The sequence below is a fragment of the Anabrus simplex genome, chromosome 2 (genome assembly GCF_040414725.1).
Source record: "Anabrus simplex isolate iqAnaSimp1 chromosome 2, ASM4041472v1, whole genome shotgun sequence".
NCBI lineage: Eukaryota > Metazoa > Arthropoda > Insecta > Orthoptera > Tettigoniidae > Anabrus > Anabrus simplex.
The window spans coordinates 575,552,098-575,624,186 of record NC_090266.1 but is presented as its reverse complement, the minus strand read 5'-3'; the positions used below and the strand labels follow the sequence as shown (position 1 = coordinate 575,624,186).

The window sequence follows — 72,089 nt, the reverse complement described above, 5'->3', positions numbered from 1 at the left end:
AGCATTTTTTTTAAAGTTCCCGCCCTTCAATTTCAGAGACAATAGGTCCCTTGCCCTATTGTAAAAATGGAACAGTCCAGCTTGAACACGCTTAAGTTGATTAGTAACAGGATCGCTTACATAATAGAAACTAACAACAGAATCTAGCTCGGTGGTATTATCAGTAATAGTGGATAGAGCGTCATCAATATCTTTTTCCCCAAATACCTGGATACAAATGGGAAATTCTAAGCATTATTTAAGTTTGGCATTATCTGCCGCAACCATGCCACCCCACTGAACCTGCCTAATTAGAAGTTCATAAATTCATTCCTCCTTGCGCAGGTGCCCAGGTGCAAGGACTTCACGAGAACCAGACATAGTGATAGAAAACCTGATAACATTTGGAAAATTCCAGCAACCTAAAAAAGAATTTAGAGTTCGGTGTTGATATCTATGGGGTGCCGTCAAAAGGAACTTTATCCAGACCCATTCAACAAAGCTCTGCTACCCTTTGTTACGGAAATATTGTGGTTTACAGAGGTGAAAGAAGGTATGGGCATGAATGGGAGTATAAAGAAGGGTCAGAAGATCCGTTTAAACCTTTAAAATTCGAGTTATATTTCTTCCTTATATCTTTTTGGTTTCTTTTCAAAAGTTAGACTACAAAATTCAGGTACAAAATTTTTGCTCATAAGCTAGGGCAATCATTTTAGAAAAAAAGAACAATCAAACAAGAGTTTAGCAGTACATGTGCTCGGAGGCTGCTTATTCGTGTTACTCCCAACACATTCCTTTTTTCATATTCACACAATATATCACACTACCTACTACAACAGAACTGCGCAATTGTGAATACATCACTCCACATAGTCTTGGCGTCAGAAAGGGCATCGGGCAGTAAACCGTGCCAGATCAACATGTACGAAGCAACCAGCGTGAGAAAAGTGGCAATAATGAAGAGGGGTTCCTAAGCTACCTACGGGCTACATTTCATTTGTCAATGCAATCGAAAGATTAGTTCAAGGATAATTACAAAAGTAATGTCCGCGCTGAATTCTCTTTATCTGACTCCCAACCAGTGAACTTGATCTGAAATTCATAAAGTAAGTCAAGGTGAAGTGAATGAAGCTTTAATAAAATCTTCCCAAATCCTACATACTTGAAAATGCTAAAGAAAACTTTGAATTTGAACTGTTAGTGGACTAGAATTGACGCTGCCAAGAGTGCACACAGAGGAATCACTAATAGCGTATGGCCTCTGGAGAGACATGGTGCAAGTCTTTCGAGGTGATGCCCTATAGGCAACCTGCGCATCAGAGTGTGAGGCCTTATCTATGAGGAATTTTAATGGTGAAGACGGCACGCACACACACACACACACACACACAGTTCCCGTGCCATCGGAATTAGGAAATTCAGTTTAAACTCCCGATCTGGCCGTGAATCGAACCTGGGACTCCTTAGACCAAAAGCTATTTAGCCAGGATCAGCATGATAGGAATGGAATTACTACAGTCCTGTCCCTAGCCTAACTTCCATGGGGAACGTAAAGATGACTTTCAGTTACCTGAACACGAGCTGTGTGTGGTATGAAATACCTAGGAATAAGACCTGTGGACGGTAAAATAAACATAATACTCGGAGAAACCCGTTTGCTTAGCTTCACTTTATCGATTGAAAGCGACTCTTTTGTGTTTCAGAGCAACGTATAAATTAAAAAATAAATGTGATTTAGTTTCTTATTTCAGTGAGAACATTTTGGTTGTGGCCTGTGTTGTTTGCGATGTTAGTGTTTTTTCATCATGCAATAACGAATAATCTTGGTCGTCAGATTGTGTTCTTGTCTGAAATAGTAGTAGTTGATTTTATTTTATAACTGGCAGTATTTTAGTTCTCATTTTTGAGTAGTTTTTTGGTGGTGGTGTTGGGGTAATAATAATTTCGTCCTATTGCTAGCCTGGTGCACCCCTTGTAAAGCAGACCCTCCAACAAGTGGGGGCGACATCTGCCATGGATGGGAAACTGCGTGTTAGTGTGGTGGAGGAAAGTGATGTGCGTGATATATGAGTTACAAGGATGTTGGTGACAACACAAAAACGTAGTCCCCGAGCCAAGGTAATTTACCCGTTAAGATTAAAGTCCCGCGGATCTGCAGGAAATTGAAGCGGGGCCTCGAGAATCAAAGGCCAAGACGCTGATCATTCAGTCATGGAACCGGACGGTGGTGGTGGTGATGGCAGTGGTGGTGGTGGTGATCTTCGGGAATACTGGAGATTTTAATCACACAACTGGTTATCGTTGCAGTTGCTTTTTCTTTGGAGTGAGAACGTTGTGGTCATCATTGCAGTATACTAATCTTTTGTATAATCTTCCATAAATTCCTACTGCTTGTCTTCAAGTTTCTGAAGGTCATCTCTGTGATAGTCGTAACTATAGGCAATAGTTCATCATTTGCTAATAGGCAACGTGCAACCTCAGGATTCTTTGGAGTTACAGGGAAGTCTCTAGTAAACACGTTTATATTTGTAACTGGCCTGGGGAGGAATCTACGTTTTGACCTTCCCACCAAGGACAGTTCTTATCATATAATACTTTCTTCAGTGTTTACAGTGGTTACCATAAACTGATGCTGGTCCCAAACAAATCACCATTCAAACTAAGAAGTGCCGGTATGCAAGAATAGCCCTAAAGAAACCTAACCACGAATGTATAACCAATAATACTAATTATATCCAACAGGTCGTATTACATTCTGGTGATGGTAATTCTGACCCCAGCTTGAAGGTTCATCTTGGTTCACTCCGGTGGTATTTGAAGGTGCTCAAATACGTCAGCCTCGTGTGGGTAGATTTACTGGCACGTAAAAGAACTCCTGCGGAACTAAGTTCCGGCAACTTGGCGTCTCCGAAAACCGTAAAAGTAGTTAGTGGGACGTAAATCCAATAACATTATTATTATTGGTGATAATGAAATGAAGTGGCGTATGGCTTTTAGTGTCGGGAGTGTCCGAGGACATGTTCGGCTCGCGAGGTGCAGGTCTTTTGATTTGACTCCCGTAGGCAACCTGCGCTTCGTGATGAGGATGAAGACGACACATACACGCAGCCCCGTGCCAGCGAAATTAACCAATGATGGTTAAAATTCCAGGCCCTGCCGGGAATCGAACCCGGGATCCATGTGACCAAAGGCCAGCACGCTAACCAATTAGCCATGGAGCCGGATATTATTGGTAATGGTAATAGCTGAAGGATCAATGATTACTGTTATAGGAGGAGTGGCTAACAGGCAATAGATATAATTTATAACAGCTATCGTTGAATGCTTTTTCAGATTGGCCTTGTTAACGGCAACCATTCCTCTCTCCTATAATTTCTCTCAGACTTCTATTTAACTCATTTAGGTCACCCCGTGGCGTGCATGGGCGCAGAATAATGGCCGACTTACGAAACTGTTCCGCATTACTCCTTAATCGCATGTACTTCAGTTCCGTCGACGGACAGTGGATGGGTCTCGCGGCTCTCACATTTTACTCTAAACGGTTTAGAAAGCTTCCTAAAAGGTGTAACTGTTCTACCCCTCATCAAAACACTTGAGGAGATGAAAGTTATTACCTTGGGATACATGAATATCAAATAAACTATTTGTGGCTTGCCCGCAAATGGCCACGCAAATAGAAACAATTAACATTCCATGGTTTCCCATTTCTCTATGTGATGTTTGGGCGCCAGGGTTACAGTTTTAAACAAAACTGTAAACCAAAATTTATATTTACTAGCATAGAGACTTACACTTAAATCACAGGGGTAGGATTTAAAAAAATTAAACATTAAGTATCGCTTAAGAAAGAAAATTAACGCAATATAAAATACAAATGAATTTATTATACAAAAAAATGAGATGAATCGGAAAAGTTTCCTTAAAGCGTGGAGGAATTTAGAATTTACTTTTACTGAATTTACTATTGCTTGCTTTCTCTAATTGAAGCTCACCAATTGCAGCTTCCGTTGAAGTCATCTGGTTTCCGTGGTTACTCGTTCTCTTCTTCTCGATGTAGAATTTGCTCCATGGACATCCTTCCTTCCTTCTCTGATATGGTACGGGCTATCTGGTCTAGCACTCCCTACTTGCCTAGTCTTTAAATTAGACATTGGCCCTATACTTGTAAAAACTGATCAGCGTTGATCGTATGAGGAGAAAATTCAGAGATATGAATTTTTCCATATTAGTAGAAATCTCAATCCAACTGAGCTATACAATTTATACGGTAGAGACTTGTACGAAATTCCGTAGACTTGAATTAAACATAGTTCTTCGTCCAGAATATTTACTGAAAATAACACAAGCCGTAAGCTTGTTTCGTCTCACGCAGATCCGATAACATTACCGTACCTAAGTACTGTATCGAAGCGACAACACATTGTACAAAAATTACTATGTCGCGGAGCGACCACACACTGTTTCAAAAATCAAATAACGTCTTTCAAAGTAGATGTTCACAGTAGAAGTAGTAGTGATGGAGTATCCGTAAGTATCTCGCTCCGCACTTGATAATATCACCGGGCTCCCCCACTCTTGGTAACAGCTTCATCTCAGATCTCTATATAACGAAACATCTGATTCGTAGATCGCATTATCATCTCCCCTTCTCTTCTTTCTTGTCGAGTCCAGTAGGCGTGGCGATGATGTACTCTGCTGGTATGCAAGCCTCACGCGCGGGTCGCTGTTTACTGCCTTCGCCAAACCCATGAGTCACGCAAAATCCCCAGCTTCAAGAATAACCCTCCGTATACACAAATATGAGATGAAATGAAAACAACTGTGTCTCAACATATTGACCGTATTTACAACATAATGAATTCCTATCCTACATAATATAATAATTTAAATAATAAAACGATATTATCATATATACAATATGATTCCAAAAGGCCTTGATTACAAATTATTGACGTTGAATAAATATGTTATTACGAATAATTACCGATGGCGGATAAACTTGATATCAAAGGATATCGCGTAAAATGATATTATATTAAATTAGTAGGGCTGGAGAAGCCTGGACGGTTACAAAGGATTATACACTTTCTTGTTAACAGAAAGCTATAATATTTCAAAGTGGATTGAAAGTGACTGTGAAGGTGATTAAATGTAAAAGAAAATTGATTTTTCAAATGAAAATGATCATGGCGGCGAATAATGTTCACCCGAAAGTAACTTAAACACAATGGTGGCGTAAATGAAGTATATAATTATCATATAGGAGCGGAGGATATATACAAGTAGAATTTGGGGTGGAAATGGTCAAATATTTCCAATAACGTACAAATACACAGAGTGGCCAAAAGTCAAAGGAAGGGGTGTCCCATTAGAAAATGTGCCGTACATGACCACTGACGGTTGCGGCTAGCTGTGGAGTAGCTGCACAGTCTGTCACAGACACCAGTGTGGTGAAGATGGCAACACGCCGCGACTTAACCGACTTTGAACGTGGGATGATCATGGGTCATACCATTGTGGAGATTACACGCGAATTCCAGTTTCCGAGATCAACAATGTCGAGGGTGGATCTTCAATATCGCAGAGAGAATGTTATCACCCACGTAAACCGCCGCACGGGAAGACGAGAGTTAACGAACGGACATCACGTCACTTCCGCAGAACCATACTGGGCGTTCGACGGGCTAGTATGAGCGAGATCACCGCACAGTTGAATGTTGGGAGTAAGGATCCCATTTTTACAAGGGCTGTAAGGAGGCAACTGCACCGCATAAGCTTCACCAGCCGACGAGCAACTCGTGTGCCTTTGCTGACACCTCGACACAGAGCTCAACGAAGTGCATGGGCCCGCGAACATCGGCAAAGGACCACGGAGCAGTGGCGGCGTGTGGTATGGCCCGATGAATCCCGGCTCCAGTTAAATCGAGCTGATGGACGCGTGAGAGTGTGGCGCATGCCTCATGAGGCTATGGATCCTGCGTGTCAACAAGGTTGTGTCCAGGCGGGGGGTGGCTTAGTTCTGGTCTGGGCGGCGTTCTCATGGTCGCAATTAGGTCCATTGTCCAGCTGCAGGGAACGCTGACAGGTGCACGTTATGTGGACATTCTTTCAGACCATCTGCATTCATGTCTGGCCCTTGAACACCCTGATGGAGGTTCCCAGTTTCAACAAGATAACACGCCATGTCAACGCTCAGGGTGGCACGTAGGTAGTTGGAGGGGCACTCCAGTGAATTTACGACCATTGATTGGCCCTCCAGATCACCCGATTTTAATCCAATCTAGAATGTATGGAATGCTGTCACCGCAGCAGTGCATGATGCGTGGGTCCAGATCCCTCTCGAATGATTCCAACACCTTGTAGAGTCGATGCCTCGTCGTATTGCTGCCGTTGTGAGGGCTCGTGGAGGAGCAACTCGTTATTAACATCGCATTGCGTCTGGCCACTCAGTGTATATCATTTACCATATTCAGTATTAAGGACTGAATTGCAGTTACTGAACACTGAGACATCGAATTTTGCAAAGAACAGCTTTGTATATATGTTGCATTTTGATTTGTGACTAATATGAGGATGTGCGTGTGAATGACTTAGTCCTTTTGTGGGTTGAATCACATTGCACAATGCAGGGATTCTTCCACGAACTTATTGTTTCCTTCCCTAAAATAGATACTTTCTTTCCAAAGCAATATTTTCACAATCCATTGCATACAATTAAAGGAAATATGGAAGTGAATATAAAGATAAATGAGGAAACCGTATGTTATGCCAATCTATCGCATTCCCCTCATTCCTGCATACGTGCATATACTTCCTGTTCATGCAATTATCTTACGAATTGTGTTACCTTGGTCGACTATGTTGGGGAACGAGTTATGCACTCGTCTGCTATGTCAAACACTGTAGGATTTAATACTAACACAAGTGGTAAGCATTATGTTTGAATTCGTGGAAACCCCGACCAGTTAAAGGAAAGACAAAATTTAGTTATTCTTCCATAATATCTAAGGATAGGGCTAGTATATATAGTCCTCCTGAAAGAGCAATGATGCACCAGCCAATTACTCCGAACCTTCGATTTCTTGGCACAAATGTACAAATGTACTGATTAATTTCTCCTCTCTCACAACCAGTTGTACACTCACTTACTGAATACTGCTGTATCTAATTTAGCTGCAGAGTTCACACAGGATTCATAATTTTAATAACGAGAAGCCATAAGCGAAGTACGTATAGGAATTGGTAAAGCGAAAGATTCTGAAAAGAATAATTAAAATACAGAGAAGTGTATCGTTCAAGAGAGAGACAAGAAACTATGAATGCCTACTTTGAATTTTGTATTTTGCTTTCACGGCCGTACCGTAATTGAAATTGTGTGCCAGCTAATTGTGTTCAATCGAGTTTAAACAAATTCTTCTCAAAAACGTTTCACAGGGAGGAGGTAGTATACATCAAAACAAGAAATAAAAGTCCTACAAACATGGATCCTAAAATTAATGTTCTCTTAGAAATATTTACCATCGTTGTAAGAGCAGGATGTGAGAACTGTGGCACGAAACATACGAGGAAACAGAATGAAAACATTTGCCACTATGTGCCACATCTGAATTTGTATTAAAATGACGCTGAAGGACACGGTAATACATAGATTTCGTAACAATAGCGCCTGGTAATAAATTCACCTGAGTGTGCATCCTAGAAATACACTACAGTAATTTTTTAAATATCCGTTCTTTGAGAGGACAGAGCCCAATAATAAAGACAGTCAATCCATCTCAGAATGCTTAGTGTTTACCATGCAGACGCTCCTAATTGTATGTTTAGATCATAATAAGAACAAGTATAATTCATACACAACTCAAATTTTAAAAATAACAACTCTGATTGCGGAAGCTATTCAATTATTTTCACTTACGGGCAAAACAAACTCCTGAAATGTGCATTTAATTTTATCGATCGGGGCTTGTAACAAAGCCTACCTCGGCAAAATAATTGCAGTTACAGACTTAAAACCAGGGCTTTTTTCTGCCGGTACGCTCAGGTACGCGTACCGGTAAACTTTAAATTGTAAAAATTGTGGAGAAGATTTGGATTTATTGTTTAAAAACGCGTGTCTCCACTTAAGTGCTGCCTCATCGCTTGATGTCGAATATTGGTGTCAGGAACTATCGATTGATTAACCTTCATCCATAGTTATGGACCGTATCACACGTATATGATATCGATCCGGTTCGATAGCTCTACTCATTCGACTGTAGACGCTTGCCGCTTAAAATTTGGGAACTTCGTTCGTGTGACTGTGTTCAACTTCATTTCACTTCCTGTCCACTCAACTTCGATGCATTCTGTGCCGCAGTTGCGTCCGCTGTGCATTTTATACGCGAATTGGTTTGTTTCCTGTGGTCTTTATCAAATGAAATGAACTCGGAAAATCACTCAGTTCTTCTCTTCCGCTCCGGCAGGTAAGACATTGAAACCATCTGAGACTGATTCGAGTGAATGTAGTGTCCTGAACACAACTTTAGGGTAAAATGTTGCGATCAAATCTGTAAAAACTGAACGCGTGGTTGTGGCTACCAAACAAGCGCTCACGAATGAAAATTTTCCCGTGCAACACCCCCTAACAATGATGATGAATGACGTTAGGAAGAGAACGTCATAGGGAAGAGTGCACACAAAATAAATTTATAAAGAGCAAATAATTCATAATAAATCAGATAAGAACACAACAAATAAACAAGGAAGTAAGGAAACAAGGAAGAGTGCAAGGACCTACCATAAAATAATAAATTAAAGGAGGGGATCAAGGAATTACGAGGCAATTCACCTCAAAACGACACAAAGATTTTCAAATAAATATATAATTAATAAATAATCTATACAACTACAATACCAATTTGAAAAATTAAATAAACTCTGAGATTTAATTAAACTTGCAAAAAACACAACATTAAGGAGTATAATGAATATTCATTAAATAAATGACTTAGGTGTAAATAAATTCATATCCATAGTAACTAATACCTCTCTATCTCCAAAAATATACTGATGCATCAGCTTACCTTAACAATTATCCTTGATAAACACATATTTGAAATATGTTCATATTAAATTGAATTTAAAATTTAACACAAAAAAAGGTTGGATGGTAAATCGAAGGCTTTTGACAGCGCCCCAGTGGAAGCTGAATTCCCAGAAAACCCACATAAATGAAGGACACCCGACATATCACCATTAACTTAGAATACAACAAATAGCAACCATAATGTCCTCACAGAAGGTACGCCCAGAATAAGATATACAGTCCAAAAAAACAACTAATTTAAAATCACCAGTCACGTTAAGGAAAGGCAATACATTAAACACCGGAACATAATTTAAAGGAACGAGCCAGTACATATAACATCACCGAGACCGAAAAGTAAACACATATTTTCAGAAGAAAACAATCCATAGTAGTATTCACGGAGCAATCCACAAGATGTTGTTATAGCGCCAGAGGCAATGACACTAATCCCCAATAATAATCAGTTACATAGCCGACAGGCACGAAGAGATAAACAACAATAAGCAGAATAGATAAGATAAAAACCAGACTCCATATCTTTCGCACTAGGGTTGTCCAAGCCCTCGAATAAATGAACACGTTACAATGGAATTGCTGACCTACCGGTAACATAAATGCGGGTGTACTAAAATAATTAGAACAAGGATCTCATTAAACGCCTGCAATAGGAATGAAAATAAACTAACCAAACCCAAATAAATATTCCCTAAGAGATAAAACAATTTACAATTTAACGAAAATAATAATAATAATAATAAAAATATTAATAATAACGAAATTAAAAAAATAGAAACTAGTGTAAGGGTAGTGTTAGTTCGAACACGGGCAAAGAAATGCCTAAACACACAGAAAGATGTACGAGTAATTTAGATGAGAATCACAACAAAGTTACACACCGTTACGTGTACCAAACACACAGCACGACAGCAAAAATGTTAAAATTTCCAAATAGGAACGGCACACTCCCAAAAAATCAGTAAACAAATAAACCCAAGGGAAAATCAACTTTCAATCAAGGCAGAGGAGAATTTTGTAATTTCCTAGGCAACAATGGCCTACTACGTTACACACGGAACACACTTGAAACGTGACGCCTTACCACAAAACTAAGATATATTAAGTCACAACGGACACACGCACGAGCATATAACAACCATACACAAGAAAAATAATATGAGCACAAGGAAATGATAAAGGCGTACTTACATTAATCCATATATGCCTAGATAAAGCAACCGTGTTCTGAACTATCACTACAACTCACCAGTAAGAAATAAAATTTACATATTCACATCATTACAACTGCACTAAACAGAAAAGGATATAAAGGAAAACTTGTTCCTTGTTGGGATAATTCTAGGCCGTCACCCTATACTAGTTTGAGAATGCATAATATTAGCAGCAGCAGCACACGCCATCGTTCTAAGTCAACGTCTGCTTTCAAAAACTTCCAAGAGCAGACAGGCACACTACATAATCAGCCGCAAGAAGCGGCACAGTCTAGTCTGGGAACTCGCCCTGGCGGGCACCGCCAAAACACACACTGTAGTAGCTATGTTCTCTCATAGATAGCGTAAAAGAGCGTGTAGCCGTCCACAATACTATGATACCCTTCGAGGTAATAACACACAGTATAACTATGTGACGAAAGGTCACATTCGCCACATACAGACAGAGTAGGTGACAAGTAGGCTGACTGTTCTGAACGCTCAGGCACAATTTATCAGAGTCCACCAGATACAAGGTTTAGTCATCCAATACTCCAAATAATGTTGAATTCCAGTCTCAGCTCAGTGTACAGGAACTAGGCCGCGAATACAACGTCCCATAGTAGAACGCAATCATTCATCAAAAATTACAAGTGCCGATAAGAGACACACTTTAAACATATGTCGGTAGACAGTTGATTGTCCAAATTGCATCACATAACTAGTGTATAACGTTTCATCCGAGTGTTGGACTCTACAACAAAAAGCCCGAAAATGAAAGACTTGGCAGTAATGTCAGTAAATAATAAGTTTTGGCACGAACAGAAACAAACAAGTTATGAACACTTCCAAACCATGGGCAAATGTTCAGATTACCGTATTTCTTTAGTGAAAAAATATCAAATGATTTTACTACGAGAAAAATATCCAAGAATATATAGTTAGTTCCGTTCATAAGGCTCCCACTAACATACTCTATTAACTGCTGATAAAGAAAAAAGTTTTAGTGAAGAACGTTACAAAAAGATAACCTCTAATTTCTTCAGTACAGCCTATACATTTGCCAAGAAGAATCAGGCATTCAATGATTTTGAATCCGAAATTGACCTCCAAAGAGTGAACGGTAGCGCCGTGGGCGGAATTCTTCATTCGGCCAATGCTTGTATCAACATAGTTAAGCATATTGGAGCTGAAATGAAGAAAACGCTAATGAAGAAAGTAATTGAATTTAATTGTAATATTTCTTTGTAAATTGACGAGAGCACTACTAATGGCCAATGATCATCTTATATGTAATGCTGGCGAGATGTAGTGTTTACAGTGTTCTATGTATTCTGGAATTGGCTAGACTAAATTTCTTACTTTCATTGACCTGTCTCAGTCTCATCCATTTTCTTGTCAATATGAAGGTAACCGAGGTATGAGGATGCTGGTAATACCATTTCTAATGCAGCCAGTCCCTCTATTGACCTTATCGAACACCTTTTCGAAGTCAATTGCCGCTACATACACCTTACCTCTTGACGAGCTCATGTACTTCTTCAAAACCGTCTTCACTATCATTACATTGTCCACTGTTCTTTTCTTTTTTTTCTAAACCCCCCCCCCTTGGTAACGTGACAATACTTCGTTTCTTTCGGTCCATTTACCTAACCTGTTCGCTGACACCTCTGTATAAATTTTACTTAGGGAATCTAACAGAGATATTCCCCTATAACTATTCATACTGTCTCTGCCACCTTTTCCCTTAGATATTAGACATACAATTCCTCTCTCCCACCCCCTAGGGTACTTCCCCTCATCAAAAATCTTATTGAATAGTTTAACTATTCCCTCTATCATTGTCCCATTTTTGCTCATTTCTTTCCAGAACTTATTATTGATACCATCGCCACCCCCCGCCGACCTGCCCCTAACTCTTATCACTCCCTAAGTTTCTTCTCTTGTAATTTCCTTGTCTAGTTCGTAAATTGCCACTCTTCTATTCCTCCAAATTGCTTCATCCCCCGTCTCACTCAACCATACCTCCCCTATCCCCCCGAGTAATTCCCTAAAGTAGCTAACCCACTGTACATCCTCAATACTCGTTTTCTCTAGACTCCTTCCCCCCTTAATTATTCTATTTATCCTTCCCCAAACTTTTTCAGAGTTGTTCAACTTTCACTCTTTATTTATGGCTTCAGTCTGTTCCTCTAACTACGCCTTTTTTACCTCACAAATTTTCTTTTTTTATCATTCGTTTACTTACAGAAAACCTTCCTTTCTGCGCTCCCCCTTTTCCTATACTCTCCTAACGCTCCCAGCACCCTCTTTCGCATATCTTCACACTCTTTGTTAAACCATTCTTCTCCCTCTTTCTTTTTTCTTCCACCTTTATCTATCTGAGCTATCATCTTTATTGGATGTAGCAGCAGTTCCAAGGCTTTATCATAATTATTCTCCTCTAACTCCCTTTCTCATCCATATTTCAGTAAGTGTACTTCTTCTTTTGCTACCCTGTCCCAATCCCTTTTCTCTGTATAATTTTACTTATTATACCCTCCCGCTAGTTCTTCCGTCATCTTAACTTCTTCCCTTATATTCTTCTCCTCCCCCTTTTTTTAACAGAACCCACACTGGGAAATGGTGTGACTGAATCCAGTCTCCTACTTCCATCCTTACAATATCCTCTAACACTCCCTCCGAGCTTAAAACTATATCTATCACACTACCCCTGCTCTGAAACATAGGTCAGTTTCCCCGTATTGTCACCCTCCTTCCACCCATTCAGAATATATAAATTCCCCGCTGCGCATAATTCTAAAAGCCTCTCCCCATAAGTGTTTATATTTGTATCCTCACTTCTACTTCTCAACATACACCTCCCGTCTTCCCTACTATATACTGGGCTCTGTTTTCCTATTCTCGCGTTCCAATCTCCAAATAGCAGCATGTCTTCTTCTTCTGCAAACTTCTCTCTTATCATACTAATCTCCACCAAAGCTGTTCAAAAAGATGCTTATTTTTTGTATACGGAACTACTAGGATGGCAACATACGAACGATCGTCGCCATAAGACCTATCTGTGTCGGTGTGACGTAAAGCAAATAGCAAAAAATATACGAACGCTAGGTGTATTCTCTTCATCCTTCCCTCTACCCATCCCATATTAAATCTCATCCATGTAACTTCCTGCATATCTGTCTCGATATCTTCTACTAGTTCACTAATCTCTTCTTTAATCCGTACTAACATTCCTCCTGGGGCGCGTTCTTATTCCTCTCCTTCTATATATTTAATCACAAACCCCTTCCATGAAATCTCTTCCCCTGCTTCCAATCACATCTCCAAGAGTGCCACAACGTCGAAACTTTCTACTACTTCACTGACCTTGTTATTTCCTATTTTGTTTCTTAGGCCCTCTATATTCACACATCGCTTTTTCCAATATAGTTATAACTTATCCTCCCTCCCTTCTAAATTGCCTCCCTTATTCTTACTCCTTGTAGAGCTGTTCCCTGTTTCGATTCCTCCTTTTCTTAATATTCCTTGCCGTTCCATGACCTCCGTATCCTCCACCCCCTTGCACACTTTACCCCACAAGTCTTTTAGGCTCCTACTTCTTCCTCTGTTCATAACATCTTTACCATTTTGTCGATCACTCTTCTCATGTTCTTTCTTGCTCTCTAAACCACTACACACTGTACCCGCCGGTTCTTGCGGCTCACCCTCACTCGCCCCTTCACTGCTCTGTTCTTCTGTATCCACACTGCATTGTCCACTTCCACATGGGTTGATCTCCACTCCTTCCTCCACTTCACCCATAGTTGTTACTGCTTCCTGCCTTCCATCTTGCACTGCCATCACTCCCCCCTCGTAACTGACGGTTTCGTCCTTCTCTCTCAACTTCATCACTGGGTGCTCCCTAACCTATTTCCCATTCGTCACCACTAGTCTCTGACCTCTTATGCGGGCTTTTAGCCCTTGCTGTCTTGCTCTCCAAAGATGCCTATTGAGAATCTTCATGTATTCCACACCTTCTTTTCCCATGTATCTCCTCATCAATACTTTCTGACCCTGCAAGTTACTTCCGTTCCTTAGCACAATTTCTGCCATTAGGGTAGAGAAAACTGTACACTAATTGGTCTTCGTCCTTTCGCTTTGTCCACTCTCTCCACATCGTCTATGTCAACGTCACTGAAATTTATCTTCATCCTATCCCATATGACCTCTACCACCTTATAGATTAAATCAATCTTTCCTTCCATCTCACCTTCTTCCACACCATACATAAATATGGCTTTCTTCATTCTCTCCTGCCTGTACCCCTCTGCTTCGTTCTTCATCATCATCACCTCCTCTTCTAGATTTTTCACCTTCCCTCTTCATAACTATTTTTTTCTCATTGTTGCCCGCTCTATTGTTCGATTCCCCAGTCTTTGTTTCTAACCATTTCTTCATGTTCCCTATCTATTTTCTCTGTTCTTCCATCATGTCCTTTACTTCTTGCACCTTGTCCCATTGACAATGTTCTTGTATCACTTCCTTCACTACCACCTTAAGTGCTGCCAAATCTTCCATGCTGAATTTGCCACTGGTATTTGGGCCTGGGTTTAATTCCACCCCACCCCCACCCCCAATGACCAGAAGCACTGATAACACGGCTGCTACCAGCACCGCTTCACCCTATTTATCTTTCCTTATTGCCAGTCCATTCTTGGCCTCCTTCCTCTGCTTCATCTGCCACCTCCTAATCGCGGCCCGGTACTGCTCGATACCAACCATGTTCCCGGCACGCCCTGTACAACGCCATCTCGCTCCTCGCTTGCTCAAGCCAGACTGAGCATTCCTGTAGTAAATACATGTATTTGAACCATATTTGAAAGAACGAAAATGAAAATGAAATGGAAAAGGAAACTAGTGCTATAGATTGGGTTAGACCAGAGGCGGATCCAGGATTCCCTAAAGGTGGGGGGCTAATTTTATTTTATCATACCATACCACAAAGCAAGAACGATTTCATATTCTGTAATAAAGCGAGAAGAAAAACCCATAAAAAGAGGCAACATATCCCCTTCAACAAATCAAACTTTTATAGTTCCATATATTTTGATGAATGTTAAAGCATTTAGACTTCTCATTACTATATATGACTATCAAAATTGCATTAAGCATTCAATATTACACATTTTCATACATAAATAATATGAAAGAAAATTCTCAAAGAATTTAGCGAGTTCCTGTCATATGTATATATTAGATTACTGTATACATGGAAGATGTACTCAACATACAAACTCATGCAAGCAAACATTAGCAACATGATTTCCCCTGTTTTAGTTATGTGCGCAGTTCTTTAATTAATAATCATAATTTAATACACGAGTCTTTCAAAAATTGCACTTGAGTAACTTTATTAATTTTGCAGCACGCTTTTGCTCATCACTAACTAACCGCTTAGCGCTAATTGAGAAGTTATTTACTAGTAAATATAGCCCCTGCTTAATTTCGCCAACCTGTTTTCATGCGACAATTTCAACATCATTTGAGACTTCTACTGAAGTACTAGGACTTATCATTATTCTATCATCTGCAGATCCTTACTCTTTTTTTAGTAGTAATCATGTCAACGCCACTAGAGGAAGCCTTAACGGCAGAATTTTGACATGTATTATCTTCTGCTCCATTTTTGGCTTCTTAAAAAGGATAAAATTGAAACACTAAAAAATTTACGTTTGCTACTCACTGCATAGAAAATAGTAAACTGTCACACCGTATTCCAAGTATTACTTGTGAAGTAAAACTACTTTTGAAATGTATTCACTGTGGGTGTTAATGCGCCGCAATCCGCAAGCTCCTCGTAACTAATTGGGAAGCACTCTACTCGTACGGTCACGGAGGTAAACGGCACATCCTGACATGCAGCCTGTTGTTGTCGGCCGCTGTACGACGAGTCCAGTAGCAACTATTCGATGTGTACTCATTGGACTTAATATGGACACGAATTGTTTAAAGTTGGAATAAACTGGGCGTAAAACCTTGATTCTACCCTAGTATGTGTTAGAAATATTTCTGTATTGCTGTGTATATTGTTTTATATTAAAATTTTGTTTTACATCGCACCACACAGATAGGTCTTATGGCGACGATTGGATAGGAAAGGCATAGGAGTGGGAAGGAAGCGCCCGTGGTCTTCATTAAGGCATAACGCCCGCATTTGCCTGGTGTGAAAATGGGAAACCACAGAAAACCATCCTAAGTGTTTTATAATGATGTCTGTGATGACCTTATAATGTAGGCAAAGGACAATAAAAATATATTAAAAGGTTAGTATTCAGAGGATGTATGCTCATCCCTAGCGAACTATGGTGACATACGTATTTAAGGTAGAAATATAACTGTTAGCATAGCTTATAGAAAGAAAAATGTGTCCATTTCGCCTGTTTCAGCCACTCATAGTATTGCGCTCAGCAATATAAGACACTACGGAAAAGTTATGGTTGCGAGCAGTTTTATTACAAACACGTGGAATTTTTATGGAAAACCCTAAGTAATTTCCTAACCAATGTAATATTGAATCCTTTAAGGTCCTTCGCAGGATACCCACCTCCTTTACCTATTAGCAAATCGGCATGAGATCTTTCTCTTTGGTCTTCGTCAACTTGCTTAGGTAAGATTAATAAATCCCCAGCACATCTGATGCTCAACAAATCAAAATCAAAAATGATAACAGACGCTCACAACACTTGTGTCAGTAAAGTGCTTTGCCATCGGACATGTTCCCTTAATTGTTACGTTAGTAAGTTGAGATATCCCACCAAATAAAACTAAGATTTCCAGAATACATTTTCAAGTTAGTCATTTGGTTTTAAGCTAATTGTCAAAATACCATTTCACTGAATTTAATAATTTAATAAATTGAAGTAACCACATAATTCTTGTTAACAACTTTTATCTACCCTGGACGAATGGTTTCTTTAAAATCCCTAATATTTTAAATTAAAGTATTTTGTTTATTGCTCGTACTTTCTTCATCCCTGCTGAAAATCGAATACATTTTAGCCACCAGTACTACTTATTTCTTTCATGGCGTCACTCAGCAGGCTTACGTTATAACACTAACGATTATTAAGAAACTAGCTTGGATAATTCTAACATTATATCCTTCAATCCATATAATGGGCCCCCTCTGCCTTCCGTGCATTTAACTTCTATCGTTCCCCAATGTATTGTGGTTTCTCATTGATTTAAAAATGAAACAGAATTAAAATAGTCATGAAATAAAATATTTTATCATCGAACTATGTACTCACACTCAGTACTTACCTGATTACTTAAACATACAATTATTGATGGGCGCCAGCTACAAATAAATGTAACGATAATAGAATAAGAGTCTTGAATATCTCTACGGTGTGAGGTAAGAAGCTTACTTTAACAGCATAACATACAGGTTTCCCCACTAATTTTTTTTTACTAGTTGCTTTACGTCGCGCCGTTACAGATAGGTCTTATGGCGACGATGGGACATGGAAGGGCTGGGAGTGGGAAGGAAGCGGCCGTGGCCTCAATTAAGGTACAGCCCCAGCATTTGCCTGGTATGAAAATGGGAAACCACGGAAAACCATTTTCAGGGCTGCCGACAGTGGGGTTCGAACCTACTATCTCCCGAATACTGGATACTGGCCGCATTCCACTAAAATTTGAGGTTATCAAATCTACCATTGAAATAAGACAATAAATTGTATTTGATACCAAAGAAAATATATTCTTTAAATGTTGACTTTAACGGGTGAGACCTGCTGCGATAATTCAGAAGATAATATAAAACTGTCGTTATAACTGAAAGAAACTCTAGGCATTTAATTTGAAATCCTCTTGACCGGTCCTTTAAAAGTTGTACATCAAATTCATCCCTCACTGGTTCATTTAACAGTACCTTCAGCACTTTCGAGTGTTATTACGACGTATTCCTATGAGTTGATATCAGCTGTATGTATCTCAGATCTAATTTGGTGAAGTAACATTTTAGGTTCACAAACGAGATGTAGCATGACTTGAAAATTACAAATGGCACTAGGAAAGTTATGCAATACGCAAAAATGGTTGGCCGGACACCCCTGTTATGGTGAGGGATGAAAAGAGGGGTGAAAACCGGTCTAGAAGACAGCAAGGCGCGACCTTCACACCAGTTGTTACCAAGCAGTGGGATTGAAAGCAAGTTAAGGTGTCAGTGTGGTCTAAAGGTGAATATCGTGCAATTATCCGCTATAATTTTGCTTGTGAATTAACTATCGACCAGTGCCTGGAGGAAATGACTCATGTGCTGGGGAAAGACTGTCCACATCGGACAACAATTTTCCGCTGGTAAAAAGAATTTCGGGGTTGAAGACGATCCTCATTCTGGGCGACCGTCTGAATCAGTGACTGAGGAAAACATTGAAGCTGTGAGGAAAATGTTGCAGCAAGAGAGGCGGTTGACATATCGGCAGGAAGAACTCTCCACATCCCTGCACCAGCTATTCATTCAATTCTACACGACCATTTCCATGTTAGATAGGTTTGTTCCCTTTGGGTGCTCCATTCACTCTCAGAGGAACAAAGGGCACATCGAGTGAAATGGTGTAGAAAAATGCTAAAAGTTTGAAAATGGGACTTCGCGTAACGTCAATAGCATCGTTACAGGCGAAGAAACTTGGCTTTATTATTACGATGTCCCAACAAAATCCCAGAACAAGGAGTGGCGGTTTGAAGATGAAGGTACTCCTGTGACTCTGCGAAAGTCAAGGTTCAGTGAAGAAAAGGATGATTGCACTATTCTTCACTAAACGGGGCATCCTGACTCGGATTGTGCTAGAAACACAAAGGACAGCTATTGCGAAGTGGTACAGTTCAGTGAGACTTGTCTGCCTCAGGTCATCCAGGCTCTCAAGCAGCTCCGTGCAATGTCACGGCTCAACACTTGGCTCTTGCAACACGACAATCTCCAGCACTTCGTACTAATGTAACAATGAATATTCTTGCCAGATCACGGTTGGCTGTGCATGATCACCCACCATACAGTCCTGATCTGGCCCGTATGTGACTTCGCACTGTTCCCAGAAGTGAAGATGAAGCTGCAAGGGCGGCGTTTTGCATCCGACGAGGAGCTTCTGGCAACATGGGGTCAAGAGTGTGAAAATGTAACCGAAGAAAAGTGTCAGAGTTGGTGCAGTGACTGGTTTCGATGTAAGGAGAAGTGTATTGAGTGTGGTGCAAATTATTTTGAAAACGTCTAAAGCGTTCACTCACATTGCAAAACTTTCCCAATATCCTTTGTATACTCACACTACACAATCAACTTTACAAGTAAATCTCTGATAACTGTTAGTCTGCATTACGACGACTCAATATTCGGCTGTCACCGAACTGATATAGGAACCCGACCGAACAGATACACGAAACACACTCCGAACATATAATCCTTCCGTCACTGACGATTACGTATGCACATCACTGTTCTACCTTCAATTGACTGACTGGGCAACTGTGGCCTCACTCTCCAAACGACTATCTCACTGTTCACCATCCGTCCCCTTCCAATTGACTACAACACTCCATGGCAAGTCTCTCCAACCTACTCACTCCCTGACCAACTGTGGCCTCACTCTCCTTCCAACCAAATGATTAGCTGCTATAGGATACAGCCCTACATACAGACACAAGTTGTCACATCCACGTCATCTCTAAAACAAAACATGATGTCACTTCACCCAGCTCCAAAGTATTACATATAATAATGAAATAGCCTAAGGCAAAGTAGAAATTCCCATAATATTATCTCAGTCTAAATGCATACAATGACAGAGCGATGACTCGACAGTTACTGTAACAGTATTACATCATATGTTGCAATGTCAAAAGGTTTCATAAAACATATCCATATCTGAAATTAGGCAGCAACTCTCACTCTACATGATTTAATGCTAATACACACACACATATATATACATACAATAAATTAACTACAATGAAGCAAGCGATAATTAATTAATACATAACGAAATCAGATAACAGAATTTTTTTTTTGTTAGGGGCTTTACGTCGCACCGACACAGATAGGTCTTATGGCGACGAATAACAGAATTTAATCAAACATGAATAATAGTTACAATAGTAATAATAATCTAGATACAATAATAATAATACAGAGAAATATTTGTAACGGAATTTGAACCGTTACAATTCGCCTCCCTCATAAATAAATCGAAGAACAAGGAATCGATTGATTTATGAACAACTTAATATATAACACTGAAACTAACACTTACAAACACTTTTAAATGAGTATACAACAATTATTATTTTTCTTTTCTAACATATCAATACATTTTATAACATATCACTTACAAGAGAACTTTTCTTGCCCATTGTCATAATAAATGACCGTTAGTGTCCCGTTCTCTCCTTCTCATAAAATTCACAAAAATTTAGCACTTATTTTTCCATATACTGGAGTTCAGTGCCCCAATACGACATTTGATTCAAACGCTAATTCATAGAAGTTACCGCTTTGTATGCCGCTTCTTACAAAAAAACAATCATGTTACTAATATCTCAACAAACCTCACGTGACGTACTTCTTTAAATTTCTGATGTTATAAGTACCGACAATATCCCCTTCCTGATCTTTTAAGGAATATGCACACTTCCCTATGCGGTTCACAATCGTGAAATACCCCTGATACAAAATAAGGAATTTAGACATATTTCCCGCCTTGGCTGAAGGAAATGGAACCCTGAGTAGCACCTTGTCACCCGAACAGAATTCGTCCAATTTTGCCCTTATTAACTTACAAATCATAATAGATCACTTCTTACGTCTAACTTACTACTACCATAAATTACTTTATTAACTATGACTACGTCATTACTTAACATTACTTAGTTCACAAACAGTCTTAAATCTACTTTCACTACTTACCTATTCAACTTCTACCTTCGGCCTGTCCACGTGACCTACTTCATCCGATCCCCTGAGAGTTTAAAGTGCTCTGGCTCGATGACGATTCCTGAATAATATTCATATTCGGCCTATCATTATCTTTCTGATAACTCAAATTGACTCGCCTCCCACCTACGGATTGTCTATGGTTACTATGCTGATCCCTATTACCATTGAAATTACTATTATTCTTCTCCTATTCATAATTTCTACCTTTCCTCTGATACTTGTCTGACATGTTTTCCCCTCTCTATACTGCTCTACTTTTATCAAACATAATGCACTTTCTCTTGAGACATTGTACATATTCATCCCAAAACTTGCCAATGAACTTCTCTTTAAATTCTCCTAAATTTGACATTATTTCAGTACACTTGAAACCATATCTTACTTTTACCGATAATAACATTCAACAAGATCTCCAACACGTATTCCCATTCAATAATATTAATCCTCAACTTACTTGCAAATCTTTCTCAACTAGTTTTACAAGTTCCATAAGACTGAACTTTTCCACAAAACAGGTAAACCTTGGTCCCTACCGAACAAACCATTCATTACTACCACCTCTCCCGCCACCTGACCTCTAAATTCCTGCCGTTGCACTATCTGGCAATTCAAAACTCATTCTTCCGCCACTCTCTCAGCATTCTCCTTCATTACTCTCAATTCTTCCTGTAATTTTTTCTTCTTTCTCCGTCGCCTCCTGTGATAGCGTTTCCTGCTTGTTCCGTAGTTCAGTGACCTCCCCATGTTTGCTTTCAGTCTGTTCGATTCTACTAACCTGTTCCCTCGTCTCTTGCCCAACTGCATTGTAAATTTTGTCCAATCGTTTCTCGACCACCTCATGAACTTCTTCCCGATTACTAGAAATCTTATTGCCTAACTGTACGATGTTGTTACTGTCCTCTGTACATGTTCTCTTGACTTGATCGGTCTGAGTATGAAGATTGCTCCCACTCAGCTCCATTTCACCTCGAACTTTAACACACTCTTTATTGGACTTACTTTCTACCATAGATGTTTAATCAGTTACCTCTAATACCTTAGTATCTATTTTACTAATGATAGCATTAAAATTTTCGTTACTACTACCAATCATTACTTCCATTTTATTGTTAATCTGTTTATTACAATTTTCGTTACTAGTATCAATCTGTTTCTTACAGTTTCTATTATTACTACCAATCATTACTTCCATCTGTTTTTTATTATTTTCGCTACTACTACTAATTATTTGTTCCATTTTGCTGTTAACCTGTTTACATATATTTCCGCAAACCTCGGGCCTTCTGGACATCAGCAAATTAAGAAGATCTTGGTTCATTCCCCATGCGACTCACTTTTGAGTTTCAACGTGCCTCTCAATTTCTGAACTTACCTGAATTACCTCAGAACCTTCCATCGTGTTCACCTGCTCCCTATTCTCAACCTCACCTTGGATGTCCGTAGAAGCAATAGCCTCCTCGTCACGCGACTTTCTATTGTCGTCCTTGTCCATCTTTGTTTCACTAGTAATACAATTGTAGTACGCGATCTCAAACTAATTTCCCTTATCAACTCCCTTGATGTGCCCCCAAAACACAAATATGTAACACAAAATTACACTCCTCACGTTTACCGGTTATAATTCCGTTGGCTTAGATGTGCATATTCTTCATAAAGTCCACCTAGGGTATGCTGTCATTCAAAACAAGTTCCGAATTATTCGAGTCCCACGTTGCGGTGACACTTTTTGGTTAGCTCATTAAATAAAAAGTGAAACAGTTTTAAAATATTCATGAAATAAAATATTTTATCGTCGGGCTATGTACACACACTTTGTACTTACCTGATTACTTACACATACAATTATTCATGGGCGCCAGCTACAAATAAATGTAACGATAATACAATAAGAGTCTTGAATATCTCTAGGGTGTGAGGTAACAAGCTTACTTTGACAGCATAACATATAGGTTCCGGGAAAAGGACATTGAAGTATGGTTCCCCACTAAAATTTGAGGTTATCTAATCTACCATTGAAATAAAACAATAAATTGTATTTAATACTAAAGAAAATATATTCTTTAAATGTTGACTTAAACGCGTGAGACCTGCTGCGATAATTCAAAAGATAATATAAATCTCTGTCATTATAACTGAAAGAAACTCTAGGCATTAAATTTCAAATCCTCTTGGCCGGACATTTAAAAGTTGTACAAGAAATGTATCCCTCACTGGTTCACTTAACAGTACCTTCAACAATTTGAGTGTTATTACGACGTATTCCTTTGAGTTGGTATCAGCTGTAGGTATCTCAAACCTAATTTGGTGAAGTATCCTTTTAGTTTCACAAACGAGATACAGCATGGCTTGAAATTATATTCACATTAACAATCAACTTTACAAGTAATTCACTGATAACTGTTAGTATGCATTACGATGACTTAATATTCGGCTGTCACCGAATTGACATAAGAACCCGACCGAAAAGGTACACGAAACACACTCCGAATATATAGTCCATTTGGTCACTGACGATTACGTATCCATATCACTGTTCTACCTTCAATTGGCTGACTGACCAACTGTGGCCTCACTCTCCAAATGACTATCTCATTGTTCACCATCCGTCTCCTTCCAATTGACTACAAAACTCCATGGCAAGTCTCTTCAACCGACTCACTCCCTGACCAAATGTGGCCTCACTCTCCTTCAACTAAATGATTAGCTGCTGTAGGATACAGCCCTATATATAGACACAAGTTGTCACACCCACGTTATCTGTAAAAGAAAACATGATGTCACTCTCATCCAGCTCCAAAGTATTACGTATAGTGATGAAATAGCCTAAGGCAAAGTAGAAACTTCCAGAATATTATCTCATAGTCTAAATGCATACAATGACAGGGCGATGACTCGACAGTTAAAGTAACAGTATTACACCATATGTTGCAATGTCAAAAGGTTTCATAAAACATATCCATATTTCATATTAGGCAGCAACTCTCACTCTACATGATTTTAATGCTAATATACACAAACATATATACACAATAAATCAACTACAATGAAGCAAGCGATAATTAATACATAGCGAAATCAGATTACAGAAGTGAATCAAACAATAATAATAGTTACAGTAATAATAATAATAATAATAATAATAATAATAATAATAATAATATAGACCCAATAATAATACTAATACAAATAAAATAATAATACAATTAAAATAATAATAATACAGAGAAATATTTGTAACGGGATTTGAACCGTTACAGTAGATAGTGAGTCATTTGCAGCTAATATTTTGCTTTCACCACTGTTAGTATTGACACTTTAAATGGTCCTAACTAGAGATTGTATTTCCGACCCCGCAACTCAAGTAGGTTCCTTGTCAGTATTTCTATATCTTGTAATTCGAAGATGGCCTTCAGACCGTAGGGAACTAGACACGCTCTATCTATGTTTACATTTCTTTATTTTGTTCCCGTACCTTATTAATTGCTCCTTTTATATTTTAAATTGTTCTTTAGTGAGGTTTTGTCGCTTCTTTTATTCTAGTGTTCTGGTATTCTACAAAGTGTCCGACTTAACGGTAATGTTGTTTAACTTCGATTCTCTAAGACGGTCCCATGGTGCAGGGATAGCGAGCCTCCCTCTACCGGGAGGCCCCGGATTTGATTTCCGACCAGGCCAAGGATTTTTACCTCGATATGAGGGCTGGTTCGAGGTCCACTCAACCTACGTGAAAACAATCTCAGCCTACGTCAGAACAATTGAGAAGCTATCTGACGCTGAGGCAACGACCCCGGCCTAAGAAGCCAAGAATAACGGCTGAGAGAATTTGATGCGCTATCCACGCGTGACCTCGAAATCTGGTGGTCTTCAGGATGAGCAGCGGTCACTTGGTAGACCAAGGCACGTCAGGGTTGTAGCGCCATGTATTTTTTCATTTATATGATTTTAAAGAAAATAAGCGAAATTTTAGTACTTTGTGGCTGTTGATACCGTGATATCGGCCAGCGGACCTGCAGGTTCACGTGGAAACCCAACCACAAAGACGTGACATTTCAAAAATCCAACATGCATCGACCGCCATTCGGAACATGTTTGTCTTGATGAGAAACCAGTGACCGCGCCACTCGGTTATGACGGTCTTCCGATCCTATGATTCCCTTGTCGTTGGATCTAAAGCTCTTTTGTGGGCAATGCGAGGTAGTGAGTGGGGGAAATGGGAAGGTTGAGGGAGGTGATGATGATTGTTGTTTAAAGGAGCCTAACACCTAGATCATCGCCCCCTAATGGTACAAAATGTAATGCCAATTCAAAAGTTCAAAATCATCCACTGACCAGAATAAAAAATGTGATGATGAATGAATGGGTGGATATGAATTTAAAACAAACAGTGGATCCGACCCAGAAACTATCATAAACAATACTATTATTTACCAAGGGACTGCTTCTAAAGCAAAATCCTGAATCGAGGATGCTTGCTCTCTAAAGGGGTCTAAAATTCAGGTCAGCTGTCTCTCATAATGTCACCTATCGCTAGTAAAGTAGAACCATGGTATTTGTCATGTTGCGGTACTAATCAGCGTAGACTCGTGGTGTTCCACACATTATGGTACTACTCACAAGTATTGTACGTCGCACAGATAACGCAGACCTATGGTGTTTCTCACATAATGGCGCCACTCATAGGCAAAGCAAACCCATAGTTTTCCTCACTTAGGTGCACTAATCACGGGTGCAGGTATTCCCGTGGTGTTCCTCATTTAGTGGGCACTAATCACAGGCAACGCCCAGACCTGTGGTGTTTCTCACGATGGTACTAATCACGGGTACTGGAAATCCACAGTGAACCACTCTCTGCTGCTACTAATCACAAACCTATTGTGTACCTAACATAGTGGCACTACTCGCAAGTAAAGGCGACCCATGGTGTTCCCCGTGTGATGGTACTAATCACAAGTAGTTTCATGAATCTAATACAAATCATCCATTGATCGCTCCATTTAATCTTACGACAGGCAGGGGATACCGTGGATGTATTCTTCGTCGGCGTCCCCCACCCACAGGGGGTCGGTTGAGGGGAAAGAGAGTGCGCTACAAGTCTAAGATGAGAAGGTAGTGGGGGATATGGATGGTGCTACTAGTACAAATGGCGGAATGGAAAGTTGGAGGGAGTATAGTTGAAGCCACGGGTACAAGGAGAGAGTATTGGAAGATGGTGGAAGTTATAGATGGCGATGCATACCTTAAGATGGCGCTATGGGAAGTTGTGCGGGATATAAGGAGCAGTACGTGTCATAAGATATGGTATAGGAAGGTGGGTGAGGATCAAGAGAACGCCACTAACTCTCAGCGGTATGTTATGAATAGGAATGCATGTATATTGAATGGTGACAGAACGTAGATCGTATCAGAGATGGTGAAATAAACATGTGTTTTGAATGTTGACATCTGAGAGAGTTCTTAACTTAGCTGACAAAGCACAGTTCAGGTCAAAGATGACGGTATGAACATATGTCTTGAACTGCTAGCTGTAAATGTTTGTTTCTTTTTGTAAATATCTTTATAATCATGCGTAAATTTCAGTACGGCACCAGTATTTGTAACCTCATCTACCTTGACATTGATGATGATGATGCTTGTTGTTAAAGAGGCCAAACATCTAGGTCATCGGCCCCTAATGGTACGAAATGACAAATAAAAACTCCAAAAGCCTCCACTGACCAGAATTTAAAACGTGATGACGAAGAATGAATGGATGTATGGATATGAATTTAAAACAATCAGTGGAGCCAACCCAGTGTCTCACATGCACAGAAGCTGGCGTAAAACGATAGTATTACTGACCAAGGCACCACTTCTATAGCACGATACTGAATCGATAATGCTTGTAGTCGAAAGGGTCCAAAATCCAAGTCATCGGCCCCTCATAATGGTACTTATCGCTAAGAAAGTAGAACCATGGTGTATGTTATGTTGCGGTAATAATCAAAAGTAGTGTAGACTCGCTGTAGTCCACACATTATAATACTACTCACAGATAATGAAATTCGCACATGGAATACAGACCTATGGTGTTTCGCACATTGCTGCGCCATTTGCAGGCAACGCAAACCTATGGTGTTCACCATATAAGTGCACTAACCACAGGGACCCGCGCTATCCTGTGGTGTTCCTCATATAGCGGGTACTAATCATAGGCAAGCCAAAACCATGGTGTCTCTCATATAGTGCTACTAATTATAGGTACTGTAAAAGCCGGCAACACATTCTCTTGCAACTAATCATAGAACTATTTGGTACTTAACATAGTGGTACTACGCGCAAGTAAAAGCGACCCATGGTGTTCTCCGCGTGGTGGTACTAATCAGGAGTTTCATGGTTCTAAGACATTCGTCCCTTGGTCGCCTCTCACGACAGGCAGGGGATACCATGGGTGTATTCTTCGTCTGCGGCCCCCACTCACAGGAGTTTGTGCGTTTGGTCCACGAGAGGTATTTTATTTCCCTCAAGTCTGCCGGCAAGCCGGTTAGGACCCCCTATCCGCCACCTGGGACACGCCACGTGGGAGTATCGCATATCCCCCTGCTATGCCAGCGTAGTAGGTTCGTGGTACCTTGACATTATCCTTATATCGAACTATCTTAATATCTTCTACAAATCCTCACACATATACTTCAATTGTTCATTCCTTCCTGTTTTAGTCTTAAAATACCTATATACACCCTTCCATTTTTCTCCAGAAAATTGATAGGCCTGCCATCATGTTATTCTTAGCTGAAGTTTTCAATTCAATATCTTAGTACATTCCTTCAGTCTCTCCTCACTTCCACAACCACTCCTAACTCTATTACTTTCTATTCTGCACCTTCACGTTAATCTCCTTATTTCTCTGTTGTAATGCAGTGGACCTTTCCCATTCCTTACCACATTTTAAGGCACATATTGTACCATTTTTATCTTGATTGGAGCTTGATTTCTTATCTTCGGATTCTGCCTTCGGCGCTGCTGATAAACTTACATGACTCTTATACCAGGGCGAAGATCGTCCGTCGCTTCGTAATCTTCGGGTAACATAAGGATCAATACACTACAAGGTAGCTATGGCTTGAACAGACCGATTCTTACTTAAAAAAGGAATTTGTTGAATAAAAATGAAAGAAAATAAAATCTGGTTGAAAACTGAATACAACATAAAAAATTAACATAAAATATGCATTAATTAATTATTATTAATGGTGTCTGGCCTCCGAATGGGCCTGGTGCAGGTCTTTCTAGTTGACGCCGTATAGACGACTTACGTTTCTATGAGGATGGGGGGCCCTACCTGCGATGAATTCTAATGATGAAGGCGGCACTCACACCCAGCCCCCGAGCCATCGGAATTAACCACTGAAAGTTAAAATCCCCAAGCCGGCCGGGAATCGAACCCAGGTCCCTCTGAACCAGAGCCCAGCACTCTTGACAGTTTAGCCATGGAGCCGGACACCTTAATTAATGAAAATGTATTAAACAGAATAAACTGGATTGATTACAACACTAGTTAGAAAACATGAAGAAATAATCTATGATTAGAAATTCTAATTTGATTAATGAACTGAATTAATTTAATTATACCAATATAAAATAATTGAGATTAATTGTTTACAATAGTCCACTCCTGATGGTTCAATAACCCAAATTTAAAATAATCAGATGGTGATTGATTTGGTTGAACTTTGACTAATGAAAGTTAATCACATCCGGTATAACACAGTACTAAATGGCTCTCGAAATGATCACCTGATTACTTAATCCAAAGATGAGTATTGAACTCCTGCTTCCACTATGGACACAAATTGTAATGGTGATTAAATATGCTCCTTGACACATGGTAGTTTTCATAAGCCTCAAACATACGATCCTTTCTCAATAATATGTACCTTTCAGTTTCCTGGTTGGCCGTTACTCTTCGAATAACACTTCGGAGAACATCGCTCCTTTTCATCATTGCCATCAAATAGTGATGGGCAACGCTCTCGCTCGAGACTTATGTCACGGATCTCGAGACTCATCTCCTGTGCTGTGATCTGTGCGACGTCCCAGTAACTACAAGTGTAAGCCTGATAGTATACCATAAGCTGCTATTGAGTAAAATAACGTTCTCATATGGAAGCGTGTGAGCTGATAAATTTTGTCAAATGCCTGGAAAAGTACTGCATGTTGAACTATGAATCCCTTAATACCATTAACGAAAGTGAAAACAAAATGTCAGTATCTTAAACGGTTCACGAGTTACTGTATTTCAGGTGGACATCTTAGCTGAATAACCCTTATAATTTGTGAATAGCTGTAGATAGGACGTTCAGCTATCTGGATACCTCGCAACTGTTGTCGACAGGGTAGCCTCTTGTGATGTATACCGGGCCGGAGGGGTTCTGTAACGATTTCCCTTCAGTGATATGTGTTTTTAAGTGCCGGATCATCCCAGAAGTATTTTTGCTGACGTATTTTACTTCTTTAGAATAAACAAAACAGCGCGCTGTACTATGTGGCATTTCTTCAAAATAACCGATATCCACGACTTATGTTGCGTTTCAAACATCGGCTAAAAGTTTTCGCATACAATTAGACACAATTACATATTAAACCGTCAAACACCAAAATATCTCATTATGACGCGAATGCTCTATAACATTGTGAGGAATTTTTTCCTTCGTCACCAAAATATCGGTAAACACAAGCTGTGGTCATATGATATTGAATCCGGTGTCTGATAACTACTATGTATACCTATCTGTCGAAAAATTGGAACAAACTCAGGCATTTCAGATTACACGTTCCACTCATGCGTAATGGTGGTTGCATATGCAGCGAGGTGCATCATGTTCCGTCTCGAGTTCGAATAAAATAGTACCCATGTAGGTGTACCTAAAGTAGCCGTCATTTTCTGTACTTAGCCGATTCATTCTGTTCTTACCGCTGCATACAATGCCAGAATGCATATCTTTTATAATTACGTTATACTGCGTCGAATTAGACCTCCGTAAAAATGAAAGCCCTAGACGCTTGTTGACACCTATTTACGGAATGTAGAAGGCCCGTGGTTAGCTATTCGCATACTCGACACAAACAACACTCAGCTCCATCTACCTGTAGACCTACGACCCGCTGCTCGCCACAAAATGCGGGGAAAACTCTCTCGAGATCTCTCGAAATTTCTCACGAGAAATATTGCCTGGGCTAGTCTCGAGACCTCGTCTCAGACTGCCGATCACTAACAAACTCTTGCAAGCCTAGAAAAGTACTGCATGTTGAACTGTGAGCCCCATAATACCATTAACGAAAGTGAAAACAGAATGTCAGTATCTTACACTGTTCACGACTTATTTGAGGTGGACATTTTAGCTGAATAACCCTGTATAATTTGTGAATAACTGTAGATGGGATGTACACCCACTTGGATACTAGAGGCGTGCATTATTCGAACTTGAGACGGGAAAGATGTGCTTTGCTGCATATGCAACCACCATTACACATGAATGGAACGTGTAAACTAAAATGCCCGAGTTTGCTCCAGTTCTTTTGACAGGGGTGATAGGCAACGCTCTCGAGACCGATTCGCTTGTGCTGCGAGCTGTGCGACGTCCCACTAACCACAAGTGTACGCAGTTATCATACAGAAAAGTGTGTAACGATAAATTTGGTCAAAATCCTAGGGAAGCACTGCATGTTGAACTATGAACTCCTTAATACCGTTAACGAAAGTGGAAACAGAATGTCAGCATCTTAATCGGTTCAAGAGTTATTTCAGGTGGACATCTTAGCTGAATAACCCTTATAATGTGTTAATAACTGTAGATCGGATGTACACCTACCGGATACCTCGGAATTGTCGGCAGGGTAGCTTCTTGTGATGCAGACCGCGCCGGAGGTGTTCTGTGACGCTTCCCCTTCATTGATGATATGGCGGACCATCCTAGAAGTATTCTGCTGACGTATTTTTCTTCTTTTGAACAAAAAGAGACAGGGGGCTGTGGTGCTATGTGGCATCTCTTAAAAATAACCTACATCCACGACTTACGTTGCGTTTCGGACATCGTCTTCAAGTTGTCGCGTACAACTAGACACAATTACACAGTCATATACCGAAGTTCCTAATTATGATGCGAATACTCTATAACATGGTACGGAATTATTATTTCGTTCGTCACCAAAATGTCGGTAAACACAAGCAGCACACCTACCTGTCGAAAGAATAGGAGCAAACTCAAGCATTTTAGGTAACACGTTCCACTCGTGCGTAATGTTGGTCTCACATGCGGCAAGGCGCATCTTGCCTCATCTCGAGTTTGAATAATTCACGCCTCTAGTACCCACGTAGGTGTACCTAGAGTAGCCGTCAGTTTCTGTACTTAGCCTATTCATTCGTGTACTTACCGCTGCATACAATGCTGGAATGCGTATCCTTTATAATTATGTTATACTGCGTCAAAATAGACCTCGGTAGATATTAAAGAAATTAATGCCCCAGTCGCTTGTTGACATGCATTTACGGAATGGAGAAGGCGAGTGGTTTGCTATTCGCACACTCAGCACAAACAACATTCAGCTCCAACTACCTATAGGCCTACGACACGCTGCTCGCCACACAATGAGGGGACAACGCTCTCGAGATCTCTCGAAATTTCTCACGAGAAATAGTGCTTGCGCTAGTCTCGACAAATCTCGAGATCTCGTCGCAGACTGCCCATCACTACTTCTTAAGGAATATGCGTTATCATAACGTCCGCACGTTAATTGTGAGAACGCTGAAAGACCATGGTTCAATCATCATCATCAATGATCTGCATTTAGGGTTGTCGCCCAGTGACAAATTAACTATCAATTATTTTTTTACCTAGCATTTTTCTTGAACATTTTCAAAGATCTTGGAAATTTATCGAAATTTTCCCGTGATAATTTATTCCAATCCCTTACTCCTCGCCCTATAAATGCATATTTGACCCAATTTGTCCTCTTTAAATTCCAACTCTATCTTCATATTATGATCTTTCCTACTTTTAAAGGCTCCACTCAATCTTATTCGTATACTTGTCATTCCACGCCAACTCTCCATTGACAGCTCGAAACATACCACATAGTCGAGCATTTATTCTCCTTACTCCAAAGTTTTCCCAGCCCAAAGTTTGCAACATTTTCGTAACACTACTCCTTTGTCGGAAATCGCCCAGAACCGTGCTGCTTTCTTTGATTTTTTCCCCAGTTGTACGAAGTACTCTGGGCGAGGGTACTGTACACTGGAGCCATATTCTACGGTCTTACCAGAGATCTATAAAGGAGGTGCCCTCTCCTTTACATCCTTACTACAACCCCTAAATACTCTCATAACCATGTGAAGAGATCTATAACCTTTAACAACCTTGTTAACATGATTACCTCAATGAGCATCATTCCTGATATTACTACCTAGGTACATACAGTGTTCCCCATGTGGTACTATTACCCCATCAACACAATCTGCAGAAGACTGTGTGTCTCCCTGTACCAATCTTGTTAGCCCTGCCTTTGAAACAGGCGAGAGAACTGCGAAGGGGTTGGTGCAGGGGAGAAATATTGGAGGTTTCCATGCTCGTATTTGAAGAGGTTCAGTGTTTGGCGGACAACGAACGTCACAGAGGGATCGACATCATTGCCTTCTAATATAAGAAGGGAGGTTACATCATCGAGCCAACTGCTCGCTTTAAAACCGCAAGTCGTAGCCCTCAGATCAACTTCGAGAAAAAGAATATTTACTTACGAACAATTCCTTACTACAGAGATAAATACTAGCTGAGGAAATCGACATGGTGGATCTGATGATTGGAGCTAGGGGAATAATTCCCGTTTTTGCCGCCAATTGTTGGGAAAAATAGATCTCTGCCCGTGACAACTTTACAGGAAACTGCAATCATTGACTTAAGGGGTTTATTAATAATTATAAGGAAACATTGTTACAATTAGAGTACCATGTACATTTCTCAAATATATCTATTTCTTTTCTAAAAATGAATGTAAAATTATACTTTGTCGCAAGACAGCCTTTGCATGAAATAATGATGATGATAGTTGTTTAAATATAGGACACCGGTCCTTAATGGTACGAAATGAGACGAGATGTAATGATAAAATTCCAAAATTCATACACAGACAAGAATTCAAAACATGATGGATGATTGAATGAATTTAAAATAATCAACGGATCGAACTCGCAATATTGTAAGTTGAAATAATTCCAAAATCCATCCACTGACTAGAATTCAAACAGGCAACGATGAACAATGATTTCCGGTATGAACTTAAAACAATCAGTGGATCCGACCCGCAATCCCCATAAAATAACTTAAAAACAACGGTATAAAATGAACAAAGCAAAATCCTTAATGGATGACGCTTCTCTAAAGGGGGGTTCAAAATCCACGTCACCGCCCCTCAAAATGGTACTAATTGTTGGTAAAGTAGAACTATGGCGTTCCTCATATAGCAGTACTAATCACAAGTAACGCAGACCTCTGGTGTTCCTCACATAATGGCACCACTCATGGGTAACGCAAACTCATTATGTTTCTCACATAGCGGAACTAATCACAGGTGCTGTTCCTCACATAGTGGTACCACTGATCTCTATACATGGATGGCTGATGGCAGCTCTCCGCTGCAAGAGAAAGTACGCCAAGTTGAGCGCGCGGTCCGCCATGTTGGTGTACCCATTCTAGAGCTCTCCTTATGGGGAAGCAATGATAGCATAATCTATTTTAAATCGCAATTAATGACAAAAATGTTAGTGTTGAACTATACTAGTATTGCAAAGAAAGCAATAGAATTAAGTAATTTAACAGATATATACTTACCGGATATTGTAATATGAGTTGAATCATGGCTGAGTAATGATATAATGGATGCAGAAATTTTCTCATGGAACTGGAGTGTGTATCGTAGAGGCAGATAGGAATGGTAGGAGTAGGGATATCATATCACCAACCTAAGAAGAAAGAACCACCAACCTGAAAAAATAGGACACAGTTTACTGATGGAATCACTGCACCTTAATCACTTTTATTGGCTTCAGTTTCAACACAGATGATTGGCCTATCACCTTTCCCATTAATGTCTTTTTCCTGTGACAATCCTACTTTTCTGAAGATGAAATCTTCTGTGAAAGTATTTTTTCTCAAACAAATAGTGGTGAAACTGGATGCAACTGAAATGTTTGAAGTTATATTGCAAACACAGTACACCTTTCACAGTCGCAAATGTGTACCTGTTTCTGTCCTTGGTCCACTCTAAATAAAGCAATGAAGATATTCATTCTGTCTGCATTATGACTTGGAATACAAAAGAAAAATTCATCTAACTTCAAGAGTTCTGAACGGCATGATGATTTTGGCGACTCTTTCAAATATTTGCACCACAATTAAGCTGCTGATTCCTGTTGCTTCTCTTAACTGTTTTTCATAAAAATCCGAAAATTACAAAACTGACTGAATAGAGTACATCATCAATTTTGATATCTGTCTTATTTTGCAGGTATAATACACTTTTATCTGCATCTTTCCATGTGGGAATGTTCCCTAGTTTTATCCATTTAAATGCTTGAAATTGTTCATACCGGTACTGAGACAGCCAATTTTTAGGTACTCTATTGCTGAGGCATAAAGAGTTCCGACTTCCTTCTCAAAATTATCAACCTCACCCCCCCTCCTCTTCTTTTCAGGAATCCCATTAAGACCGTTTTCCCGCAGTTTTTCCACTACAGATTCTAATACAGAGACAGTTTCAGCAACACAATTTGATTAACAGAGACAGTTTCAGCAACACAATTTGATTCCTTCTCTAATTTAAGAATGCTGGCATTAAAGATGGACATCAGAGAATGCACAAACAATAACCTCACTTCACTAATCTCATCTTTAAAAAAATATCTTGGTAATAATGGGGATAGTGAGTCAATCAAATCAGTCATCAATGAACTGCATTTAGGGCAGTCGTCCAGGTGGCAGATTCCCTACCAATTGTTAAAAAGTAAACTCGTGTCCTCATCCCGAGGTGGTGCAGCTCTCTTCAGGCAGACCCCCATTGGAGGTGAGCTGCATGTACCATTTGAACCACACACCAGCCCTCCTTGAATTTCTGGCAGTACCGGGAATCGAACCCGGGCCTCCGAGGACGGCAGCTAATAATACTAACCATTACGCTACGAAGGCGTAATATCTACATTTATTGATAACTGTTTACCTAGATTTTTCTTAAATATTTTCAACAAACTTGGAAATTTGTCGAACATTTCCCTTGTAATTTGTCCAAATCCGTTACTCCTCGTCTTATAAATAAATATTTGCCCCAATCTCTCCTCTTGAATTCCAACTTTAACTTCATATTATGATCTTTCCTACATTTACTCAAGCTTATTCTTCTATGTGTCATTCCATGCCAACTCATCACCGACAGCTCAAAACACACTGTATAGTCGAGCATGTCGTCTCCTTACTCCCAAGTCTTCCCAGCCCAAAGTTTGCTATATTTTGGTGACACTACTCCTTTGTCGGAAATCACCCAAAACAAATCGTGCTGTTTTCCTTTAATTTTTTTCTAGTTCTCGCATTCCCTATCAATGGTGAGGGAGCCATACCATAATTGCAGTCTTACCAGAGACGTATCCGCTCTCTCCTTTGCATCCTTACTACAACTTCTAAATACTCTCATAACCATGTGACAAGATCTGTAATCTTTCTTAACTACCTCATGAATATGATTACCCCAATGAAGGTTCTGAGAACAGAAATAAGACTTCAAAGAAGGGAACATGTGAATCAGCCTTTCAACACATTGGAACAATGAAAGCCACCTAGTGTTTTAATGATACAGGAGCTTCTTGTATGAATAGTCTACAAATTAACAAAACTGTCTTCTCAGTACGAACAGTATATATAGCAAAGTAATTACAAATATTCAGCATAATGGATATCAGTAAGCAAACCTACCTCGAGGGCATATTAAACAAAATTATGGAGCACATAGGCAAGACAATCCATTCCAACCAACTGTGCATTTGGGTCCCTTTTTACTGTAGATGACTAAAAACATTACTTCCTGAACTTTTTTTTGCCTTACGTCACACTGACATAGTTAGGTCTTATGGCGACGATGGGATAGGAAAGGCCTAGGAATGGAAAAGAAGCGGCCGTGGCCTTAATTAAGGTACAGACCCAGCATTTGCCTGGTGTGAAAATGGGAAACCACGAATAACCATCTTCAGGGCTGCCGACAGTGGGGTTCGAACCCACTATCTCCCGAATGCTGGATACTGGCCGCACTTAAGCGACTGCAGCTATCGAGCTCGGTAGGTAATCAAATTAAAGATAACTTCTCAGGTAACACTTTTTAAGGGAAAGGTAAAAACACACAAGGTTGTAGACAATTATTCATCAATTAGCATCTCAAGGAAACGTATCAAGGAGCCCATGATCATTTGGACAATAAACATAATTCTAGTATAGCAGAGGGGTAACAGGATCCTGATCATAGTAAATTATTGGAAAGTAATGTGGACAGTCTTAGTCGCGAAAAGGAATCACTTTCAATCTTTCATATTAATGTATGATCTGTAAGAAATAAGTTACATGAGACAGACATTTTTTTGGATAGACTTCCTCATGATGTTCTGTGTGTTAATAAACATTGGCTTAGAGCAGAGGATGAAGTCAGTTTATATGTACCATCAGGATATGAATCACTGGCAAGTTACTGTAAAAGAAAAACTGTACATGGAGGTGACAAAATTTTTCTAAAAATCAAACTCAATGTATATCATACTGCATTAAATCTTGATACATTTTGTGAAGAACAATCATTTGAGGCATCGGGTATCATGCTCCTTAACACAAAATTGATAATTATTTCTTTATATCAAACAGGAAAATGCAGGAGTTGGTTTAATAATGAATAAGAAAATAGGGCAGCGGGTAAGCTACAACCAGCATAGTGAAATAATTATTGTCATCAAGATAGACACCAAACCAATGCCCACCACAATAGTGCAGGTCTATATGCCTACTAATTCAGCGGATGATGAGGAAATCGAAAGAATATATGAAGGGATAGAAGATTTAATAGAGTACGTAAAAGGTGAGGAGAATCTAATTGTGATGGATGACTGGAATGCAGTGGTAGGCCAAGAAAGAGAAGGTAATACAGTAGAAGAATTTGGACTGGGACAAAGGAACGAAGGAGGAAGTCGCCTGGTTGAATTCTGCACTGAACATAATTTAGTCCTTGCCAATACTTGGTTCAAACACCACAAACGATGGCTGTATACGTGGACGAGACCTGGAGACACTGGAAGGTATCAAATAGACTTCATTATGATTAGGCAGAGATTCAGAAACCAGGTGTTGGATTGCAAAATCTTTCCCAGGAGCAGACGTGGACTCTGACCACGTGTTGGACATGAAATGCTATCTGAAGTTAAAGAAACTGATGAAAGGAAGGAATGCAAGGAGATGGGATCTAGACAAGTTAAAAGAAAAGAGTGTGAGGGATTGTTTCACAGAACATGTTGCACAAGGACTAAATGAAAAGGCTGAAGGAAACACAATAGAGGAAGAGTGGATTGTCATGAAAAATGAAGTCAGTAGAGCTGCTGGAGAAATGTTAGGAAAGAAGAAAAGATCATGGATGATGAAAATACAAGAATGCTAGAAATGAAAAGGGCAGAAAAGAATACAGGTGATTAAAGAATCAAGTGGATAGAAAGTGCAAGGTACTAAGGGAGAATGGCTGAAGGAGAAGTGCAAGGATGTCGAAGGTTGTATGGTCCTAGAAAAGGTAGATGCTGCATACAGGAAATTCAAGGAAACCTTTGGAGAAAGGAAATCTAGGTGTATGAATATTGAGCTCAGATGGAAACCAACTTCTAGGGAAAGAAGGCAAAGCAGAAAGATGGCAGGAACATATCAAACAGTTGTAAAGATATAGATGATTTGGATCTGGAACAAGAATAAGCTGTTGATGCTGATGAAATGGGAGGCACAGTTCTGAGGTCAGAGTTTGACAGAGCTGTGAGAGACCTAAATAGGAATAAGGCACCTGGAATTGATGACATTTCCTCTGAATTACTGACTGCCTTAGGAGAAAACCAGCATGGCAAGGTTATTCCATTTAGTGTGTAAGATGTATGAGACAGGAGAAGTGCCATCCGATTTTTGGCAGAATATTGTTATATCTATTTCCAAGAAACCCAGTGCTGACAAGTGTGAGAATTACTGCACCATTAGTTTAGTATCTCATGCCTGCAAAATTTTAACACGTATTGTTTACAGAAGAATGGAAAGACAAGTTGAAGCTGAGTTGGGAGAAGATCAATTTGGCTTCAGAAGAAATGTAGGAACATGTGAAGCAATCCTGACTTTACGCCTGGTCTTAGAGGATGGAATTAAGAAGGACAAGCCCACGTACATGGCATTCGTAGACCTAGAAAAGCATTCCATAATGATGATTGGACCAAGCTATTTAAGATTCTGAAGGCGATTGGGATCAGATACCGAAAACGAAGAATTATCTACAATCTGTATAAAAATCAGTCTGCAGTGATAAGAATCAAGGGCTTTGAAAAAGAAGCAGCAATCCAGAAAGGAGTGAGGCAAGGCTGCAGTTTGTCCCCCCTCCTTTTCAATGTTTACAAAGAACAGGTAGTAAAGGGAATCAAAGAGGAATTTGGAAAGGGAATCACAATCCAAGGAGAGGAAATCAAAACCTTGAGATTTGCCGATGATATTGTTATTTTATCTGAGACTGCAGAAGAAGTCTTGGGTAAGGAGTTCATGATGAAAAGTTAATAAGTCCAAAACAAAAGTAATGGAGTGCAGTTGAACGAAGGCAGGAGATGCAAGTAATATTAGATTAGGAAATGAAGTCTTAAAGGAAGTAGATGAATAATGTTAATTGGGTAGTAAAATAACTACTGGTAACGAAGGCAGAAGTAAGGAAGACAGAAAATGCAGACTAGCACAAGCAAGGAAGAGCTTCCTCAAGAAAAGAAATTTGCTCACTTTAAACACTGATATAGGAATTAGAAAGATGTTTCTGAAGACTTTCATCTGGAGCGTGGCACTGTATGGAAGTGAAACATGGATGATAACTAGCTCAAAAAGAAAGAGAATAGAAGCTTTTAGAATGTGGTGTTACAGAAGAATGCTGAAGGTGAGATGGATAGATTGAATCACGAATGAAGAGATATTGAATTGAATTGGTGAGAGATCGATTTGGCTAAATTTGACGAGAAGAAGAGAGGGAATGATAGGACACATATTAAGACACCCAGGACTTGTTCAGTTGGTTTTTGAAGGAAGTGTAGGCGGCAAGAACGGTAGGGTTAGACCAAGGTAGAGCAGATGTAGGATGCAAAAGTTACATACAAGTGAAGAGGTTAGCACAGTATAGGGTGGCTAGAGAGCAGCATAAAAACCAGTCTATGGGCTGATGACTCAAACAAAACACATCATGCTCCTAATTCAGATGTTAATTTTTTCACACAAGGATGGGAGAATAATAATACACGAATTTCAACATTATCTTTATAGGGGTTATTAACATAAACATTCTAGATATTTTTCCGTGACACTTTAAGGACATATAACTTTTACCTCATAAATGAACAGCCTACTACGAATAATGCTTGTCCAGACAACAATCACAAATGTTCATAAAAATAATATAAATTAATAGAGGCTCTGTTGTCTGACCATAAAGGTATGTGGCTTAAATTTCCATTTTTAAGTAAGGGAGCATACAATACCAATCATATGAAGTGTTTTAGATCATTAAATGAGGGAAATACCACAAAGTTGAGGTACAAATTAATAGAAACACATTGGCAGAATGATTTTTAAACTGCAGCAGTGTTACAGAAGCATTTGAAAGATTTATAGTTAAAATAAGCTCTTGCCTGAATATAAGAAGTCTCAAAAGAAGTAAGATAGTAGAAAAGACAAACAATACAACAAGTAAACGTGGGTGTAAGTGGTATACTCTGTATCTTTCAGCCATTAGGAAAACTAATGATACCTCCTTATAAGAAATCTCCGAATAGTAGTTCAGAAGATAAGGATCGATCCCCGGCTTAGGACCAAAATAGCGTATCTACAAAAATAGCCAAAATGGCGTATTTCATATTTACAATGGAATATATTTACTGCCAAAACATTGTAAGTGTAATTTTAATATTTTTCTAAATAAGCCTCTAGCGTAACTATGCACAAAATGTTGTTAATGCCTAAAAATCGTAAGTTAAGTATACGTCGCTTAGGTGCCAAGGGATACGAGCAAATTTTAGAGTAGTATTAGCGTAAGTGTAGATACGCTACTTACGTTCTAACTGAATTACTGTACACTCAAATCAATACTAAACTTGTCAGTTTTTCTTGTTTCCTGAAAAGTAATGTTACTGTAGATATGCTATTCTGGTCCTAAGCTGGCAAGGTATAACAACTTCAAGCAAACATGCAGGAGGAAAATTAAATTAGAAAGAGTTAGAACCAATGAAAACTATACAAGAGACTCTAAAAATAAGTGTAAAGCTGCCTGGAAAGTTATAAATAAGGAAATAAGACAGGAAGGTAAGAAAAGAACCAGTACCTCTTGAACCAAATGTCTTGAATCATTTTTTTGTGAACTCAATACAAAATATTGCCAATCCTGGTAATCAGTCTATAGACAGAGACATGACTCAACCTACAACTATGTCCACAGTTATAGATATGTTAGATTATCAGCAGCACCAATGAGGTTATTTAACTGACAAATCAAAGTTCATGGGAAGAAGTTTCTCTGGGAGGTATTAAAAAAATAGTTACAGAACTTAGTAATTCTAGAACAGAAGGCTATTATGGTTTCTTCAGCTCCATTTTAAAAGAAATTATTAATTTCATATTGCTCCTGCTAACTACACTCATAAACTGGAAGGAGTATTTATTGATCACACAAAGCTTATGATATATCACTTGATATACTAATTTCAAAATTTAAGCACTATGGTGTTAAGGGTCTTTAACTATAATTAATTAAATCTATCCTCACAAACAGAAGCCAAAAGAGAATGACTGACAATCAACACTCGGAGTTACTCCAAGTAACAATAGTAGTAGTCCAACGGTCAGTGGTCGGGCCATTCCTTTTTCTTGTATATATTAAGAGGCGGCCGGAGTCAGTTCTAGATTCACATTTTATTTCAAAATATCGCCACTAGTCTCGTTGATGTCGACAACTAACTCCACTGATAGTTACATCGCGGGTGCATAGATGGCAGTACGAAAGGCCAAGGCCGAACGAGCGATTGCCCTCTCACCCGCCAGCTTCACATAGTCTGTCACCAGGAAGTTGTGATACAGTATTTGCACGGAGCTGATGGTGTTGACATTTGTTCGGAATGCGAAACATTCCAGGAAATTATTGAGCATGGGTTAGTGCTGAACAAAACAGTCAAAATAAGGTACTGTTTCCGACAAATATAAATGAAATGGCGTATGGCTTTTAGTGCCGGGAGTGTCAGAAGACAAGTTCGGCTCGCCAGATGCAGGTCTTTTGATTTGACAACCGTAGGCGACCTGCGCGTCGTGATGAGGTTGAAATGATGATGGAGACGACACATACACCCAGCCCCCATGCCAGAGAAATTAACCAATTATGGTTAAAATTACCAACCCTGCCGGGAATCGAACCCGGGACCCCTGTGACCAAAGCCCAGCACGCCGGACACTGTTTCCGATGATGAAATGTAGAGCATCAATCCCGTCCCCGCCTCACGTCTTTCCCTGTACCGGCCAGTCAGTGAAACATAATATGTTTATAATTATTATATTATATTATTATAATTCTATCCAATGAAAATACAAACTGATATAACAGAAGTTAATTCATTTACGAATTTTTTTAGTCACACAGTGATACTTTGGACATACGATAAATATTGTAACGCGACCAAGAACGGAATTTTCCAACAACCGTGAGTAAAAAAAAAAGGGCCTTACAAATTTATAACAGTTTTTTCCTCTTGGAAACAAACAGTTCTGAAATAATAAACAATGTATAAAACATCCCATTGCATACTGTGTTAAAATTTGAATTCGATCAAATAACTTGTTTTCGGAGACACAGAGGTGCCGGAATGTTGTCCCGCAAGAGTTCTTTAACGTCTCGACCTTCCAATACCACCGCCCTGAGCCAGGATCGAACCTGCCAAGGGGCAGAAGGCCTGCGTTCCCGAGCCGTTGTGAGAGTCTCTTTGTCTTTACAAAGGCGGATTTGAAGTCGTATGTTTTCGTATAAGTTTTAAATAATAAATGTTACAGCATCTAAATATCCATTAGTTCTGTATTTCATTACTTGAGTGGAGTGTAATTAGAGTAACTGCTAAGCTCAAAAATATACCACTTCATTCTCGCTCTCGGTGACGTCAGGCGCTTTAGCCAATAGCAACGCTGCTCACCGGAATGACCTATCTGACCTGTGAGTTATTCCAGTTACGTTGGATAACCCAATTTCCAAGAAATACAAGGACTGTAAACGACGGTTTTGTATACCTACCCGTTATGAAACTCGGAAACGGTGCTGGTAAAGAACGCAACAGCTGAGGGGCACTGCAACTTCCCTCTGTAGGTGGGGGTAGTAGAATAACACCCACAGTATCCCCTGCCTGTCGTAAGAGGCGACTAAAGCGGGCCCCATAGGCTCTGAACTTGGAAGTCTGGGTTGGCGACCACGGAGCCCTTAGCTGAGTCCTAGCTTTATTTCCACTTACTTGTGCCGGGCTCCTCACATTATATATCCTTCTTCAAGTGACATCTCTTTTTTTTTTTTTTTTTTTGCTTTACGTCGCACAGACACAGATAGGTCTTATGACGACGATGGGGCAAGAAAGGGCTAGGAGTGGGAAGGAAGCGGCCGTGGCCTTAATTGAATCGATTATTTCAGAAAGCAGACAACTGCCAAAAAAAAAAATGGAAAAATGAGTTATACGCACATTTTGGTGCTGAAACCAGTCAAGAAACGTCGTCCTATAATAGTCAGGCATTACGTTGAATTTCGTATTTAGTTCAGAAACCAGTTAAGTGACACCGCTTGGTTGGTTTCTGCGATAAACTGCTGGTACCTTTCCGGTTGGCGCTGCTGTTCTGAATCCAGAATAACCAACTGTTCATCTGTTTTTGTTGTCATTGTTGTGTTTCTGGAATCGCATGTTCCTAGTTTTGTGAACAACTGATTCAAAATTGTTTCTTTTGTTCAGTGCAGTGTTTTTTATATTCTTAGTAATATGTCTCGCCTCTGTGGTGTAGTGGTTAGTGTGATTAGCTGCCACCCCCAGAGGTCCGGGTTCGATTCCCGGCTCTGCCACGAAATTTGAAAAAGTGGTACGAGGGCTGGAACGGGGTCTACTCAGCCTCGAGAGGTCAACTGAGTAGAGGTGGGTTCGATTCCCACCTCAGTCATCCTAGAAGTGGTTTTCCGTGGTTTCCCACTTCCCCTCCAGGCAAATGCCGGGATGGGTATCTAACATAAGGCCACGGCCGCTTCCTTCCCTCTTCCCATCCCTCCACAAGTCCCCTGTTGAGCATAGCAGGTGAGGCCGCCTGGGCGAGGTACTGGTCATTCTCCCCAGTTGTATCCCCCGACCCAAAGTCTGAAACTCCAGGACACTGCCCTTGAGGCGGTAGAGGTGGGATCCCTCGCTGAGTCCGAGGGAAAAACCGACCCTGGAGGGTAAACAGAGTAAGAAGAAGAAGTGATGTGTCTGAAAATTCAGAAGCGGGTTCGAATCCCACTGTCGGCAGCCCTGAAGATGGTTTTCCGTGGTTTCCCATTTTCACACCAAGAAAATGCTGGGGCTGTAACTTAATTAAGGCCACGGACGCTTCCTTCCAACTCCTAGGCCTTTCCTATCCCATCGTCGCCATAAGACCTATCTGTGTCGGTGCGACGTAAAGCCACTGAAATGAAAATGAAATGAATCAGAAGACGAACCTGTATCTAAAAAGGAAACGAGGAGTGGTAGACAAACAAACTCACACGCGTAATATTATTCGGAATGCAAGGGTAAAAGGAGAAGGTTATATTTCTTACTCAGACAAGGAAGTACCTGGTCTGAGCCCTACATTATTCTTTGTTATTGTTTGTTTTAGGTGCCCATCAATATCAAGAAGATACGTGAACTAAATGCCTTAAAACCTTACCTGATGGAATATGAATACTTTTATGACAGCATTTTACAATGGCCTACTACAGAGGCAGAATGTGCTGTGGAGTTTGTTTATGCGGATTGATTACCTCGTGTCATGATGAGCGGGCATTGCTGATTTCATCCTTTTGTATCAGCAACACAGTCTAAACGTATTAAAATATGTTTTTTTAAACAAATATGGGGTTTATGACAAAATCTCTTCAAAATTCAAGAACCATCCCATAAAAATATGTTTGCAACACTCGTTTATTTCAGAAACCAGTTAAGTGGAAATTTGTTCCGGTCTTTTTACGGCAAAGTTAATAAGCACAACATATTTTTCCTTTTATTAAGAGATATAATACTTTCAAGCTAAAATATTAAAACCCCTACCGTCAGGCCCCGATTTCAAGCAGTTAGCGCCCTGGGCAAACAATATTTAGCCGCCCGCCCCTCTGCTCGTTCTAAAAAATAATAAAATATTACAGTTTTCAAGATTATGAGTTTTTAAACAGCACATTATGCAAATACAGTTAATTCTCATAATTAAAGTTATCAAGCCAAATAAAGATAACAGCCAAATAAGAATGAGGCCGTTTTTATTGTTATTTAAAAAGCCGTTGGTTCAGTTTGATAATTTGTATGTAAGTAAATAATTTTAGAAATAAGACACGTTTTCTTCATAAAATTTAAATATATAGATTAAATTCAGGTTTTAAAGTTAGAATAGTTTAAAGTGTTTTATATAGTCTAATAAAATAATTGGAATAATTTGTGAAATGTAAAAGTAATTTGAGTGTAATGAATTTAAGACGTAATTCACGCAGGCCATAATTACTCGATCCGCCAGCCGCCGACCCTCAAAAACTGGCGCCCTGGGCAAATGCCCAGTCCGCCCACTTGTAAATCGGGGCCTGCTTACCGTAACATATTATCTGATGCTAGACAGTTTCTTTCATTTTCCCAAAAATGACAGATTTGGCGCTTGACTTGTTTCTGAAATAATCGATTCAATTAAGGTACAGCCCCAGCATTTGCTTGGTGTAAACATGGGAAACCAAGGAAAACCATCTTCAGGGCTGCCGACAGTGGGGTTCGAACCTGTTACCTCCCGAATACTGGATACTGGCCGCACTTTAGCGACTGCAGCTATCGAGCTCGGGTTTTAAGTTTCTAGAACCGCCACTGCCCATATTGTAATAGGCTACAACTGAAAGAGGAACAACATATATTTATAGCAATTTATTCTTATTCTACTAAACCTTAAAATAGTTTTATAAATGTATACACACAGAGATAATACAGAAACATTAGTAGCAACTACTATTCAGTATGCGGATTCTCAACCATTACTACATCTCTTTCTGTAACGTTACGCCATTTAGCCATTCTATTAGTGAGATATGTTGTAGCTTATTCGAACTGACGATTCACCTCCGACCTACAATTACCAATAAAAATAAGTTAATTGTCTTACTTTGAATAGTAAACATCATTGCGTCACTAATATAACAAAGACAATAAATAAAGTCGGATAACACCTACCTCGGATAAGGCAGCTGTTCTAAGTTCATTCGCAATTTCATGGTGTTCTTCACCAACATATTTGTCATATTCTTCGGCGTGTTTTAAAGAATAATGTCGATGAATGTTATTTTTTTTTGCTAGTGGTTTTACGTCGCACCAACACAGATATGTCTTATGGCAACGATGGGATAGGAAAGGCCTATGAGTTGGAAGGAAGCGGCCGCGGCCTTAATTAAGGTACAGCCCCAGCATTTGCCTGGTGTGAAAATGGGAAACAACGTAAAACCATGTTCAGGGCTGACGACAGTGGGATTCGAACCCACTATCTCCGGGATGCAAGCTCACAGCCGCGCGCCTCTAACCGCACGGCCAGCTCGCCCAGTGTTAACATTTTTAATAAAGTTTAATGTCTTATTACAAATCAAGCATTTTGCCATTCCATTGCACTCGGTAAAAAGATACGACATAATAAAACACGACAAAATATAACGTGCTATTGAAAGGTCATACCACAACTAGCGAGTAACAAAGTATTGTCAGCGTGTCCACTGCCGCTTGTTATGAAGCAAGGGTAAGGAAGCGACTGATAGCAGCTGAAGATCTCGCTCACCACATCCCTGCGTGGGTAAGAGCTAATCTGTCATCATCCCTCTTCAAGGACAAGGCGCTGCGGCATCTGACGGAAACTGGCTGAACTACCAGCACTAGAATTCGGCCGACACTCGGAAGTCAATAAGCAGAGCTTTATTAAAATCACGATTAAATATATAAAGAAACCCTAATTTTGAAGTATGTTAAAGTAGCCCCTTAGAGAAAGATATAAACTTTGCTACGGTATAGTTTGCTTCCAATTTGAACACCATCTTGACTTAAAACAAGTTTAGGAAAACCACGGTTCAGAGCTCAATTTCATATGGAGATTCGTTATTTTATTACCATTTTATAACTATATTTGCATTTCTTTTTAAAATGTTTTTGCACTAATGAAAAGTGTATCACAGACTACCGTGCGCTATAAAAACAAAATAATTTTACCTTGTTCCGTTTCCTTATATATAAAAACTCTTACAAACTTTTGACCCATGTTACAACAACTACTGAGTTGGTGGCCGGCCGTTCCAGCTCCGGCCGCCTCTTAATGACTTTCCTGAGAACTTATCAGGTAAATGATGTTACTCTAATAATAGCAGATTAAAAAAAAAAAAAAGAAAAAAAAAAGAAAATGTAGTTACTCAAAACAGGGAGAGGTTTCAGAAGTCAATGGCAAGAGGAATAAATTGGTATTAAATTGCAACAAAACTTGATACATTTTCTTTCATTTATGCAATACAACTAGGGAGGACAGCAACAAGTCAGTGAAAATGTTAGGATTCCATTTGGACTCAAAACTGAGTCTAAATTACCCATTAATTACCCATTAATGTAATTTTTTACGTCCCATTAACTACTAGTTGCGATTTTCGGAGACGCCGAGGTGCCGGAATTTTGTCCCAGCGCCTCAACCGTCTGAACCACTCAGACTGGCAATTACCCATAAAGGAAGGAAGTACACTAACATAATACAAGAAGAAGAAATGATATAGACTCTCCTCTTGTTAGATTAAAGAAAATGCAAAAAGATCATAAATACAAAGGAATGATGCTCTTTAACAAGCTCCCATTGGAATTAAGAGATATGTCGGTGAAATCTTTTCAAAAGACTAAAAAGCTGGCTAATGGAAAATTATGCCATTTTCCATTAACCAGTATACAGGAATTTGAAGAAAAATTGTTGCACCTCCATAAAAAATAGTATAGATGTATAAATATATAAATATTACTTGTAGGTACAGCATAAAGAAGTTAGTACCGTATACAGGATGGTCAGAAACAATGTGAAGCGGTTATATGAGCTTTAGAGGGTTGGTCATACTGATAAATAATTTGATATCACACACTATTGCCATTTTATCAGCTGCTGAAGTTGGCCAGTCAGATCACTTTGTGGGTGAATTCAAATGGACTTTCCGAGGCGGTGTTGCTAAATTTGCAAGTGGCTTAAGACTGGGATGAGAGCACCAGTCAAAGAATGAAACTTTACCAGGGGAGGGATGTAAATACAGACCTCCTAGCTGACAGGACTGCGCCAAAGCAAGTACTGTATTATTATTTACAATAAATTACCTAGACTTAACAATAACCAGACACGACAACCACTTATCTTACAAGATCTACAGGAAACCCACACACACCTCAAATACCATAAAAAATGACTCCATTCATCCCAATACACAAAAAAGAGCAGCCTATTATAGTATGATTTATAGAGCTTTTAACATCCCAATGACAACAGAAGACCAAAACAATGAATTGAAGTTAATCCACGACATAGCTAAACATAACGGATACAGCAAAGAAATGGTCAACAAAATCATTCACAAAATAAAATCACAACCTAAAACTAAATTAGCAAAAACAACCAAACCCAAAAAAGACTATGCCCTATTTACCTTTAACAACACCCATATATATACTATAACTAATATTTTCAAGAAGCACAACATGAAAATAGCATTCAAAACCACACACAATAGTACCAACATTATACATAACACTAAAACAGTCAATAATAACAATAAATACAACCAATCAGGTGTCTACCGTATCAAATGTAACAACTGTGACACAAGTTACATAGGACGTACAGGCAGAAACTTCACCATCCGCTACAATGAACATATAAATGCACTAAAACATAACCATTTCTCATCAATAGGCCAACATGTAGAAGAATCCAAGCACAGTTTCACAAACATCAATAACGACATGACGACACTAAACATAAACTCCAAGGGTCCACTGCTCAACATAACCGAAGATTTCTACATTTCTTTAGACCAATACGCTAACCCCAATCATAACATTAATGATATTACTGAAAAAAAAAAACAGCATCATTTTTGACAAAGCCATTCCGGCATTAAAGAATGAGTACCTCAAAATAATAAACACACGCTCCAACAAACCAACGAATCACAAGCCCGACCCCGCCCCTACTTCCCCAACCGCCACTCCTTCTTCCCCTCCACCTACATCCCCCTCCACAGCTAATATGAGCCCCAGACGCACTCGCAGTAGAACACAACAAGCCTTCAAACACATCGACACAAGACTTCCACAACAACTAAAGTAAGTACTCTTTCCATACACACACCAGGCATTTCTTCATACACACACCACCGGTATACTTATATTACCTTATCTTTACAGACTACAACCACAAACGTAGACGAGAGAGGTGTTGCCACCAACTACTTCTAATTCAAACTCAAGACCTGCTGTTAACTATATTAAACCTTACCAGAGTACATCACAAGTTGGAATATATAACACAATATAAAAAATTTCTTCATGACAAAGGTCCATATCAATATGACGCATACCAGCTTCAGAACTTTCTCGAAGATTACCATACACAGCTAAAATCAACATAACATAAAAGCAAAGGAACTACACAGAAGATAGAAGAATGGAACCTATGTAACATGAACTAAAAATTTTTAACAAGTGTCTACCTATACTTACCAAATTTTAATGTGTTAAAACTTTTTAAGTGTTTTATATTATGACCCATATGTTTTAATATGTCCTACATACTCATGTTCTAACTTATTGTAACTTTTTACCTTGACTACTGATATTTTAATTACATGCTACTGTATACATTTCCATCCCCCATTAGACATCCGGATGTCTAATACAATAACAACTTGTGAATTGTCTAATGGCTGGAAACAAATCATGTACTAGCTGATGATGGCCGTTAAAGAGCTGAAACCGGTACTAGTTTAATCTATTTAAAATAAATTGTGTATTGATTGGTGGAAAAACACTTTTCTTATCTATACTTATCTATACTTTAAAGCAAGTACCGTACGGTGACACGAGCTGAAATCAACGGTGTGTTTGTGTTTGATGCTGATTTCTTGGCATGGCTCTCAAGCCGTTCTTACGTCATGCCCAGATTTAGCAACACTGCCGTCCAAAGCCCACTTGAATTCGCCCACGAAGCAATCTGACAGACTAACGTCAGCAGCTGATAAAACGACAATGGCGTGAAATATTGAATTATTTCTTTCAAATTATTTATCAGCATGACAACCCTTTAACGCTCATATACCCAGTTCACATTGTTTCCGACTAGCCTGTTTATTCTAAGGGAATAAACGATGTTTGATAGTACAGTACATGTATAGTCATGAGTTTAAAATTTTTTTGGTATGGATTGTTGGACTTTTGTTTATTACAATGTACACTGTTTAATGACAATAAATTATATTCTATTCTAAGGAGAAAGAAGTAGAAGAAGTCACTGCAACTCCATCATCGTAGATGGGTAACAGGTACCGTTTTCTATTATTTTATTACTGTCACTCTTCTTCTTCTTATTATTATTATTATTAATATTATTATTAATATTATTATTATTATTAAGTGCATGCAGGGCTCAAAGTGAAGTGGTATGTGGCGCAGTACCATTTATTTCAATTTATTAAAACTAACAGACCTAGTATAGACTTCTAAATCTGATATGGTATCCGTGGAACACTGGAACGCATACTTCTCTCACATTTCCCTTTTGCATATGATTTCAAATTTCAGTTTGAGTGATTGTACGATTCGTTTATGATGAAGAGATTTAATGCCTAAAGAAATTTTTCTTAATTTGCGTACCTAAGCACCAGCAATATAGCATCAAAAGAGCCTGTGTTCGAGAATGTACGCATGTTACTGCCTGATGGGTGACACTGGCTGTGCTAAACAAGGTGCATAGATTATGAAATGCTGGGTACTCGCTCTCCCCAACATGCAGAGCACGTGTCTGTGATTCAAATAACCGGCGGAAAGGTTCACTTATCTCGCTGAAAAAACTATTTCTATATCACTGTCAGCTCCTTCTCGTTTCCGAGCATGCAAATTATCCTGCAAGCAATCCACTAGCACTCAATACTGTTTGTGTTTGTACTTCTGATGACTGAACAAGCCAATTCTAGCGTGAAACATGCATCCACAAAGACTGCACTCGATGGATGGGGGAAGAAGAGGGGGCATCTGACGTAGTATGTGTAAATCTCATTCAAACTTTTCATGCCTCTGATACCCTTGTTCAAACAGTTCAATCTTCTCTTTAAAAGAAAAATGCAACAAACCTCCAATGAGCACGATTTTTGTACTTTTTAATGAAAAATTCATTAATTCAGCAAAGAGATTGTATCATCTTTGCCAGGTTGCCAAGTACAGCTCGCTCTGTGCTACTACCAGCAATCACATAGCCATCTATTGTGAATACAAACTATGCTTGCATAGCTTCAATGTGACAAATAGCAGTTTGGGATCTCACATATCTGCAAGAATAAAATGACTGCAATGACTTTTGCCCCAACCCTCTTATATTTCAACTGGGTACTGTTTGAAGTTAAGTCATATTAATCGATTTTGATAGATTCTAAAATAGAATCAGCAAGTAATAGGAGTTTAGCAAAGTTGTAAAACATAATGCATACATTTTGTAAAATAATATGCTTGAGTTTATGGAGATTAATTTTAGAACGGTTTTACCCTTCCACATGCTTGATTCTTTCTCAATAAAATGTATGTCATCTGGTTAGGTAAGAATGTCACTTTGATAAAGGTAGCAACACTATCGTCATCTACTGTAGTTATGACTGTTGACCCTGTGCGAGTTTTATCCATACATTAATACATTAATTTAAATAACTTTTCACACGGTAATTTCAACTGTCAAATACAAGCTTGCAACTAGTGTTCAAGAAAAGCTGGCAAGCTGACAGTTCTGAATCATGAAGGTACAGGATAGCATACAGTAACATATGGCCAACATAAATCATGACACCAATATCTACTTTGGTTGCGAAAATGCATTCAGCATTATTTCCCTTCATGCTGCACCTTCCAGTTACTATGTTTCATTCATTAGATTCACCTCAGAGGACAACAGTTTCAAATCCTCTATAAGGCGACAGATGCACTGAATAATTTATCCGATTTATCTTTCTCTGAATTCTACCATTGTGACATTCATGGTCTTTTACAGAATTGGAGAAAAGTGATTAGGACCCGGTTTGATTTGCCAGGCATGTTTTAATGTATTTTATAGAATTTCCCTTCCTGGGTCATAATACTACATAACTTGATTGGTTACCATACCTTTATATTACTCTCATTCTGAGCCAGGCTGAGTTGCTCAGACAATAGAGCTTTCTGAACACAAATTGGTGGGTTCGAACCCAGCTCAGTCTGGTGATATTTGGAACTGCACAAATATGCCATCTAATATTGGTAGATTTATCAGCACATAAAAGAAATTCTGTGGGACAAAATTCTGGGACATTGGCATCTCCAAAGGAGTCAGTGGTACGTAAAACCAGCAACATTATTATTACCCTCTTTTTGAGGCCAAGTAGGACCAACTGCTTCTACTTGGAAGTGTCAGTCCCTTTCTTAGAAACAGATATAAATTTATTTCAGTACAACTACAGGAATAATGTTCTTCATAATCAACTGTACAGAGATATTTCAACAGTAATACAGATGTCCTCTTAATCATAAGTTAAAAGCAACAGACATGAATGTAGCGAAAATGATCGCTGGTAGAAACATACAGAAGAAATGGCAAGTCAATTTGCTTTACATTGTACTGACACAGATAGGAAATTTAGAACTTTCCGTACAGATAGGTCTTACGGCTACGATGGGATAGGAAAGGCCTAGGAGTGGGGAGGAAGTGGCCGTGGCCTTAATTACGGTACAGCCCCAACATTTGTCTGGTACGAAAATGGGAAACCACGGAAAACCATTCTCAGGGCTGCCGACAGTGGGGTTCGAACCCACAATCTCCTGGATGCAAGTTCACAGCTTTGCGCCCCTAACCGCATGGCCAACTTGCCCGGTACTCGCAATGAGGAGAGGAATTTAAATTTAAGAATTTTATCTTATATCCGTACTGAAGTGAGAACGTAAGAGAGGTAACTTAAAGGGTCCACCTTTTCAATACAAATAAATATTATAATGGTTAAGTTACAACATGTTTACTTGGGACTAGTTTCAATGCTATTTAGCGTCGTCATCATCCAAAATGTGAGATAAGCATGAGTACATATATATACAAACATACACATTACACAAAACATTATAACATTACGCTTAAATAAGAGTAAAATGGGGAATAAAATAGTGAATAGATTTTCAATCACAAGTTCAGAACTTCACAGTCATTATCGGAACAACCCATGGAGGGTGAATTAAAATAGCAATCTGATCGTACAAACATGAGTTAGGAACTCAACAAACATAATTTTTAAAATACATATAACACTTTAAAACTTTGCTAAAGTCCGGGATGAACTTGGTAGTCAAAGGTTCGAATTTTTAGTCACTTTTTCATTAAATGGTATCACTTATTGACTAGAAGTATAATGAATATTTTCTTTGAGTAAAAAGCGACAAAATCTTTACTCAGCTTCCACTTTGAGCGCTACCGCTACGCCACGTCTGGGGAGCCATCTGGTGATGAATGAACGTACCATTTTCACTTCTATTATAACGTCTAACTTTCAAAAATTTATTGTATAAGGAGCCTTTCTCGTGGACAGTCGAGATTTTCTTCTGATGATGTAGACCACAGTTCTCCGCAAAACGTAAAGAATTTCACCTTATTTTCTTGGCACGGTATAAGCCCAAAAGCCTATGATCATGTCTATAAGTACGGGCCGTAAAAGCATCAACGGCAACATTATAACATTTATTTGTATTTAAAAGGTGGACCCTGTAAGTTACCTCTCTTATGAGGAGATGAAGGCTAAGTTAGGAATGAACTTTGTGGTGAAGCAATATGCATAATAACTGCTTCAGTGGTGGAATCATGTGAAGCAAATGGAGGAGGATAGTTTAGCTAGGAAAATAATGGACCCTGTCATGGTGGATAAGGGAAATGGAGGGAGACTAAGATGACAAATGGTTAGACTCAGTTTCTAATGATTTATAAGTAAGGGGTCTAGAACTATATGAGGCCACAGAGCTAGTTAAAAATACAGGATTTTGGAGGCATTTAATAAATTCAGAGGTTTGCAGACTGAATGCTGAAAGAATAACAGTCTATAATATGTACGTATGTATGCATACAGGGGTCCTTGTATTAATAAACTAAATTAACTCCTCTTATAAAGGTTTTAAAAATTCACAAGCTAGACTATAACAAAAGCACATCTGTTTTTGGTGAATGTTTGTACAAAGGTGACTCCCCACAGAATATATAATGACTAGAAACGGGAATTTGCCTATTTTATTCTTGTGGTCAGAAAAATAGGCTTTTGAGACATAAATCCGCTTTAGGGTCATTTTAGCTATATTTCGTTGGTTTTATTGTGCCTATAAGTGCCTATTTCAAGGGTTTGTGCCTATTTGGAGTATAATTGCCTATTTGATGCATTTTGACTGTATTTTTAAAAAGCCGATTTTCTTCCAGTGCATTATATTGTAGCTAGTGTGCTCGACAGAATTATCTCCACTTTTCTCAATATCACTTTACCTCATGAACAAAAATGTGAATTCTCAGAAGTCACCAGAAATACTTCTAGGGAAATTTCCATCAGGAAAAACAAGGAACAATTTGACCTCGAAGCATTCAACCCCTCCAACCTCATAAGACATATGCGAGAACCAGTCAGCGTCGAACTGAACAACCCATATGCCCTGTACCTCCCATTCGATGCAAACTGTTGTACGCATACGTTTTACGTTCAGAACGTGTTGTGATTTATTGTGAAGTGGAAGAAGAAGAAGAGGTGAGTTTGCGGCAATGCCCAAAGAAAAATCGTCGAAGTCCTACTGGCCGAAGCAGTGGATCACAGGGGATGAGGGGATCCCAATTTCACAACGGATGGAAGGGTAGTCTGTCAAGCTTGCTGTAAGGAGGTAAGTTCGTTTGTTCCTTTTATCTTTTTTGTGATTGAGAACTATGATCGCATTTCATTGTAGCATATATTATAGGCTTATTAATGTATGTATTGTGGCAAGTTGTTTTGTTGCAATGCTGTATTAGTTGTGAACTTTCAATAATTTATATTACTAAAATGTAAATAATCATTAAATTTCTGAAAGAGGAGTTCGAATGCCAGTGGTCTCTTGTCACAGAATGGATGAAAATTAAATCGGTATTTTGAACTGTGATTCATTTCCTGTGAAAATAGAGATTTACAACTGAAATGCAATTTTTAAAACTCCCTTTAAAAATTGTTAATTCTATTACACTTTTGTTAAGCCTTCGCGAAACAAAGGTTGCAGATCCAATGTAGCCCGGTTAGGACTATGCCACAGCGTGTTTTACAAAGTTGCGAAGACTATCTTTACAAGATCAAGCCAGCGCGAAAAGAACGTTGGCCAGGATTGGTGAGGTCCAGTTAGTAACCATTGTGCTTGGGGAGGAAGGGGGTGTGGGGAAAGCAAAGTGAGACGTAGGGGTGTAAGCTCCTAGGTTAACAAGCCTCTAGCATCCCCTCTAGAGTCTTGCTAAATTGTAACAAAAATAAGGTTGTTTTTTTTTGCTAGTGGCTTTACGTCGCACCGACACAGATAGGTCTTATGGCGACGATGGGACAGGAAGAGGCTAGGACTGCAAAGGAAGCGGCCGCGGCCTTAATTAAGGTACAGCCCCAACATTTGCCTGGTATGAAAATGGGAAACCACGGAAAACTATCTTCAGGGCTGCCGACAGTGGGGTTCGAACCCACTATCCCCCGAATACTGGATACTGGCCGCTCTTAAGCGACTGAAGCCATCGAGCTCGGTGTGGCCTTAATTATTTCTCTGATGCATGCTTACAGCTGCGCGCCCCTAACCGCACGGCCAACTCGCCCAATAAAATAAGGTTATGGGCGCATGTCGCGACAATTTCAAATTACGCGGTTTTTTAAATTTTCAACGAGGTGTGGCGGCCTTGTGGGCTCACATTATGCAGTATCTATTGCAGGCAACAGAAAATAGTCTTCATGACAGCTGACGCGGCTGACCAAAGCCGGCGAATAGAAACAAATAAAATGTTCACAAATCTGACATTTTCATTCTTCTATATAAGTAAGAATACTGCTAGGGACCGCTTGCTGGGTCCTTGGCAGGCATAAAGAACGGATCTCTCCTCTATGCTACTCCGGTATCGTCTCACTTCTTTTTATTATATTTTTCACCTGGTGAACTCAACATGATACTGCCAAATTATAACTGAAAATCCTTGAGGACATATTTCCACGTAAATTACTAATTCCCTTCTTCCTAATTTAAAGTTTTGTACTTCTAGAAACATCATCTCTAATAGTCCCTTTTTTTTTTTATGAAACAAATGCATGATATATACTATGCATTATTGCCAATTAGCCCAACTGCAGAAATTTAAGATATAGGGACAATGTAACTTATGTCAATTTTTTTATTTTTAAGATCAAATGTGAGAAAAATACCACATAGATCAACTTAGAAATACTGCGATGCATCTGATACGAGTACAGAAATCTGTATCAATGCAGCCTTTCTACCAGTCCACTTTGGGCAGAGACCAACAAGATTTTCTTCAGACCTATGCACTGCAATGTTGGGAGCTAATATGCCCCTGCATAAACCAGAGCATCTTCAAATTTTAACAAGTTGCCGGGAGCAATCACCAAGTTGGAGAAGAGTTGCATGCCCCTGGTGGAGTCATTTAGGATTGTGGAAGAAGTCGGGGAAGTTTTGACTGAACCTCTGGGAAGGCAGCTGCTGTCAGCAAAATAAAACCAGATGAAGTGACTTCACTGAAGTTTTGTCCAATCACTTCATGTGATGTTGAGAGATCTTTCTCTCAGTACAAAAACATTATGCATGAGAGGAGAACAAGATTGTTACCGGAAAACACTGAAACGTTGCTTGTAAATTCCTTGAGTGTGTTATTAAATTACAAGTAATTTTTTCATGCCTATTTTACACGTTAGTGCCTATTTAAATGCCTATTTTGGCTAATTTAAGAGCCTATATACCTGCCTATTTTAACTGTTTTTAGTGCCTATAATACTCGTCTCTAATAATGACTCTAACACACATTTAAACTGGCATTCAACATAAGTACTCAAATGATTTTTTTCCCCATATATACTCTGTCAGTAAAATATTTTCAGTAGCAGAGTAAGGTCAACAAAAGTAGCACTGATGAAATGAAAATTCACCGTCTGTTTCCAGTTTCAAACGGGTCAGGAATAGAATGAATGAAGCCCCATCGAATGGCGAGAATAGGAATTGTGCCGGCTGCTGAAGCCTGTCACACTCCTCTGGGAAATGTAGCATTGATATTCAGTCTTTTTGTAATTTCTTGGCCCTACAGACCTTGTCAGTGTCTTTGTAAACAGATTCAGAATATTGTTATCTTATTTTGCACAAATAAACATTATGTTTTATCTGGATTCTTTGAAGTACAGATTAAAATGATTGTGTGCCACTGGTTCTTCAGAACAGAAAAAAATAACATATATAATGTACATCAAATCTTCATAAAAGTTATGAATTTTGCATGAGAAACCATTCTAAGTTACAACTTACACAATTAAGAAGTGGGAAAATTCAATACAGTAAGTTATTTCCCCATTCCTCAGAATAGTGGCAGAAGGCAACATTTCCTATGAATAACATACGCATGTGAAATATAACCATCGACAGAAGATTCATGCGAGCACCTGTGAATGACTCTCAACAGAAGACAATATTGCCAACCTTGGAAAAAAATATGTACGAAAATAAATCAAGAAACTAGCTTTATCCAAATCACTAAATTAAAAACTAAAAGTAACCCAATCACAGGCAAAAGTAAGTTAATACTTGGCAGGCAGTGGATGAATGTTGCCAACATAGGCATTTATAGCCATATACAGTGTTTGGATATTTACACTGTGCCTACAGGATGTACTGAAGTTATGATGCTCACTTCCTTAGTATTAGTAATATTGCTCAGCATTTTCATCTTAGTCTTGATAGCTGTGATTTGAATCCTCATGAGAGTGGAGTGGTATTATAATCAGAAAAGTCATGGGACATCAAGGATATCTGTCTCAAAGCTCTGGTCAGAATAGAGTACAATTAACTTTATGGTGACCCCAGGATCATCAGAAATAATCCTACAAAACTACCTGGAATATAGCTATTTTACTGCTCATAATCTGTAGAGAACTGAGTGCATACCGGTACCAAATAGGAGACAGAGAAGAATGGAAGAATTATATCACAGGGAAAGAAATTGTACATATCTTAACTTGAATTGCAGCAAGATAACCATATAGGCCTATCAAGTTTATTTGTATATAATGCATAAAAAAGGAGGATAAAAGACTTTCCGTAGGTGTATTATAAAGCTTCAGTTAACTTAATAGAAATTTATGCACACAGTGAAGTGAATACAGACATTTAAAATTATACTGGCTTCAGCTCAGTAGTGCTTCATAACAAAAGGTCCAATGTAAATCCTAATCAGCTCAAAAACGCACAGAATCCAACAGACCAAATATGTTTGTCACTCGGTATCACCAAATTTAAACTTGTTTTCTACCACATCATCTGTATATATTTTCTCTTCTTCCATACAACACATTTCTACTGGCAAAGAAACTTCATTTACTGTCACTGTATTTTCCTATTTCAGTATGATCCATTTTCTCACAGTTGTATTCAATACAAAATAAGACTATTATGATAGGTATGCGAAAGCATACAAAATTAACTAACGTATATTTCTGCCACAGGGCCACAGACTAATAAATCACAATGTGTGGCATAGTGTGTCTAGACTTGAACCCATGTGCCTTTAAAATTTAGGTTATATACAGGGCAAAGTCTATGTAACTGAAGTAGTTTGAATGAGCTAATTGTCTGGGTTATAATTTCTTGAGGTATGCCTGCCAAACTTCAAAAGGCATGCCCAAACCATGCCCAGACATGTTTGGAATGTAATTGAAGGCATTTACAAAAATATTTACAGTAGTTTAAAATTATCTGAATACATATTTTAGTAAGTAAATATCTGTGAGCAACCTTATAATTGCAGCTTTCACAGAATGTCATCTGTGAGGTCAGTGCCCCAACAAAAAAGCAACTTTTAAGATACAATAGCCAATACTACACCCAGCAGTCCATTCCTATCTGCCTTCAGATCTCTTTTCATATGTACTGTCTCTCACTTGACCTTCGTTATACCAGGGTTAACATTGGAAGTTCAATTCTGAATGCCCAATAAAAACTCAAAATGTTTGAAAAGGGTATCTTATACCTCAGCTCCACATCAAACAACTGCTACACTACTGGGCATAACCATCTGATATTATGCAAAATTAGCAGGGGGTTATATTACTTCTGTTTATCATCCTAACCATAGAGTGAATTTTTAAAATCCAGAAAATTTATAATTTTGGTATCAAGGTTTCACAAGTCCACCATGTACAAACTATGTACATGAAGACAACTGTAATCATTTAAGAAATAAAATATAAAACAAAACTAAATTAACAGCCCCACAGTATTACTTCAAGGATTTCATGTATATAATACATCAACTTGTGAAAATTTGGATTATATAATTCCACCTTTACAATACTGCAAGTGTCTTTATTGAAAAGACTACATTAAATTACAATAAAGACACTTGCAGTATTGTAAAGGTGGAATTATATAATCCAAATTTTCACAAGTTGATACTTTGACAATACGGGCTCCAATATGAAGTTTATTACGTGTAATATAATACATCATATGGCTATAACAGATGATGACTACGTCTGAAAGGAGAAGAGTTAAGTCTCCATCAAAAGACTGTTCAGAGTTTAAAATAATCACAGCGCAGAAGGAATATTGTCATGATTGTTAAGTTTTAAGATTACTGCATACATAAGGGGTACAAAAAAAAAAGGGTAAATGGATAATGTACCCAAACTAAAGAGAATCAAGGGTCTACATTTATTACACTGAAATATACAAATAATAAGCAAAGATATTTTTCCTTTCAGTATTGCCCTGTCCAGCTCCATGGCTGAGTTGTTAGTATCTTGGCCTTCAGTCCTTAGTGCACCAGGTTTGATTCTTGACAGGATCGAGGGATTTAAATCTTAAAGCGGTCCATTCCCTTGGCTGAGGGAATGATGTCTGTGCTATCCCCAACATACCTGCAACTCATATACCACACTAAGTTTCCCATACATGGCAGATTCCACCCATGCTCACAGAGGGTCAGCGCTGCACAAGACTAGCAATAGTCACATTAAATTACAATTATTATTTTTGCCCAGTTAAGGTTAGGGAAGAATTAAGTTAGTACTTTCCATTACTGGTATTATCAAAAGGAATCGATAAGGTTAAAACATACACTTCATATCCTTAGATATATCAGGTAAGTAGGAAAACAGAGTGAATTGGCTGTGCGGTTTGGGTCACGTAACGGTGAACTTACATTCTGGAAATTGTGGGTTTGAACCGCTCTATTGACTACTCTGAAGATAAATTTCTATGGTTTCCCATTTTCAAAGAAGCAAATGCTCGTGCTATATTTAACTCAGGCAAACAGTCGCATTCTTTCCAGTTGTAGCCCTGTCCTATCCCATCATTGTAAAACTTGTCTGTGTTGGTGGAACGTAAAACAAGTACCGTAACAAAACAGTAGGAATACTGTCAAATTATGAGGCAAGTATTCTATGGTATTTATATTCAAAACAAACTGCTGAAGTCAGATAATCGAATCACATATCAAGAGACAATTACACGCTGCATCTTTTGGTCAAATAGGTAAATAATATGCAATTTAAAACGTCATTTGTACAAGTATTCTGAATGTTTGGATACTTGCATATATAACTTGAAATGAAATACAGAGTCAAAATACAATCAAGTGTGTGGGCTTCCACGAAATATGTCAATTGTAACAAAATAAACCTTATCATCATTGAAATGATTAAATTTAAGCCTACCTCATAGAATGTGTTTGATATGGGTAGCTTCCGTTTTGCTATTTGTTTCAACATTGCAACGACTTCCACAATTTGTTGATAGTGTTGGGATAGGATTGGGAAGGTAGTGACCATGCCATGGCCTTAATTAGGGTACAATCCTGGCACTTGACTGGTGTGAAAATAGGAAATCATGCAGAATCATATTCAGGGCTACCAAAAATGAAGTACAAACTCAATCCCCAAAATGCAAGCTTACTGCTAGATAACCTGCATTGTGCAGTCAGCTTGCTAGGTGTTTGGCATGATCATTCTCTAAAGCTATTTTAAGACATAAAAATTGTTAAATCTGCTTCTTGCTTTGTTTTCTGCCTGCACATGAAAATCACTGAAGTGAATTTGTGGTTTTCAACATCAAATGTGGATGATTAGAGAGGATTTCTGGCATGCTATAAAATACTCATAGACAAGATGTATTTGAATGCAGAGAACTTCATGTTATGCTTATTTTGTGTGTTCTAGTTCTTTCAGTCATTCTGGAGGCATCTCTCTTTCAACAGAAAAGCAGGCACTGAATTACTGAGCAGACAAAAGGAAATTTTAAAACAATTATTCAAAGCTTCTACGGCCTCTTAAAATTCTCTTTCACTTTTCATCCAGGATGGATGACAAGTCTATTTTAGCTGTCTGGGGACACTATCTTGGTTCAAGTAGAGGTACATCAGTCATCTTGATGATGATGCTGGTTGTTTAAAGGGGCCTAACATCTAGGTCAATGACCCCTAATGGAATGAAATGAGATGAAACATAATGACAATTTTAAAGTCCAGAATCATCCAATGACCAGAATTCAAAACATGATAAAGAATGCATAGATGAATATGAATTTAAGACAATCAATGGATCTGACCCGCAATACCCACCTTCCCAAAAACTATCTGAAAACAATAGTATTACTGACCAAGGGACTGCTTCTAAAGCAAATTCTTGAAACGATGATGCTTGATGTCTACAGGGGTCCAAAATTCAGGTCAACGGCCTTTCATAATGCTACTTATTGCTAGTAAAGTAGAACCATGGCATTTGTCATGTTGCGGTACTAATCCAAGTAGCGTAGACTCACAGTGTCCGAAACATTATGGAACTATGCAGAAGTATCGTACATCACGCAGGTAACGCAGACCTATGGTGTTCCTCACATATGGCGCCACTCATAGGCAACACAAACCAATGGTGTTCCTCGCACAGGTGTACTAATCACAGGCGCCAGTATTCCTGTGGTGTTCCTCACATACTGGGTACTAATCACAGGCAATGCAGACCCACGGTGTTGCTCATATACAGTTACTAATCACAGGTACTGTAAACCCACAGTGAAGCTACTCTCTGCTACTACTAATCACAAACCTGTTGTGTACTAACATGGTGATACTACTCACAAGTAAAGGCGACCCGTGATGTTGCCCGCATGATGGTCCTAATCACAAGTAGTTTCATGGTTCTAATACAATCGTCCTTTGCTTGCCCCCTTTAGTCACCTCTTTTCGACAGGCAGGGGATACTGTGGGTGTATTCTTCATCTGTGTCCCCAACACACATGGGGTAGTCATCTTGATAAAGATTACTGTGATGTATCAGCGAAGTTGGCAACCTGTATATAATGTACATTGAGTGACGACACAGTCTAACCTGGACCAAGAACATAATAATAAAAAGGGTATTTGGCACGGATCAACTAAATAGAAGAGCATTCAACTCTCCATCACAAAATATGCTCACCAGACAAAAAATCATTACAAGCATCATTTAACTCCGTGAGAGTCCAAAAGGTCGTGCAGGCACTGAGGATTTGATCGTGCAATCCCACCAAATTACGGGGATGCTGATGTCAGCGATTTACCCACTGATACATCATCTCCCACAGATTTTCAATGGGGTTCCAGTCAGGTGATTTCGCAAGCCAATCAAGATGTAATAGGGTGGGGGGTGTTCATAAAACCTGTCACATAGGCGTCCAGCCCGATGAATTTTGCTGTTGCCATCTTTAAAAATCGGGGTATCAATAGCTTCATCATGCAGATGTTGAATGGGAGGCAATACCTGATCATCCAGAATGTTTAAATAAACATACTGGTTCGTATTAGTGGTAACCTCAGTAAGCGGGCCCAATCTATGATACGAAAAACACGTAAAAAATATCCCAGACCCACTTCCAGTTTAAACTTGATCTTGCACACATTCAGGATGAAAGGCTTCATTTGGCCTTAGGTGCACTTAATGATGTGCATTATTGGAATAAGGCCAAAATGTGATTCGTCAGACCACATTATGTTCCGCCAGTCAGCTACTGTCAACAATCGATGATTTCTAGCCCATTCAAGACGCACAGCTTTACGTGCCTGTGTGAGCAATGGCCTCTTGTGAGGTGACCGGCTCCAAATGTTCACTGCATGCAGTTCCTGTTGCAATGTACTCTCGCTAACAGGTTGGGATGGACCTTCATTTACTGACTGTAGCAATTCCTGTCAGGTTTGGAAGCAATTTTGATTCACAAGCCATGAAACACGTCTAAGGTCCCTCTCAGTCAGGATCTTCTTATGACCACAATTCTGGCGTAGTGTTTCATGGCAACGTGTGGAACACCACTGCTTGTAGAAACGTTCAACAGTCTACTGCGAAACACCAACAAATCCAACAACTTCACACACCGTATGGCCATGGGCATGGCCAAACATGATTGCCCCTTTTTGGCACTCTGTCACATCCTTACATCTACCTATGTTGACATACAAAGTCCGCTTGAAACATCAATGTCTATCAATGTCTCACTGACTAATACTTTGCTACTGCCTTACGCTCACACAGAGGTACTGCACGTGCTGTAGAGCATGAGACTCGTTCGCTGTGCCATCTGTACAGGCTTAACGGTCCATCAGTGTGTGCGCACTAGGGTCACTAAATTTTTGTCCGGTGAACTAACTTAGTTGTTACAAACTCCATAGCCTACATGAATAATATACTGCTTCAAATGGAATGCATAAAAATGCTTGTTTCAACTTTTACTCTGTAACCAAAATATCATCCACACATCCATCGTAAGAGACAGAACAAACCTACAAGAAAAAGTTCACACAGGGATTCATGTGATAGTAAACTTAAACCAATGAACACTATGTTAGATCAAAATACGCGTGTTCACCTAAAATGGAATTTGCACTGCAATTTTAACATGTTTGCTATGAAAATATTCCCCAACCCATGCCAAGGTGTGCAACAGGTTTTATACCTGGAAGCTTGTCCCAGTTTTATTGTGTGTGTGCGCGCGCACCCGCGTGCACGTGTGTATGATTGGGGGGCAGGAGAAAAAAAGGGTGTGCAGTAAACCCAGTACATGAGAAGTAGGCTATGTAGTATAAATAGGGAGTTATAGAAATAATAAACAGCTGTCAGAGATATTATGTTAAACTTTACTACTTCTGTGCACCATACATCTTCGTACATGAGAGCAGTTTCTTTTAAATTGGCATCTGCAATGTATAGGCCTATTAGAGAAGTAAAGAAATATTAATTTGTTACCTAGTACATTTATATGCTGGGCTGAATGGCTCAGATGGTTGGGGCGCTGGGCCTTCTGACCCCAACTTGGCAGGTTCGATCCTGGCTCAGTCCAGTGGTATTTGAAGGTGCTCAAATACATCAGCCTAATGTCAGTGGATTTACTGGCACGTACAAGAACTGCAGGACTAAATTCTGGCACCTCGGCATCTCCGAAAACCGTAAAAGTAGTTAGTGGGACATAAAGCCAGTAACATCATGAATCAATCAATCAGTCAACGCCTACCTCCATAATACATCAGACTGAGGTTTTAAGACATAATAATCACATCTATCGCAAATTATTGAAAGCCACTTAGTAAACAGGCTAACATTTCTAATGTTAAAACATACTGCAGTGATCAACATCATCAGGTCATTAATCTCTTGAAACAATTTGAGCAAATGGATAGGGTGTAGTAATTTACCAACACACTACTCTGCAAATAACATACACCCCATACAAGTAAATCATAGTTTATTACAAAGGCGTCCAACAGACTTTACCCGAAAGAATATTCCTGTTTTGTGACACACCTGTGTGAGACAAAGACTGGAGAAAAAGATAAAGTACTGTAAAGGAAAGATCCCAAGCAGCACGATTTGGTCTAGGTATTTCCAAAAAAAAAAAAAAAAAAAAAAAAAAGAGAGTAGTCTAGTGTTATGAAAACATTGTTGCCTTTGGGCTGGGAAGACATGGGAGTACATAAACGAGCTGCTCAACTAAACAGAACGTTTCGGGCTGTCACTGGAGAGGTAGTGCGGAATGACATTAGTGGACAAATAAGCTCGAATGGAGTCTTCAAAAGTAAGAAGGATCATAATATGAAGAAAAAGTTGGAATTCAAAAGGACAAATTGGGACAAATACTCATTTATAACTCGCAATGTTCTCTCGCCAACAGTTCGGGATGGACCTTCATTCACTGACTGCAGCAATTCCTGTCGGGTTTTAAGCAATTCCGATTCACAAGCCATGAAACACGTCTAAGGTCCCTCTCAGACAGGATCTTTTTATGACCACAATACTGATGTAGTGTTTCTTGGAATAATTTACCAGATGTTTAATAGATTTCCAACTTCTGTGAAATCGTTTACAAAAAGAAGTATAAATATTAGGGAGAAAGGGGATAAATAGACTAACAAGTCTATGAATAGGGATAGTCACATAAATAGGTAATGGAAATTTATCTGAGATAATTTGGTATGTTGCTTTTGTGGGGCATGAATAAAATTTCACACGATAATTCCAACACGTGATGTAGGCCTATGAACAATTATTTTTTGTCTTCATGCAAGGTAGATGGAATTCGTCAATTGTAGAATGAAGGTGTAGTCAATGGAAATAGTTCCATCACTTTAAACTTGGCTAGTATTTCCTAGTGGCTCAATGGGCTACATACTAATATTAGATGAAGGGGCGTTACACGCATAGTAGGGTAGAATTTTCTTATATTCTTCACATCATCTTTGCTCCTACTATTTTCATACGCTACGTGTAAAGCAAACTTGATGGGTTTAAACAATAAAGCAGAGATTTTTCTTACACAATTACTGTTACATGAATATGATACTTGAATTTGACAAAACGAGATTGTGAGATTCTTTACCAGTTCCTTAGATATTAAATGGTAAGTTGCAAAGGAACTTCAGTTTGATATTATTGGCCAGATTTAGGAAATTATATACCGAATAAAACTCCTGATCTCATAAAAACAATTTAGATATGCTCATTGAATAATATTACTGTACCTCGTATGATTGCGGAAGCTACCTTTCGATTCAGCACTGTTATGATTATTCTTTCTATTTGAGGTTAGGAAATGGGACTAGGACCAATCTCCACTTATAGCACACAAAACCTAGCCCATAAACTAACCAACATTGGAAGATCGAAGAATAAAAGAAAAAGTATAATACCTTAAATAATTAATATCCCTTTCATGTTCGCATTTTCTTTGACGCATAGTTACTATTTACGACTATTATTCTTTCTTTCTTTCTTTCTTCTTGATATTTGATTGGGCTCAGTATTTAACTAACACCCAGTTCCTATAGACTATTATTCTAATACGCAACTAAGCCACGCTTCAATATTTTCACAAGCATGATCATAATACCGAGTGTCTGAATCACACAATAATTCATTGTCAAAAATATATTAGTATTACAATGCGGTGATGAGCTAACGTCCGTTTTCAAATACTACAAATGTATTTTTCATTTCAGTAAACAGCAAGAAATGAGGGAGAATAAGAACAGAATCTTGTCTTGAGGAGATTGATTTGGGATTCACTATGCTATTTCCCAGTCACAAGTTCAAATTAATATTAAGAAGAACGATGTTACCATGACACATGACCACCGCCGCAGGATCTAGACGGCGGTGCTCATGACGTACTCTACAATACTTAATCGACGGCTGTTAAACACACCGGGTTTTAATTTATTACTTGTCAGGGACCTGAGTAGGTTAAATGCATAACACGAAAATATTAATTATCACAGTACGACACAGTACGATTTCTGCAGAGTGAAAAATGGACGGTAAATTATAACCTTTTATAACGAAAAACGAACGAATACCACATAAACTTCCTTGAATCTTCTCGGGCAATACCAGTACCCAGTACCCGTATTTTACAAATAACTACATACAAACTGAACGTATTTCCTATTATGCGATAAGTACGTATAATAGAACCGTAGTCAGGGTGAAAACTAACACACAAAAAAACCACAACAGATTTTACACAATCCAGAGAAGGAAGAATGGGGTCACGTCAGTCATAATTATTTTCAAGCAACGAACAGAAATTATCTATTATATTAAGCGATTTGATACATTTTTATATCAGCGTGTATCAGTGATTTCAGACAAAGAGGCTGATTTCAGACCTATTACATTGCCTATACTCAAGGGAACTCTCAAATTATACTCGAGGCTAGTATGAAGTCTAAAATGCATAGATGTATGCAACAGTCACAATCTCTTCGCTTAACTTAATGGCGTAGGCAATTGGTTATCAGCTATATAGTAGATGCCAGTGAATAATAATAATAATAATAATAATAATAATAATAATAATAATAATAATAATAATAATAATAATAATAATAATAATAGTTTTATGTCCGTAAAAATTGCTAAGCTCATAACTGATGCCGCTGTACCCAAATTTTGTCTCGGAGAAATTCTTAAAAGTTGCGGAAGGGAAGCTAGATATTTAGTCACTCCACTTCGGTTTCCCAAACCTAACCTGAATGTGTCGCTGCGTACCTGGCTGTGAAGGAATTCTTATTAGCCTACAATTAGTGCTAACCGAACAGAGTTCACCCAAGGTCAAGAAATTCCATTCGTTTCCTTCCAATGGTTTCTCAATTTTGTTAATAATTTAGGAATTACCGGTACTTGAAAGAAAGGAAAGGGTGCTTTCATTCGACAACATCGCATGATAATGCACTAAACATTTCTTGATTTATTTCAAAGGGTTGTATACTACCAACCCCCATGTTTTAACAATACAATACCGTACGTTAAAGTGTAATCAAATTATCAGTTAAACATTTACGTACAGTAGTGATGGGTTGCGACTGGAATCATAAAGAGTCGATACCATATGCCTGGGTAAGACCAACTACAATTACATCAGACTGTAACCCAGAAAAAAATGGCGGACATCGGGGATATGAGAGATGCTTATTCTGAGTCATCTAAAGAAAACATCACAAGTCGAATGTCACAAAATGCAACTCACTAACTTAAAATATGAATAATTATACACCAAAAGTAGCGTTAATGCGTAATTTTCTTGTAAGTCTCATCGTAATTTCAGTGGTAAAATAACGAAGGGAGAGTTATTTTATGGAAGTCAAGTTGAAACAGACACACACTATAAAAATATTCCACATACGAAACTCCGCCCAGCAAATAACATAAACAGATGTCAACAAATAACATTGTTAATCTTACCTGAAATAATATGTAACACAGAGCCCGCTAAATAAAAACACGCAAACAAATCATTTTTCGAACAAAATTTCAACTCTCCAAAGTCCACCAGAGTAGGTACCAGTGGATTGTCCTGGGTTCCCCACGAGGCATACAACTAGTAACCATGCAGTAGCACAATGTATTTAGAAAATTCCAATTCTAGTCACCCTGATTATTTGAAGGTGAATTCCACCCTGCGATTCTTTTTTCAGAATTCCTTGGTGACGTCACTGTAAACACATGATTTCAACTCAACAAGATGATCCTTCTCTATTATTATTGTTATTATTATTATTTATTTCCCACAAACTGTAGATACAATTCAGGAATGGTGAATGCAGAAATGGCACAGCCCCATATGCACGAATGTGGCTCCATCACCACTATACACATCATTCCTAATGCAGAGAGACGACTTTGACTTCAAGAATTGCGGGCGGAAGGCCAAAGTACACAACTTATAAAACTCACGAAGACCACTATGGAGACCACTGGTCAATAGGAACTTCTGGATTTGGGCCACAGTCGTAGCTCTGAAGTGTTCAGAAGTGAACATTGCCCTCATTTCGGATTTAAGTCGTACTGCCTCAAGATATTTTCAATGGACTTCGATAAATTTGCTGAATTGCTTTTTAGGAAAATCACAAAAAAATAACATTTCATGCAATCATTGTGCGGTGCCCAGAAAAATCGAGTGAAATATTTCAGCTTAGAACTAGGGCCTGTAAGGTTTAATTATCTAAGGTTCAATATTGTACGAATTTCTATTAAAGAATTACCGTTCATAATTATATATGTGCCGCGTGTCAGTACATCGACAACATTCTCTCAAAGCAATATTTTCAGGTGCAACGGCTATATAGCCTGGTACTTGCATTTATTTTAAAATTGATTTTACTTTTATTTGGCGTAATTTAAGGAATATGAAAAATGCTCTTTATATCTGACTAGCAAATGTACCCGTGCTTCGCTACGGTACTCTACATTGTATACGGATTCCTGCGTAAATTACTGTAAAGGCAGTGAGTAGGCCCTTAACTTGGCACGGTGGGCTCGCGACCACGGACCCTTAGGTGAGTCTCGTTTTTTGTACCTTAATTTTTATATACAGGATGAAGCGTAATTCGCGCATTCGGGCGTCGCTGCGCGACTCCTCACATGCCAGCAATAAAAAAATGTCAGTTACAAATTTTCGTCTTGCGAGTATATCCGGTAGAAAACGGGCGTTGAAGAGTAGCAATCTGGCAACACTGTAACCACATGTAGGGTAACTACCTCTGTCAGCAGAAGATAATCGTACTCTACAGTTGGTGCAGTGGGTAGTTTTCGTTGGCATGCAGGAGATCGATGGTTCGATCTTGGGTGCGGCGCATTTTTATTTGCTAATTTCCATCTGACATTACCTACTGTAATACAGTAAGACACCGTTTCTGAGGTCACATGTATCCTACATATACAACATTTTGTAACGCTGAAACAACAAATACCTGGTTAGACTAATAAGAAATAGACAGCTGAAACAAATGACCGGTCATAGGTCAGAATAACTATACAAACAATATCACTTTCGATATGCTAAAGATGATAGCACAGTACAATAACACAACATCTACTTGTCATTTACATACTACATGTAAAAATAATATTATTTGTTTCACGTCCCACGACGTGGAAAGGGCGCCTTTCAAAGCTGACCAATGAAAACAATTCTTCGTCCATTTCTAGGATCGTAGTATGTAAGTGCAAATGGTTTCTAGAAGACCCACTGCAATCGCTGTTGACGATTAAGATGCCAGATACCATACCACCTGGAATACATTTACGAAATAAAAAACATACGCCTCCACCCACGCTCGACCACTCGACCTCCTGCATGCTAACCCAAAGCTCTACCCACAGCACCAACTGTACAGTACGACTATCATACGCTGACAGAGGTAGTTACCATACATGTGGTTACAGTGTTGCCGTATTGCTACTCTTCAACGTCCGTTTTCTGCCGGATATACTCGCAAGACGAAAATTTGTAAGAGACATTTTTTTATTGCTGGCATGTGAGGAGTCGCGCTGCGACGCCCGAGTGCGCGAATTACGCTTCACCCTGTATATGTATTACAGTGTGTATAGATCGCTCCGTAGCGACTTCAATTTATTAATATATAGATTATATTTCACCCCCCTACCGAGGGGTTCTAGGGGCGTCTTGCTCCCACAGTACTTTTTCCACATAGTAGGTAATATTTGTACGCCCCCACCGCAAAGGGGGCTGAAGTTGAACTTTATAAAAAAATCCGAAGTGTCAGTATTCATCTCAGCGACCCCGAAATCTATGGATTCGACACTATTTTTGATTATTTGTATATATCACTCCCCCCCTCGCCACAAAGGGCGTGAAAATGAAAGACACCACAGGCCTCAAAACGTAATACCGTGCGAGTTGAAATAGAACGAAAGTTGACCAAGGGAGGTCGAAAAGGATAGATGAAAGTGAGAAGCCTAGCACAAGGAAACAGAAGCAATGTCAGGACTCAGCTAAGGCCCCACGATCGCCAACCCATACTCCTTACTTAACAGTCCCTGAGGTGGCTTGTAGTCGCCTCTTATGACACGGCATTATGATAGCACTCGAACTCGACTGCGACTGACAGTAGTAAAGGGAACGTGCCATTATGATGAAAATACCTTCCCTATTTCCAGTCATAGTGTAGTTGGGGAAGTATCATGAAATCGCAGGTGGCCTTGGGTGTTAGCAATCAAAAACGTGATGGAGATTTTCCGTTTTAATGCCAGGCCACCGTGTGTAATTCCAGTCGCTGTCGAGTTAGAGAGTTCCCATTACAATGGCATATCTTGTTTCCTTCTTCCAATGATAAGCAGTTGGGGAGTTTTAACTATAATGGCAAGCGGACTTCTCTACCGACAGTATTAGTCCAATTGGGGAGTTCGAGTAGAAGTCAGAGTCGAGTTGGGAGTTTTAATTATAATGACAGTTCTGCTTACATTTTTTTGCTATTTGCTTAAGGTCACACCGACACAGATATGTCTTATGGCGATGTTGGGATAGGAAAGGCCTAGGAAGTGGAAGGAAGCGGCCGTGGCCTTAATTAAGGTACACCGGGCGAGTTGGCCGTGCGCGTAGAGGCGCGCGGCTGAGAGCTTGCATCCGGGAGATAGTAGGTTCGAATCCCACTATCGGCAGCCCTGAGGATGGTTTTCCGTGGTTTCCCATTTTCACACCAGGCAAATGCTGGGGCTGTACCTTAATTAAGGCCACGGCCGCTTCCTTCCAACTCCTAGGCCTTTCCTATCCCATCGGCGCCATAAGACCTATCTGTGTCGGTGCGACGTAAAGCCCCTAGCAAAAAAAATTAAGGTACAGCCTCGGCTTTTGCCTGGTGTGAAAATAGGAAACCACAAAAAACCATCTTCAGGGCTGCCGACAGTGAGACTCGAACCCACTATCTCCCGATTACTGGATACTGGCCGCACCTAAGCGACTGCAGCTATCGAGCTCGGTTGCTTACTTAGT

General features: G+C 39.1%; 1 long non-coding RNA gene across 2 annotated transcripts; it reads right to left on the bottom strand.

Annotated features, from left to right (window-relative positions):
• Nucleotides 1–20,428: 20,428 nt before the first annotated feature.
• On the bottom strand, nt 20,429–66,574 carry LOC136862931 (uncharacterized). 2 transcript variants are annotated; one of them, XR_010859095.2, is made up of 3 exons: nt 66,487–66,574; nt 34,087–34,239; nt 20,429–23,983 (listed from the first exon to the last, which is right to left on the bottom strand). It is a non-coding gene; the product is annotated as an uncharacterized lncRNA (long non-coding RNA). The 2 variants fall into 2 exon arrangements; XR_010859096.2 differs by lacking the exon at nt 66,487–66,574 and adding an exon at nt 64,550–65,095.
• Between the last annotated feature and the right edge of the window lie 5,515 nt (nt 66,575–72,089).